Source organism: Pristiophorus japonicus, chromosome 7, assembly GCF_044704955.1.
Source record: "Pristiophorus japonicus isolate sPriJap1 chromosome 7, sPriJap1.hap1, whole genome shotgun sequence".
In the NCBI taxonomy this organism is placed as follows: Eukaryota; Metazoa; Chordata; class Chondrichthyes; family Pristiophoridae; genus Pristiophorus; species Pristiophorus japonicus.
Window position 1 is genome coordinate 174,844,190 of NC_091983.1, and position 72,089 is coordinate 174,916,278.

General features: G+C 41.7%; 1 protein-coding gene across 2 annotated transcripts; it reads left to right on the forward strand.

Moving 5' to 3' along the window:
* The first annotated feature begins 4,619 nt into the window (after positions 1-4,619).
* On the forward strand, positions 4,620-57,455 carry elovl4a (ELOVL fatty acid elongase 4a). Of its 2 annotated transcripts, none has more exons than XM_070885579.1 (7): positions 4,620-4,950; positions 21,831-21,930; positions 45,029-45,216; positions 46,023-46,103; positions 49,380-49,551; positions 53,287-53,414; positions 56,536-57,455. In XM_070885579.1, the coding sequence occupies exons 2-7, from the start codon at positions 21,864-21,866 to the stop codon at positions 56,818-56,820; spliced, it is 921 nt and encodes a 306-aa protein (XP_070741680.1). In that variant the 5' UTR covers positions 4,620-4,950; positions 21,831-21,863; the 3' UTR covers positions 56,821-57,455. The 2 variants fall into 2 exon arrangements, with proteins under 2 accessions (XP_070741680.1, XP_070741681.1); XM_070885580.1 differs by lacking the exon at positions 4,620-4,950 and adding an exon at positions 21,491-21,579.
* The last annotated feature ends 14,634 nt before the right edge of the window (positions 57,456-72,089 follow it).

Here is a 72,089-nt window from a genome sequence, read left to right on the forward strand (position 1 = left end):
CTTTCAAAGTGGCGTCTTTATCTTTTTCTTTTTCTCCATAACTGGAATGGAGTCCAGCTTTGAGAGTTTGAGGGCTGCCTTTCGTTATCTCAAAATGCTCCAGTTTCAAAGTCGTTACTAAAGCTTGCTGTTTTTAACATTTTCCAAAAGTCCCTTTTACACCTTCGCAGATAGCTCGCCACTCGCCCAGAAGTTTGACCTGATCAGATTTAATTTAATAATTTTTTTTTTGAATCCACCTCAGTATTTTCTGTGCCTTCTCTGAATATCTCAAAATCCCAATTCAAACTTTGTAATTTCAATCTTTATTTAAAACTTTTTTTTTGCTAGAAGCTCTTTTTTTTTTAAAGCATTCTTTATCTCATTCCGAGACTAAATTTATGTCTTTCAACCCAATCAATCATTGCATGTTTTCTTTCGGCAAGTAAGTGAGCGTGTCAAATAAATCTTTTGCTCAATAAACCTATCCTTTATACATTTGTTTACTTTCCTAGCTCCGTAACTTATCATCCGAATAAATCCACACCTGCGTTTCTAACTTAAATGTCTTAAAACTTCCCACATACAGAACAACACTACAAAGGGTTAGCTAAAATAAACAGTCACTTGCATTCCTCTTCCAACCAGGCTTTCAGAAAAATTCATTCCGCAGTCACAAAATCACACAGGGACTCTCACTCAACGTCCAGACATTTACAACAGTCTCTCTTCTTTCCTATTAATTTTTTTTGGATCCATGACCTTTCAGGGAATTCGTAGTTTTATCTAAATAATTCCTCACATAACTTTTGTAGTGGACTACCGGTATTGTTTTTTTTTTTTCGTTCCTTCACCCACCATTCCCGTTGGGCTGCTTGCAGGTCCCACCCTGCTCTAATCATTTTCTCAATTAGTTTCTTTTGCTTTTCCACCAGATGGCGGGTAAGGGACCCTTCTGATCCCCACTCGAGTTTACTTGCTTTCATGGCCATTCCTGGGTAGGACTAGTACTGTTAGGAATCTACTCTCAGAGGTCCGCTTTCTACCTAGCGTAACTTGTAGTAAACCGTCTCCTAGCTACTGTCAGGTCACAAGTTCTGCTGTTACACAGATTTATACAATTCTTAAAACGCGTTTAAGCAATTCCCGCAGTGCTTACGTTAACCTTAACGACTACCTACCACCGCTCTTGCCCGTTGGTCCGACCCTGTTCACAGGTTTGGATTCCGTTAGTCGCTGTACACCGTTTGGTTCTACCCCGGGGTATTTCAAATTACACTACTGGGTCCGGAAGATATCTCTCGGTATCACGATCCCACGGTCTAAGTGTGTTCCCTACGCCTACTTGGTTCCTGGCCGTCACGTGGGACAAAAGTCCTCTTAATTCAGGCTCAGGCTAGGCGTTTGAGATATTAGACCGTCTCCTCATGTCGATCAACCAGCTTCCACCTTCCGCACCCTTTATACTTAAAAATTGTTTTTTATACTCACCCGGGTTTTTCCAAGGGCGTCCAGCGACTCCGGGAAATCCCGTCGACTACGCCACTGTTAGCGTTAGTGTTTTCTTAGAAGAATCACTCAACACTCAGAGTCGGTTCCAACGCCGTCTTGGCCTTTATTAACGCTTAGCGGGGAGGAAATCACAAGACTGAGTCCAGGCTTCTCTCCACAGAACAAAGGGTTACATGCACCTTTATATGTTTCACAACAGTTACAAACAGTTTGCTACAGTTACACAGCCCATCACAGCTGGGCACAAGCCAATCACAACGATTATAGATTACATATAGATTCTTTAACCCAATAGAATTCCCCTAGTGTCTCGGGAACTATATGTTCGATTATTGTCAGCTTGGGCTGATTGATGACTTTACTACATGAGATAGGTTCTCTCCCTAGTTCTTTCATCTGGGAGAAATAATTGGTTTATAACCTTGTTTACAGGAGATGGTTTCCCTCTTATCTTTCTTCCTGGGGAATTAATTGGTTTATGACCTTGTTCACAGGGGATGGTTTTCCTCTTATCTCTTTCTTCCTGCATCCAAGGCATTCCTATAGTGGGCCTCACAGGGTTATTGCTCGGTCATTGAACATTCAACAGTTCACAGCTTGACTACCTGATTTCCCATCATGCCTGGGCAGCCATTTTATGTGTGGCCACTTTAAACTTATACGCGTTTAAATATATCTAGCAGGTGCCTAATGCCTAGTGTTCTGGTATATTCTAAAGGTGCCTACCTCCTACAACAAGACGGATTGCAAAAGTTTCTATAGATATGTAAAGAGAAAAAGGTTAGTAAAGAGAAACGTAGGTCCCCTGCAGTCAGAATCAGGGGAAGTCATAACGGGGAACAAAGAAATGGCGGACCAATTGAACAAGTACTTTGGTTCGGTATTCACTAAGGAGGACACAAACAACCTTCCGGATATAAAAGGGGTCAGAGGGTCTAGTAAGGAGGAGGAACTGAGGGAAATCCTTATTAATCGGGAAATTGTGTTGGGGAAATTGATGGGATTGAAGGCCGATAAATCCCCAGGGCCTGATGGACTGCATCCCAGAGTACTTAAGGAGGTGGCCTTGGAAATAGTGGATGCATTGAGGAAGTGGCCTTGGAAATAGTAAATGCATTGACAGTCATTTTCCAACATTCCATTGAATCTGGATCAGTTCCTATGGAGTGGAGGGTAGCCAATGTAACCCCACTTTTTAAAAAAGGAGGGAGAGAGATAACAGGGAATTATAGACCGGTCAGCCTGACATCGGTAGTGGGTAAAATGATGGAATCAATTATTAAGGATGTCATATCAGTGCATTTGGAAAGAGGTGACATGATAGGTCCAAGTCAGCATGGATTTGTGAAAGGGAAATCATGCTTGACAAATCTTCTGGAATTTTTTGAGGATGTTTCCAGTAGAGTGGACAAGGGAGAACCAGTTGATGTGGTATATTTGGACTTTCAGAAGGCTTTCGACAAGGTCCCACACAAGAGATTAATGTGCAAAGTTAAAGCACATGGGATTGGGGGTAGTGTGCTGACATGGATTGAGAACTGGTTGTCAGACAGGAAGCAAAGAGTAGGAGTAAATGGGGACTTTTCAGAATGGCAGGCAGTGACTAGTGGGGTACCGCAAGGTTCTGTACTGGGGCTCCAGCTGTTTACACTGTTCATTAATGATTTAGACGAGGGGATTAAATGTAGTATCTCCAAATTTGCGGATGACACTAAGTTGGGTGGCAGTGTGAGCTGCGAGGAGGATGCTATGAGGCTGCAGAGAGACTTGGATAGGTTAGGTGAGTGGGCAAATGCATGGCAGATGAAGTATAATGTGGATAAATGTGAGGTTATCCACTTTGGTGGTAAAAACAGAGAGACAGACTATTATCTGAATGGTGACAGATTAGGAAAAGGGGAGGTGCAAAGAGACCTGGGTGTCATGGTGCATCAGTCATTGAAGGTTGGCATGCAGGTACAGCAGGCGGTTAAGAAAGCAAATGGCATGTTGGCCTTCATAGCGAGGGGATTTGAGTACAGGGGCAAGGAGGTGTTGCTACAGTTGTACAGGGCCTTGGTGAGGCCACACCTGGAGTATTGTGTACAGTTTTGGTCTCCTAACCTGAGGAAGGACATTCTTGCTATTGAGGGAGTGCAGCGAAGGTTCACCAGACTGATTCCCGGGATGGCGGGACTGACCTATCCAAGAAAGACTGGATCAACTGGGCTTGTATTCACTGGAGTTCAGAAGTATGAGAGGGGACCTCATAGAAACGTTTAAAATTCTGACGGGGTTAGACAGCTTAGATGCAGGAAGAATGTTCCCAATGTTGGGGAAGTCCAGAACCAGTGGACACAGTCTAAGGATAAGGGGTAAGCCATTTAGGACCGAGATGAGGAGGAATTTCTTCACCCAGAGAGTGGTGAACCTGTGGAATTCTGTACCACAGAAAGTTGTTGAGGCCAATTCACTAAATATATTCAAAAAGGAGTTAGATGAAGTCCTTACTACTAGGGGGATCAAGGGGTATGGCGAGAAAGCAGGAATGGGGTACTGAAGTTGCATGTTCAGCCATGAACTCATTGAATGGCGGTGCAGGCTAGAAGGGCCGAATGGCCTACTCCTGCACCTATTTTTTTCTATGTAATTTACTCAATTGACTGGCTGTCTAATTTATCAGCCATCAAAAGAAATTGATGAATTCCAAATTAATCTCACCAAGTTATATCATCTCAGGTACTAATCTCAACTGTAAGTTTATAATCAGCAAGCAGCTAATGCTGAATTACTGTGACATAACTGAATTCCCACCAAAAAACTTGTAATCTGTTATTTATTGTGTAAATGAACCCTGTCCACTAATTCTTTGTACGCTCAATATTTAAATTTAAGTGCTGGTAACGATCATTTTATGGTTAATAAACAATTGTTACTTCATGACTTTGTTGTTTGATTTCTTCTTTGATAATTTGCTGTTGAGTGCTGAAATTACAGTAGTAATTGCTCTTATTTCGGTGCAACTTGCCCAGTACCGTTTTGCACCACTGTCCTGTCTGGCGAGCGCGGGCTGTGAGCGCATGCGCAGATTAAGCCATGATGGGCGAGTGACAGGTGCGGCCGCATGCGCAGTGAGCCGTGCGAATGGTGATCTGCGGAGGGACAGTGATGGAGAATCACTGAAGGACCTTCGAGTGGGAGGGCTGCGTGCGTGTGTGAGAAAGGCGCTCTTGTCGGGCGGCGAATCACAGGCTTGAATAAGACTCCCCAAACAGCGAAAGGGTATCGGGTACCAGTTGGCTTTAGATTGTTGACGATACCGTCATTGGTCATATTTATTCACTTACCGGCGGGTCGGTTGTGCGCGAGAGAGAGTCTCACCTCCCGGGAGAGCGCGAGCGAGCGAGAGGAGCGCGCGGCAGGCGGGGAGACACTGACCTTGTCGCGAATGTGCAGCAAGCGGCTCTGATTACACCCCAGGTAAGAGCGACAAAATACCTCTATCTTCGAGAATAGCTCACATAGTCAGTCCCGGACCATATTTCCCCAGAAAGACCCTGCATTATCGGGGTTCTCGTTATTTGATATCCATCGCAATCGTCGTGGAGTTGGAATAGACGGGCGATTGCTTGGGAGCGAGTGCAATTTTTCCCCCATTAATACACTATGCGATTAACCGAGCTGATCAGGAGGAGGGTTTAGAGCAAGCGATGGTCTATCCTGTCTGTAGTTGCAGAATATTTTTTTTAATTGCCTCAAAATTCTTTAAATTATTTTTCGGTGTGTATGTTTCGAGATGATTTTCCTTACTATGTGTTCATTTGATTTGATTTGTTCACGTATCGATATTGAATATTTCCAGAAATCTTAAGACTCGAGACAATGCAGTGGGATGACATGGAGCTCACTTGATAACAGTGTTGTGAGAGAGAGAAGGAAGAGTTGCAGGCATCACAGTCGCTTTTTTTAATGGGAGTAGTCGTTTTTGTTTTAAGCTGTTATTTTACCATTTTTTTTGTACTGAGAAAATAAATGGTGACTCTAGCCGTTTTTGTCAAATAAACATTTATCAGTGATCATTTTAAAGCTTTAAGTGTTTATCTCATGTAGGAATTACATAGGATATATGGCACAGAAACAGGCCATTCAGCACAGCCAGTCCATGCTGGCGTTTATGCTCTATTTGAGCCTCTTCCCGTCTTTCCTCATCTAAATCTATCAGCATAACCCTCTATTCCCTTCTCCCTATGCTTGTCTAGCCTCCCCTTAAATGTATCACTAAAAGTTGCGACACAGGTTAACAAGGCCATAAAAAAGCATACCAAGCACTAGGATTAATTTCTAGAGGTATAGAATTGAAGAGTAGGGAAGTTATGCTAACCTGTATCGAATCTTGGTTAGACCACAAATTCTCCTCTGACCCATCTACGTGATCAAAACTAATCCAGGAGATTACTCTGGCCATTGAATTCTCTGCAGTACCTACCTTCTGCTGCAGCCAGAAACAAATCCAGCTTTTGCTTGAAGGAATTCAGTGAGCGCATCCACCACATGAAAGGCAGATTGTAATAGAAGTCTACTGTTCTTTGTGTAAAGAACCACCTCCTGACATTTAGCCTTGTACAACTTAAGTTTGTGCCCCCGGTCTTGCCTAACCTATTTAATTGAAATAAACTGTCAGCTGGAAAACTGTCTATTCACTTCATTATCTTATAAACCTCAATCATATCTCCCCAAAGGTTATGCTGCTTTAAGATAGAGTCTCAACTCTTTTAACCTATCTTGATAACTAAGATCCTTTAGAATTGGAATTAGTCTACTGGCCCTCTTCTGCACCCTTTCCAGAGCCTCACTATCACTCTCCATGTGAGGAGACCAAAACTGGATACAGTATTCCAAGTGCGGCCTGACTAAGGTCTTGTACAAGGACAAAACAGTATGCCTCGTGTTATACTCAGTTGTCCTATGGATACATCCCAAAACCCTAATTTGCTCTATCAATATAAGATAGTCACCAAGAAATCCAATAGGGAATTCAGAAAAAACTTCTTCACCCAAAGAGTGGTGAGAATGGAATGTGGAACTCACATGGAATGGTTGAAGCAAATAGTATAGATGCATTTAAGGGGAGACTAGATAAGCATATGAGAGAGAAGGGAATAGAGGGTTATGCTGATAGATTTAGATGAGGAAAGACTGGAGGAGACTCAATTGGAGCATAAATGCTGGCATGAACTGGTTGGGCTGAATGGCCTGTTTCTGTGTCAAATATCCTATATAATCCTGGCTTCTAGTTATGCTTTCACCCACAAGTGGAAATATTTTCTCTGTATCCACTCTCTTAATTTTAAAAACCTCTATTAGGTCACCCCTCAACCTTTTTCAAGAGAAAAGAGATCCAGCCTGTTCATTCTTTCCTGATATGAATACCCTTGCATTTCTGGTATTCTTGTAAATCTTCTCTGCACCCTCTCCAGTGCCTCCATATCCTTTTTATAATATGGCGACCAAAACTGTACGCAGTACTTGAAGTGTGATCTAACCAAGGTTCGCTACAGGTTTAGCATAACTTCCCTGCTTTTAAATTCTATACCTCTAGAAATAAATCCAAGTGCTTGCTTTCATTTTTTATGGCCTTGCTAACCAGTATTGCAACTTTGTGATTTGTGTATTTGTACTCCCAGATCCCTTTGTTCTTCTAGCCCACCTAGACTCGCACCCTCCAAGTAATAAGTGACCTCCCTATTCTTCCTACCAAAATGTAATACCACACATTTATCTGTGTTGAACTTCATTTGCCAATTATATGTCCATTCTGCAAGTTTATTAATGTCGTCCTCGAATTTGTTGCAGTCCTTCTTGGCATTGCCTAAACTCCCCCCCCCCCCCCCCAATTTGGTGTCATCCGCAAATTTAGAAATTGTGTTTTTGATTCCAAAGTTTAAATCGTTAATATAAATTTTGAACAGCAGTGGTCTCAGCACTGATCCTTGTGGAACACCACTACCCACCTATAGCTACTTTTTACCCCTACTCTTTGCTTTCTGTCTTGAAACCAGCTAGCTATCCATTCTGCTACTTGTCCCCTGACTCCGCATTCTCTGACCTTGTTCATTGGTCTATTATGTGGTACCTTATCGAAGGCCTTTTGAAAATCTATATAAATTACATCTACTGCATTACCATTGCTCCTCTCTCTGTTACCTCTTCAAAAAATTCAATGAGGTTGGTCAAGCAAGACTTTCCCTTTTGAAATCCATGCTGACTATTCATTATTATATTTTTGGTTTCTAGATGTTTTATTTTCTCCTTTAGTCGGGGTTCCATTATTTTTCCTACTGCCGATGTTGAGCTGACTGGTATATAATTCCCTGGATATGTTTCACCCCCACTTCTTAAATATAGGTATTACATTAGCTATCCGTCAGTCCTCTGGCACTACACCTTTTTCTAACAAATTATTAAATATGTGTAGAAATGCCTCTGCTATATCTTCCCGAGATTCTTTAAAAATGCGTGGATTTTATTTTTGCTCTTTGAGTTTGATTAGTTTATTTAATATATCCCCTCTATTTTTATTTTAAATGCACTTACCTCATTACTAATCTGATCATCCAATGTCATGTCTACCTGTTCTATCTCCCTGATAAATACTGAAACAAAATAGTTATTTTTGCCATCTCTCTATCGTTACCTGTGGTATTATCCTGTCTATCCCTTAATGGCCCTATTCCCATCCCAACCGTCTTTTTTTTTAATTGATATGCCTGTAAAATATTTTGATATTTTTGTTTTTATGTTCCTTTTAATTTAATTTCATAGTTCCCCTCAAACAAGCTGCGTGTCGGAATAGAGATAGCACAACACAAGCTGTTAATCTGATTTTAATACTGGCTGATAATATTTTGAATGGTTGTTTAGCATTTAGAAATCAGTCTTCACATTTAGTCCAGTTAAATTTGATCTTTCAGGAAAGAAATCAATATTATTCGGTATCTGAATTGTAATGACTAAGGGGATTTTTTAAATTGCTCCATGAGATATTCAAGATCATTTTGAATGTGCCAGTTTCCAAGAGTTCACCAGTGAGAGAGAAATCGGGTATATCTGTAAAATCTTTCAACATTACACATTGATACAGGTCAAAAAAAATGCATAATTTACTGTTGGCAAATTTTGTTAAAAATGCAGAGTGTTGCAGCTGACAGTGTATGGATCCAGCACATGTGTAGCAAGGAAGATTACAGCTCAGAACATTTGACCTGCCCAGAAAAAGGTTAATCACTCCAGATATATCCCTAGGGAACATTTATGACAAAAAATAGCATCATTCATTCCTATTGATTTAGTATAATTTATTTTGAGATAATGGAAAAATACAAAATTATACACAATTCAGAAACAGCCCTACTTGTTCTAAATGTATGTACAACAGCTAATAAATATTTGCCATTTCCAGTTAGAATAAGAATTAATCAAACTCGACATCCTTTCGATATAATGTACAGTGGTAGTGATAAAAGCAAACAGGTCAGTGCAGTATTAATAACTTGCCATCAACTTTCATGAGTAAACTACAAAAATAGTACAAATTATGCAAAAATGGTTTTGGGAACAAAATGTTTAACATACTAGTTTTTTGTTCCAATTTCTTCCCTTTTCTCTTCAACCCACAGTCTTCACCAGACTGATTCCCGGGATGGTGGGACTGACCTATCAAGAAAGACTGGATCAACTGGGCTTGTATTCACTGGAGTTCAGAAGAATGAGAGGGGACCTCATAGAAACGTTTAAAATTCTGACGGGTTTAGACAGGTTAGATGCAGGAAGAATGTTCCCAATGTTGGGGAAGTCCAGAACCAGGGGTCACAGTCTGAGGATAAGGAGTAAGCTATTTAAGAACGAGATGAGGAGAAACTTCTTCACCCAGAGAGTGGTGAACCTGTGGAATTCTCTACCACAGAAAGTAGTTGAGGCCAATTCACTAAATATATTCAAAAGGGAGTTAGATGAAGTCCTTACTACTCGGGGGATCAAGGGGTATGGCGAGAAAGCAGGAAGGGGGTACTGAAGTTTCATGTTCAGCCATGAACTCATTGAATGGCAGTGCAGGCTAGAAGGGCTGAATGGCCTACTCCTGCACCTATTTTCTATGTTTCTATGTTTCTATTTCTGGATCTAGTGACTCATGCTGCAGCATAGATCCACAGGCATTTAGGGGCAACCCTCCTGTACTTTCTCCATTCTTCATCTGTGAGACTAAACAACAACAATAACTTGCATAGAAAAACATGCTAAGGTGCTTTACAAAAGCGTAATCAGATTTAAAAAAAAAGGCTCTGAGTCAAAGAAGGAGATATTAGGTGGGCTGGCCATTCACCACGTAAGGCAGTGTAGCAAGTCTGGTTTTGTCCTGACCTGGCATTAACAATCAGAATTGAAAATCCTTGGAGCGAGTCCAGGATGTCCGAGTTCAATTTTAGCGTACTACTGCCATGCTGGTGTAGGTCAGCTAATTCAACACAGACAAGGGACCACAGTGGTAATATTCCAGCTTTGTAAGGCTAGGTAGAACACTGACATATTATTGTCCATGGAGACATGGGGAAGCACTGAAATTTATTTATTTGAATTTTGTAAATTGGTGCAAATTGCAATAGTGACAAGATTTGATTTTGAGAGAAGGGGAGTTTTTTTTAATTTGAGGGAGAGACTCCATTTTAAGGTTTCTGCTTCCTTGGGCCGCCTCCCATAGTCGGGAGTCCAGTATCACATTGTAGGAGTTGTTGTTATTATGGAGTCATGTCCCAAACTGCCCAAAATAATTTGAATTGCAACCGTATATAGTTGAGAAAGGTTAGAGACTGAACTTTAATCCAGGTCTCGGAAGCAAAAGGACAACGTTTTGTTTCACTGCACCTTCTAATCCTCATAATTAAAATTGTATTTTAAATCAAATGTCTTCTGATTTTGGGTAGGATATGGAGTTGACCATGGAACATTAATTTGAAGTTGTCACCTTGTGGCAAAGTAATTTTGTAATCTTCCAATTTACAAAATAAATGTCACCATTAATGCTAATTTTAGAATTCTGTAAAACATTGTTTTTATCTTTTTTAAATTTAAGCTGAAATTTGATTACATTGCTGGAAACTGTTTCTGGAACTAAATGAACAAATTGATGATTTAATATATACTAGGATTGCAGCAAGGTTGCTTGAGTATGGGGAATCTGTTGCTTGATGATACTTCTTCAGAATCAATTTTGAGGATGACCTCTGTTGTCCTGAAAACATTTTAATTATGTCACCTAATATTTAATCAAGAAGAATCTCACTTGTGATTTACATACCAGAGCCCACACAGAGTTAATGACTGTACAGAGGTTGTTACCCAGCTCCCTCAGATTGTCAGACAGTAACTACTCAAGAATATTTGTCCCATTTTCATATCATTTATAAATCACAGTTTCAGCAAAATGATTGAATAAATTTACTAATCTAGTTTATACTCGCATCATTGTACATAGATGTTGCTTATTGTGGAGGAGACTAAACTCAATCGAATTAGAGTGGCATATGTTATTTAAATTGGTCTTGGAATGCTCCATTAAAATAAAGATAACATCCAAATGACTCAAAGTCTGATTTATTTTGTTAATGATGATTCCAACAAATACATTTGTGCAGTACATGCTAAATTGTTCAGGGAGTACAAAGTTTCCCCTTCCTATCGACTTTATCCAGTGAACAGCTGAGTCATTCCCAGGTTCAATCTCTACTTATTTAGATGTTGAGGTAGAAGATCAGCCATGATCTTATTGAATGGCGGAGCAGACTCGAGGGGCCGAATGGCCTACTCCTCCTATTTCTTGTGTGCTATTCTATCTTGAGTTAGCTGATATTGGTAGGATGGTGGTAGGGACACCGGAATTGACCTTAATACCCATTGGTTAGGGAAAGGAAAGTCAATCGGCATTCCTGCTTCTGATTGCTATCCAGTGACCTTGCTGGAAGTGCACATATGAACAGCAAGTTAGGACACGTTTGGGCGCAGCTATGACTGCCTCCTTGGTTGAATAACTTGTCATAGTCGAGGCTCACGCATGAATAATGGTCACGGGTCGGCATTGGAGGGTATCCAGCCCCATGGAATCATATCCTAAGAATGGTTTACAGCCTGTGGAAGAGAAGAATCGTTGGAAAAATACTTTAAAGCATAATATAAGAATAAAAAAATGAAGCTGGAATTATATTAGATATGATATACACAACACATTTTATTTTTGATTTTATTTCAATGGAATTGACTGCAGTTAATTTTCACATAGGTAACAGACATGAAATAACATTTTAAAATAAATTGCTTACAAATTCATTGCATTTAATAATCTGACCTATGTCTATGAATAGCTAAGTTAAATTCTCATATATATACAGACAGCCATGTTTGCAGGTTGATGGTTAAAGGTGTTCGGAAAATTTTGTTTCATGCCTTTGGCAAATGGGATGGCGGTGGGGGGAGACATAGAATATCTTTCTTTGTTCAGTGCAGTCATGTAATAAACTCATCCACCACCTCAATAACCGAATTCTTATTCTGTCATCTCTTCTTTGCACAAAAGACAATTGTTTTATACTTTAATATTCTTTCTCATTATTTGGCATATGGGCTCAAATTATATGCCATATAATATTTGAAATTGGGGGTATAACATAGCTTATAACTAATTTCTTGACTGTGTACAGCCACTTCTCTTCACCACCCATTCCCACCAACTTTACTTCTATGTCTAGTTGTTCATATAATTTAGAAACCATTATTCTGATGGGGCTTTTGCTATTTTCTTTGTGCTTTGCTTGAGGCAAATGGGGTCAGGAGATCAAAAAGACCTACGTTATACTTGCCTCTCTGACCCAGCTTGACATGACTTTTTTGAATAGTGAGTATCTTTAATTGCATGGGATGATAGGCTTTGAAATGTCAATCAAAATGAAAGAGGTGGAACTTCCAGATCTTGATATTTTATATCAAACTTTAATTACATCATGTACATTTCTTGTTTCCATGCAGATCACTTAGCGCAAGTCAATGTCTGCAGCAGACACAACCTCTAGTATGTCACATCTTAAACTATAAAGAGATTTAAGCAAACTTCTTGAACTCCTTCCATTTTAAATGTTATTACTTTACTAATGTATTTTGACTAACATTTAAAATGGGAAATATTAATTATACTCTGTATATATGCAGAATATAACTAGGATTGTCCATTTTAAAAGTGAATCAAAATATATTGTAATTTAATTGTTGGTTATTGTCCCACAAGAAAAAATACACAGTTTCTCAAAGTGGTGTTTCGTCCCTCATTCCCATGTTCACTTCCAGGTCCTTTAATAATATGTATTGAAACCTTTAGAATTGTGGAAATCTAGGGCTCAATTTTGACCACCATTCTGCGCTGTTCTTTTGTCGTATGCAGCTTTTTTTTTGGAGCAGGCAATAATCTGCAAGTTTGGCCAAAGTTTCTGCGCTGTTCTAAAGTAGGTATGTCCAATTTTTTTAGTTCCCGATTTTTTTTTTTTACGTCACTGGGGGCAGAACCTGCCATGTGCCATTTCTGGCCATTTTAAGCGAGTTTGGCCAAGTACGTTTTTCTTTCTAAAATGGCGCACTGCACCCTTGTGAAAAACCTTCCCTACACTTAAGGAAATCGGCGCAGAGAAGAGAACATCAGCGGAGAGAAGATGCCATTGTTCAGCAGAGCTGAAGATAGGGCAAGTAGGTGGGGGAGGGCTGTGTTATTTCGGCCCGGTATAGGTGCGGGCCGGCCCGCTGCCATCCTGGGCCGAAAGGACCAAATAAGACCATTATTACCATTTAATAAGATCATGGCTGATCTAATCCTGGCATCAACTTCACTTCCCCACCCGCTCCCCAAAACCCTTGACTCTCTTATCGTTCAAAAATCTGTCGAATTCCACCTCAAATACATTCAATGACCCAGCCTCCAAAGCTCTCTGGGATAGAGTTTTCCAAAGATTTACAATCCTATGAGAGAAGAAATTCCTCCTCCATTTCCGTTTTAAATGGGCGACCCCTTATTCCGAAACAATGCCCTTAGTTCTCGATCCGCACATGTGGGAACCATCCTTTCTGCATCTACCTTGTCAAGCCCCCTCAGAATCTCATACTTTTTAATAACATCACCTTTCAGTCTTCTAAACACCAGTGAGAGTAGGCCCAACCTGATCAAACTTTCTTCATCTCAGGAATCAACCTCGTGAACCTTCTCTGAACTGCTTCCAATGCAAGTATATCCCTCCCTAAATAAGAACAAAACTGTACGCTGTACTCCAGCTGTCATTAGTTGTAGCAGACTTCCCTACTTTTATACTCCATCCCCCTTGCAATAAAGGCCAACATTCAATTTGCCTTCCTAATTAATTGCTGTACCTGCATGCTAACTTTTTGTGTTTCATGTACAAGGACCCAAGACCCCCCTCTACTGCAGCATTTTGTAATCTCCATTTAAAAAATAATTTGCTTTTTTATTTTTCCTACCAAAGTGGATAACCTCACATTTTCCCACATTATACTCCTTCTGCCGAATTTTTGTCCACTCACTTAGCCTATCTATATCCCTTTTGTAGATTTGTTGTGTCCTCCTCACAACTTTCTTTGTATCATCAGAAAATTTGGTTACATTACACTTGGTCCCTTCATCCAAGTGATTTAAATAAATTGTAAATAGTTGAGGCCCCAGTGCTAATCCCAGTGGGCACCCCACTAGTTATAGTTTGCCAACCTGAAAATTACCCATTTATCCCGAATCTGCTTTCTGTTAGTTAGCCAATCCTCTATCTACGCTAATATATGACCCCCAATCCTGTGAGCTCTTATCTTGTGCAGTAACCTTTTACATGGCACCTTTATCGAATACTTTCTGGAAATCCAAATACACGACAGCTGCTGGCTCCCTTTTATCCAGAACTCCAGCAAATTTGTCAAACATGATTTCCCCTTCATAAAACCATGCTGACTCTGCTTGATTTCATTATGATTTTCTAAATGTCCTGCTACTTCTTCCTTCATGATGGACTACGACATTTTCCCAATGACAGATGTTGGGCTAACTGGTCTATAGTTTACAGTTTTCTGTCTCCCTACTTTCTTAAATAGCGGCGTTACATTTGCGGTTTTCCAATCCGCTGGGACCTCTCCAGAATACACGGAATTTTGATAGATTGCAACCAATGCATCCACTATCTCTGCAGCCACCCCTTTCAAGACCCTAGGATGCAGGCCATCTTGTCCAGGGGACTTGTCCACCTTTAGTCCCATTAGTTTGCCTAGTACTTTTTCTCCAGTGATCGTGACAAAGCCCTCTTTTCTCCCCCCCCCCCCCCCCATAGCTCTTTGATGATCAATTATTGGGATGTTTTTGGTGTCTTCTACCGTGAAGACCAATACAAAATATTTGTTGAAAGTCTCTGCTATTTCCCTCTTTCCCATTATTAATTCCCCAGTCTTATCCGCTAAGGGACCATGTTTACTTTAGCTACTCTCTTTCATATACCTATATAAGCTCTTACTGTCTTTTTATATTTCTTGCTAGTTTACTCTCAAACTAACTAGCTTTTTTTTTAGTCATTCTTTGCTGGTTTCTAAAAAATTCCCAATCCTCTGGCCTTCCACTATTCTTTGCAACATTGTATTCCTTTGTGTTCAATTTGATACCATCCTTTACTTAATTAGCCATGGATGGTTCATCCTTCTCTTGGAGTCTTTCTCACTGGACTATATCTTTGCTGAGAGTTATGAAATATCTCCTTAAATGTTTGCCACTGCTTTTCTACAGTCTTACCCTTTTAATATATTTTCCCAGTCCACTTTAACCAACTCTGCCTTCATACCTTTTGTAATTACCTTTATTAAGTTCAGGACACTAGTTTGAGACCCAAGTTTCTCACCCTCAAACTGAATTTGAAATTGTACCATGCTTTGATCACTCTTCCCAAGAGGATCCTTATCTATGAGATCATTAATTAATCCAGACTCGTTACACATTACCAGATCTAAAATACTCTGCTCCCTGGTTGGTTCCACAGCGTATTGTTCCAAGAAACCATCCCGCATACTCTTCCTCAAGGCTACCTTTACCAATTTGATTTGTCCAATCAATATGAAGATTAAAATTGCCAATGATTATTGCAGTATCTTTCTTACAAGCCCCCATTATTTCTTGATTTATACTCCGTCCTACGGTATGGTTATTGTTTGGGGGCCTATAGACCACTCCCACAAGTGACTTATTTCCCTTATTATTTCTTATCTCCACCCAAACCTATTATACATCTTGATCTTCTGAGCCAATATCATTTCTTACTACTGCACTGATCTCATTCCTTGTTAATAGGGCTACCCCACCTCCTTTTCTTTTCTGCCTATCCTTACGAAAGGGAGTTAGATGTGGTCCTTAAGGCTAAAGGGATCAAAGGGTATGGAGAGAAAATAGGAATGGGGTACTGAAGTTGCATGATCAGCCATGATCATATTGAATGGTGGTGCAGGCTGGAAGGACTGAATGGCCTACTCTTACACCTATTTTCTATGTTTCTATGAAATGGCAAATGCCCCTAAATATTCAGCTCCCAGCCATGGTCACCTTGCAACCACATCTCTAATGGCTATCCGATCATACCCATTTATTTCTGTTTGTGCCGTCAACTCATCTATCTTGATACAACTGTGTGCGTTCAGATATAGAGCTTTAAATTTTGTCTTTTTACCATTTTTCCCTACTCTGACCCCATCTTTCTGATGCACTCTTGTTTGCATACACTGTCCCTTTCTGTCAGACTCTGGTTATTACCCCTATCGCTACTCTGCATTAATGCCTTTTTTCTCTTTGACTTTTTAAATTTCCACTCACCGGATCCCCCCCCCCCCCCCCCCCAGTTTAAAGCCCTATCTACAGTCCTAGTTACTCGATTCGCCAGGCCACTGGCCCCAGCCTGGTTCAAGTGAAGCCCGTACCTACAGAACAGCTTCCTCTAATCCCAGTACTGGTGCCAGTGCCCCATGAATTGAAACCCATTTCTTCCACACCAGCCTTTGAACCAATTGTTCATCTCTCTGATCCTATTTGCCCTATGCAAATTTGCTTGTGGCTCAGGTAGTAATCCAGAGATTATTACCTTTTTATGGTTCTGCTTTTTAATTTAGCCCCTAGCTGCTCATACTCCCTCAGCAGAACCTCTTACTTTGTCGTACCTATGTCATTGGTACTTGCATGGACCACGACAACTGGATCTTCCCCCTCCCACTCCAAGTTCCTCTCCAGCCCAGAGGAGATGTCCTTAACCCTGGCACTGGGCAGGCAACACAGCCTTCGGGAGTCATGCTCTCGGCAGAGAACAGTATCCCCCTAATTATACTATCCCCTACCACTACCACATTTCTTTTTACTTCTCCAATTTGAACGGTTCTCTGTACCACGGTGCTGTGGTCAATTTGCTCATCCTCCCTGCAGTCCTAGCTCTCGTCCACGGAGAGCGTAAGAACCTTGTACCAGATGGACAATTGAAAGGGCTGAGTCTCCTCCATCACTACATCCTGGGTCCCCATTCCTGCCTCACTTGTAGTCACACCCTCCTGTCCCTGACTACAGACCAAATTTGAATTATTTAACTTAAGGGGTGTGACTCTCTACTGGAACACCGCGTCCAGGTAACTCTCATCCTACCTGATGTGTTGTAGTTTTTGAAGCTCTGATTCCAGCTCATCAACATGTTCCTCGAGCCTCCAACACTTACTGCAGATGTGGTCGCTGTTGATCACACTGGTGTCCACCAGCCCCCACATGCTGATATGGTAGGTGTACAATATTATGTGATGGAATTACAGATAGAGGAACCAAGTTATATCTCAGTTTTGATGGATATTTACATAAGCTTCCTCCCAGGGAGTAACTGTCCATCTCAGCTGCCTGTTGGAGGAGTTGAAACAGGCCAGGGTGCCTCTTTACAAGCCTGCCACCTGATTATTTGACCAGCACACCACTTATCAATCATACCACCGTGGAGCAGGATGATTGATCTTTTGGGATAGAAACATAGAAAATAGGTGCAGGAGCAGGCCATTCAGCCCTTCTAGCCTGCACCGCCATTCAATGAGTTCATGGCTGAACATGAAACTTCAGTACCCCCTTCCTGCTTTCTCGCCATACCCCTTGATCCCCCGAGTAGTAAGGACTTCATCTAACTCCCTTTTGAATATATTTAGTGAATTGGCCTCAACTACTTTCTGTGGTAGAGAATTCCACAGGTTCACCACTCTCTGGGTGAAGAAGTTTCTCCTCATCTCGGTCCTAAATGGCTTACCCCTTATCCTCAGACTGTGACCCCTGGTTCTGGACTTCCCCAACATTGGGAACATTCCATGTTTGAGGATAAAGTTCAAGCGCGAGAAAGATCATTCGCCAATTGAAGCTTATTTCTCTAGTAAACCTTTGTTGCATAGAATCCAGCTATATTTTGAATGGGCAATGTTTTTGCTTTACCACTATTTGAGTAAAAGTAGTCCTTTATTCGCTGTCTTAAATTTATTTTCTGCTAATTTTCATTTATTTTCTCTAGTCCTGTATTCCTTGCTCAACTTGAATAATTTGGGTTACCTTATTTACACTATTTCATATTTTATGTACTTTGATTTGTGAGACCCCTCTTAAATGCCTTTCCAGACTGTAAAGCTTAATCTGCTCTCCTCGCCAATCTCCTTTTATACTTGAGGTCAGTCTTACAGTATCCTTTTTAATGCGTATATTATTGTGGTCTGAGCAGTGCATTCATTATAAAGCCTTGACGGGGAGGAGAGGTTTGATGGAAGCAATACTTGGATCTGTGTTATTTCCAATGTAAGTTAATCTCCTGGAGACTAAATCCAACTAAAACAGAGAGCGGTAGAGACAGAGAATGCAACAAAAGATTTGCAAATGGATTTAGATAGTTTATTCAATTTCTGTAGAGTTTTTTGGTGTGCATTCTATTAGATTTTTAAAATTATTTCCATGTTGTCTGAACATGTTTACTCTTAGTCCTTTTCTAAATATATCATTTAATTCCACTTGTTTATCAGAAATCATGAATTATAATTATACAATACGTTAGTTTTACACTGGTAAATGGATCATCTGCTTTATTGAATAAACAATCTAAATCCATTTGAAAATCTTTTGTTGCATTCTCTGTCTCTACTGCTCTCTCTTAATTGGATTTAGCATCCAGGCGATTAACTTACATTGGAAATAAAACAGATCCAAGTATTGCTTCCATCAAACCTCTCTCTTCTCCCACCTTAAGTCTGACATACTCTCTCTTGAGTCTTCTCGGCTATCTTTTTGAATGAGCTTTGTATCCAGTCTCGTGCTTTTCTGAATTTCTGTGGCTTTTAGTTTAATTAAAAACTCTGTTGCCAGCATTCTGTTTTGTTGACACTTTATTTATCTTGCACTTTTGGGTTTATGAGTTGATTCATGGTGATGGAGGGGGAGAGATTTCAAATAGGCTAAATCATGGAGTGCCACCATGCATCTTTGACGTCCTCAAAGAAGTCAGAGATTGTTAGGCAAGATCTTCCTTTTCAAAATCCATGCTGACTATTTCTTAAGTATTTGCTATACAGGTACTTTTCGATTCCATCATTTTACCTATTTTTGATCTGTAGTTGCTTGAGTCAAATTTGTTAACCTTTTTAGATACCTTTACCTACTTCCAGCCTTGTGGAGCCTTGCCGGTCAGTACCCATTGATTCCTTATTAATAAAAACAGAAAGTGCTGGAAATCTCAGTGGGTCAGGCAGCATCTGTGGAGAGAAAAACAGAGCTAACGTTTTGTGTCGAAGACCGTTATTAATAATGGCTAGTGTTGCACAAATTTACTCCCTACTCTCATTTAGCATACTCTTCTAAGTTGATTTTAAATCATCTAGTCTATTAGGTATATTACAGATACCAGATTGCAAATTAGTAATACCCTATACTGTGTATGTAATTTCCAACCAACAACAGCTTACATTTATAACCTAGAAAAACATCCAATGTGCTTCACAGAGGAGATAAAACACATGCTGAGCCTTTGTTGGACAGGTGACTGGGGATATGGGTTTTGAATAAAGCTTTTCAAGACTAAGGGGGGTAGAAATAGGTGGAGTGGTTTAACAAGGAAGTTCTAGATAGTAATGTTGAGTTGGCTGATGGGTCTTCCACCTGGAGTGAAATTGAGAGAGGGGTGGGGGGCATGATGTGTGTGAGGATAAAGAGAGATGAGTGAATGGCATGTGAGGGAATGTAAAGCTGGAGAAGGTTGTGGAGGAATTTGTAGATGTAGATGAGGGATTTTAAATCCAAAATATTGGGGAAGCAGGAAACCAGTGTAGGTTAGTTGAGATGATGGGCAAGCTGGACTTGGTGTAGGAGAGAATGTGGATGGCAGGAAAGTTTTGCCGAATTTGAAGGTTGGGATCAGTGAGTACAGCATTAGAGAAATCAAGTTTGACATAGAGCAGTAACTTAGGAGAAGTGGAAAATAATATTTTTTCAATGTCAGGAATTTTGTAAATATTGATAGAACACGTGAACAGCATATTGGAGATAAATTTTCCATCTGCCTACACCTTGCCCTTATTATTAAAACAGCAGTAGTGTTAATTTAGGCTATCTTGGTAGTCATTAAAGTGATTATTATTTTGAAGCACATAGTTGGGTTCTGTTGATTTCAGTAATGAAAACCTATGGTTTTCTGGTGCATCTTTAGTAATTTTAGAGTCTACAGAACAAAAACTAAACACAAGTGATGTGCCTATAAGCAGCTAGACTTGAAGGTTGGGCAATTGAGCATCATTAACAGTACAGTAGCATGCAGATGGTGTGATGCTGTTACCATTTTGGCCAGTTTTCGAAGGTGCTACTGTGTAATGAGTTGGCAAGAAAGCTGTGATTCACATAACATTGAAGCAACGAATAAGATTTTGTTCGCATATTTTAATGTCTTTAGTTGTTTATAGCAAGGACCATAGAGTTTCAAGAACAAAATATAATTACCATCAGTGCTATTGATTCTTTTGTAATATTTACTGTTTAAGCCACCCTTATTGTATCTGTGCTTTGGAATAATTCAGTATTGTTCAGTAAATCGCCTTCCTACACAAAGGCAAGGTCAGACCATTTTAGAAACTCTCACTTTTAACATAGTTCAGGTCTTATTCTTTACTATCTGAACATAATGAATGTTTGAGTTGGACTATAATATCTACGTAGGGATGGGTTGTTTTGGTTGTGATGAAGTGTTGCAAGCTATTGTTGCAATTACAGTTGCCACAAGTAACTGGCCAGTTTGTTGGCAGGTTTAAAGCACTGTTCCAAAGAGTAGCTTAGCCAGCAGTGAGAAGAGCTGAATGAATCATAAAATACAAAAGACAAGATGAAATACAGTGGGGGGGGGAGAAACATTGTTTTATTTAAATTCATTTTGTTTTCAAACCAGACAAAGATTAAGATGCCCATCTTAAAGATAAGAAAGAACTTAAATTTATATAACGCCTTTCACATGTCCCAAAGAGCTTTGTAGACAGTGAAGTACATTTGAAGTGTAGTTGTAATGTAGGAAGTGTGGCAACAAATCTGCACAGCAGCAACAACTTGCATTAATATAGCGCCTTTAATGTAGGAAAACATCCCAACACAGAAGCTTCATCAGATAAAAATGAACACTAATCCAAAGGAGCTTTTAGGAGGGTTGACTAAAAGCTTGGTTTGTGAGGTAAGTTTTAAGGAGGAGAGAGCCAGAGAGGTTTAGGGAGGGTCCCACAAACAGTAATAAAAGAAATGATCTGCAAGATTCCACAAACAACAATGAAATAAATGACCACATCATCTGTTTTACATGTCAGTTGAGGAATAACTGTTGGCAATGGCACCATGAGAATTCCCCTGCTCTTCTTCCAACAGTGCTGTGGGATCTTTTCCATCCACCTGAGAAGGCAGACTTGGTTTCACATCTCATCCAAAAGACAGCATCTCTGACAGCGCAGTACTCCCTCGACTGAAGTGTAAGCCTAGATTATATGCTCAAGTTACTTGAGTGGGGCATGAATCCACGACCTTCTGACTTGGAAATGAGCCAAGGCTGGCAGTTGAAGTTGGAGCCTAAATATATCTGATGTAGTTAACATGGATTTTATTAGATTTTGTTGGGTGTCACTATTTTGTTGAGATCCTTATGATTAAGGTATGGTAAATATAGGAGATGTAACTGGAATAATTTGTGAAACTAACCAACATATATTTTTATTTTTCATAGGTTGTGTAGGGATAATCCATTTTGGGTGAAATCATGGATGCAGTGGTCCACCTCATTAATGATTCTCTGGAATTCTATCGATGGAGCTTCACCATTGCAGGTACTGTATTTGGTACACCAATTCCTGTAGATTGTGGGTGTGTTCACAGGAATTCTATTAGAAAAGCATGCATTGAATACTGTCCCTATATCAAGTCTAGCTATTACCTGGATTGGATAAAGAAGAACCTTTGTTACAATTCAATCTTTCTCTAATCACTTTAATGTGTTCATGCCAAAAAGGCTGATTTGGATGTAGACTGAATCTCTAATGAATGGAAATCTGTATGCTATGCATGCCATAGAAACATAGAAAATAGGTGCAGGAGTAGGCCATTCGGCCCTTCAAGCCAGCACCACCATTTCAATAAGATCATGGCTGAACATTCACCTCAGTACCTCTTTCCTGCTTTCTTTCCATATCCCTTGATCCCTTTAGCCGTAAGGGCCCTATCTAACTCCTTCTTGAATATATCCAATGAACTGGCATCACCAACTCTGCGGTAGAGAATTCCACAGGTTAATAACTCTCTGAGTGAAGAAGTTTCTCCTCATCTCAGTCCAAATTTTGGTTTACTCCTTATCCTTAGACTGTGTCCCCTGGCTCTGGACTTCCCCAACATTGGGAACATTCTTCCTGCATCTAACCTGTCCAGTCCCCGTCAGAATTTTATATGTTTCTATGAGATCCCCTCTCATTCTTCTAAACTCCAGTGAATACAGGCCCAGTCGATCCAGTCTCTCTTCATAAGTCAGTCCTACTATCCCAGGAATCAGTCTGGTGAACCTTCGCTGCACTCCCTCAATAGCAAGAACGGCCTTCCTCAGATTAGGAGACCAAAACTGAACACAATATTCGAGGTGAGGCCTCACCAAGGCTCTGCACAACTGCAGTAAGACCTCCCTGCTCCTATACTCAAATCCCCTAGCTATGAAGGCCAACATACCATTTGCTGCCTTCACCGCCTGCTGTACCTGCATGCCAACTTTCAATGACTGATGTACCGTGACACCCAGGTCTCGTTGCACCTCCCCTTTTATTAATCTGCCGCCATTCAGATAATCTGCCTTCGTGTTTTTGCCTCCAAAGTGGATAACCTCACATTTATCCACATTATACTGCATCTGCCATGCATTTGCCCACTCACCTAACCTGTCCAAGTCACCCTGCAGTCTCTTGGCATCCTCCTCACAGCTCACACCACCACCCAGCTTAGTGTCATCTGCAAACTTGGAGATATTACACTCAATTCCTTCATCTAAATCATTGACGTATATTGTAAATAGCTGGGGTCCCAGCACTGAGCCCTGCGACACCCCACTAGTCACTGCCTGCCATTCTGAAAAGGACCCATTTATCCTGACTCTCTGCTTCCTGTCTGCCAACCAGTTTTCTATCCACGTCAATACATTACCCCCAATACCATGTGCTTTAATTTTACACACCAATCTCTTGTGTGGGACCTTGTCAAAAGCCTTTTGAAAGTCCAAATACACCACATCGACTGGTTCTCCCTTGTCTATTCTACTAGTTACATCCTCAAAAAATTCTAGAAGATTTGTCAAGCATGATTTCCCTTTCATAAATCCATAAATCCATGGTGAACCTGTGGAATTCTCTACCACAGAAAGTTGTTGAGGCCAAATCACTAAATATATTCAAAAAGGAGTTAGATGTGGTCCTTACTACTTGGGGGATCAAGAGGTATGGCGAGAAAGCAGGAATGGGGTACTGAAGTTGCATGTTCAGCCATGAACTCATTGAATGGCGGTGCAGGCTCGAAGGGCCGAATGGCCTACTCCTACACCTATTTTCTATGTTTCTTTGTTTCATGCTGACTTGGACCGATCCTGTCACTGCTTTCCAAATGTGCTGCTATTTCATCTTTAATAATTGATTCCAACATTTTCCCTACTACTGATGTCAGGCTATAACTCATCTATAATTACCCATTTTCTCTCTCCCTCTTTAAAAATTGGTGTTACATTAGCTACCCTCCAGTCCATAGGAATTGATCCAGAGTCGCTAGACTGTTGGAAAATGATCACCAATGCATCCACTATTTCTAGGCAACTTCCTTGAGTACTCTGGCATGCAGACTATCAGGCCCCAGGCATTTATTGGCCTTCAATCCTATCAATTTCCCGCCTAATAATGATTTCCTTCAGTTCCTCCTCCTTACTCGACCCTCAGTCCCTTAGTATTTCCGGAAGGTTATTCGTGTCTTCCTTCGTGAAGACAGAACCAAGGTGGCTAACAACAAAAAGAATTACACTTTTAATGTAATAAAACGTCTCCAAGCACTTTTTGAGGTGAAAATAAGTGACGGCAGTGATGTAGGAAGGGTTGTGGATGGTGACTGAAAGTAGGTCAAAGATTGAAGTTTTGTGGAGGCTTTTGAGAAGGGAGCAAAGTAGAAGGATTTAGGGAGAGCATTCCAGAGTGTGGGATAGAGATGGCTGTGGACTCTGGTTGAATGTGGAATGGAGGGAGGGGTATTCACAGGAAACCAAGGTCAGAAGAACAGAAATCTGTTGAGGGATAGATGTTGGTTGATGAAGGCACAGGTCATTGGGAACAGGATAAAAAGCAGGTGGAGTTTTGGAAGAGTTGCAATTTCCGAAGGGCAGAACTCGGGAGGCTGGCAAGAAGTGCACAAGACTAATTAAGTCGGGAGGTGACAAAAATGTAGATAAGCATTTCAGCAGTAGTGGGGATGAGTTAGGAGTAGAGACAGGCAGGTGTTGTGGAAGTACGCAATGTTAGTTATGCCTTTGATGTGCAGTTTGAAGCTCAGCCTTTGGTTAAGCAGGATACCAAAGTGTGTGCATTCAGGCCCAGCTTGAGGGAGCGGCAATAGACAGTGATGGACTCTGGGGTTAAGGTGTGGAAATTTTGATGGTACAGGTTGAGCATCCGAAATCCGGAGTTCCAAAATTCGGAATGTTTTGGAATCTGGACACCAGGCCGATCCATGGTGGGGTCATCTGGAAACTGGAAAATGTTCCGAAATCCGGACTCCCCCCTGCCTCGGCGGCCTGACTTTGCCCGGCCCGGCGGCCCGACCTCGCCCACCCCGACTTCGCAGCGGCCCGCCCATGGCAGTCCGGCCCGACTTCGCCCGCTGCGACTTCGCCCGCTCCGGCCCTCGGTGGCCCGACATCGCCCGCCCCGACGCCCTCGGCGGCCTGGCCTCGCCCCTGGCTCCGGTTCTCCCCCACCCCCTGTCCCGGTTTTCCCCCTCTTCCCCTTACCTCGGATGCCAGACCCCACCTACCTCGACCCAGGCAAAGACGTTCCAAAATCCGTAAATACCCGGAATCCGGAACGGCTTCGGTGGCGAGGTTTCCGAATTTCGGACGTTCAACCTGTAGCTGAATAGGAAAGTTCTTTATTGAAGATTTGCTGTCGGTGGTCAACAAGTCAAAAGTGGTACCAGAATAAAGTTGAATGTCATAAGAATTAGGAGCAGGAGTCGGCCATGCGGCCCTACGAGTCTGCTCCACCATTCAACAAGTTTGTGGCTGATCTTTGACCTCAACTCCACTTTTCCTACCCGATCACCATATATCTTGATTCTCCTAGAGTCCCAAAATCTATCCATATCAGCCTTGAATATACTCAATGACATAGCACAGCCTTTTGGGGTAGGGAATTCCAAAGATTCACAACCCTCTGAGTAAGAAATTCCTCCTCGTCTCAATCTTAAATGGCCGACCTCTTATCCTAAGACACTGCCCCCTAGTTCTGGACACTCCAGCCAGAGGAAACAACCTCTCGGCATCTACCCTGTAAATCTCCCTCAGAATCTTATAAGTTTCAATGTATCGGCCCAATCTACTCAATCTCTTCTCAAAGGACAACCGTCTCATCCCAGGGATCAATCTAGTGAACTTTCGTTGTACTGTCTCTCGGCATATATGCCTATTCTCAGATAAGAGCACCAAAATTGTGCACATACTCCAGGTGTGGTCTCACCATAGCCCTTTACAATTGTAGTAAAACATCCTTATTCTTGTACTCCACCCCCTTGCAATAAAGGCCAACATGCCACTTGCCTTCCCAATTGCTTGCTGTACCTGCATGCTAACCTTGTGTTTTCTGTATTGGACACCTAAATCTCTCTGAACACCAACATTTAATAGTTTCACACCATTTTAAAAAAAAAAAAATACTCTGTTTTTCTATTCTTTCTACCAAAGTGAATAACCTCACATTTCCCCACATTGTACTCCATCTGCCACCTTATTGCCCACTCACTTAACCTGTCTATATCCCTTTGCAGGCTCTTTGTGTCCTCCTCACTGCTTACTTTCCCACCTAGCTTTGTATCGTCAGCAAACTTGGATACATTGCATTCGGTCCTTTCATCTAAGTCATTAATATAGATTGTAAAGCGCTGAGGCCCTATCACTGATCCTTGTAGCACCCCACTAGTTACAGCATGCCAACCAGAAAATAACCAGAAATAATAATCTGTTAGCTGTCCGTTAACCAATTCACTATTCATGCTAATGTATTGCCCACAACCCCATGATCCCTTCGCTTGCGTAGCAACCTTTTATGTGGCACCTTATGAAATCCAAATATACTACATCCGCTAGTTCCCCTTTATCTATCCTGCTAGTTACATTCTCAAAAAACTTTAATAAATTTGTTAAACACAATTATCAGCCTACTCCCAATCATCAGCAGTGATGGAAGGAGGAGTCAACAGTGCACTCATTAATAATCAGCTCATCGATGCTAAGTTTGGGTTCCGCCAGCACCACTCTGCTCCGGACCGCATTACAGCCTTGATCCAAACGTGGACGCAAAAGCTGAATTTCAAAGGTGCGGAGATAGTGACTACCCTTGACGTCCAGGCAGCATTTGCACCAAGGAGCCCAAGTAAAATTGAAGTCAATGGGGATCAGTGGCTTCAGTCACACTTGGCACAAAGGAAAATAGTTGTTGTTGTTGGAGGCCAATTATTCTCAGCCCTGGGACATTGCTGCAGAAGTTGATGGACCTGATGTTTTTTGTTGAGAATTATTTAACTTTTCATAACATAAGAAATAGGAGCAGGAGTAGGCCATTTGACGACTCGAGCCTGCTCCGCCATTCAATAAAATTATGGCTGATTTGATCCTGGCCTCAACTCCACTTCCCTGCCCGCTCCCCATAACCTTTCACTCCCTTATCATTCAAAAATCTGTCTATATCCACCTTAAATATATTCAGTGACCCAGCCTCCACAGATCTCTGGGGCAGAGAATTCCAAAGATTCATGACCCTCTGAGAGAAGAAATTCCTCCTCATTTCTGTCTTAAATGGGTGACCCCTTATTCATGTGTTTCATATGTCATTATTTTATATTTTTGTATGTGGCTTGTAAACCACATGGTACTGAGAAGTTTAAAAAAGTTATTTTGAATGACTTGGTTACTTTTGTGATTGTTGGTAGGTTTTTATTGCTTACTGTTGGCTCATTTGTAATTTTCCTACTTGTATATTCATATTTGAGGCAAATGGCATTGCGCAGTTAACAGTGATTTTGTTGTGATTTTCTCTTTTTCTTGAGGCCTTTGTGCATGTGTAGGCTCTTTGTCCCATTTCCCAACATGTACTTTTCCATTCTTCCCATAACTCTCCCCTCCCCCATTTTGGCCCTGATTTTTGATGCACTCCCATTTCATTCTCCCCTTCTGAACATGGACTTTGACACAGATGTTGGTTTCTCCCCTTCCTGGCGATCTTGATGTTCTGCAGCCCATTCATACTGAACTCTTGAGAATCAACAATACTGATTGCATCAAATTAAGCTGCCATCTGAATCCTGAATATTACCAATGAGAGTTCAATTCCAAGGAAGTTTCCAACCTTGAGCATCTTCATTTTAGGCGAAACAAAAATGCTGAGCTAATTATTGATGGGAGAGCTGCCAAATCCGAGTCACTAGACTTCAACCCAGTGCTGCCAAATCCCAACCCTATCCAGTGTACCCCACCACAAAGTGCCACCAGGTCACACACTCTGGTCATTGAGTGTTTCCAGCCCCCTCACTCCGGCTGTCTGAATGTTTGCAGTTCCTGCCCCAAGTGCTACCAAACCCTTTCTTTATTTTTTTCTCCCACCCACTCCTGTCAGGCTCCAGATTGTGCTCTCTGCTCCCAAACCTTGTCACGAACCACAGGCCATCTTTGGTCTCTTTCCATCCTATACACCAACCTCAGCCCCCAAATTTCCTGCAGACCTGAATCGTAACACCCAATTTCTCTGTCATTTACTTGTTTCTCATCGGTGCCTGATAAAACTGACTCATTCATGTTGGGTGCTATTGTGCTACATACCTTCAGTTTTAGATAGGTCACTGCTAGAAATGCATACACCAGGAACATGTATCATAGTGATTTGTAAAGGTTTAGTATGAATTCCTTGTTTTTGTAATCAGTGCTCCTATTTACAAAGCAAAGTATTTCATGCTTAACTGCCTTATCAACTTGCCCTGCCACCTTCAAGGAGCTGTGAGTATGCATCCCAGATCCCTCTGCTCTTGCATCCCTCCCCCTTCAAAATAGTACCATTTAGATTATTACCAAAGCAAAGTCCCATGGATGCTGAAAATCTGAAACAGAAACAGAGTTAACGCTTCGGGTTGATGGCCAGATGAAAAATTAAGCCAATTAAGTACCCAAGCCACCACTGTCCCTCTAATACCATTTGCTTATTTTCCGAATAAGGTACATGAGGTACTTTATCAAATGCCTTTTGAAAGTCCATATATACAGTATCTACTGCACTACCTTCATCAACCCTCCCTATTAGTCAGACACGATTTTCCTTCAACAAATCCAAAATGGCTAACCCTTATTAACACATGCTTCTCCAAGTGAGAATGAATTAATGCCTTGACGGTGGTCTGTAGTAGTTTTCCTGCCACTGGTTAGACTGATTGGCCTGTCGTTTCCAGGTTTATCCCTCCTTTTTTGAATACGGGTATAACATTTGTAATCCTCTGACATGCCATGGGAGATCTGCTAGTATTCTCTTTATAAAAAAAAATTATCTGCATTTAGTCATTCACAAAAATGGTAGAAGGAATAATATGTAGGACAGGTAAGCACTCCTTTAGTGAGTTTGGATGACTGAACTGTAACAGTAAAGATTGAACATCCAATACACACTAATAAATTGACACTGTAGGGTCTTCAATATTTGCTCTGGAAATGTACAGAATATCAGTTCATCATTTTCTCGGGCAGCCTCCAATGGGCCAAATGGAAGTAAAATTCCTCGTTTTTTTTTTAATTCTTCCAATTTAAAACAAATCAACTATATGGACTGGAAATAGATTCTGATTTGGTCCAGCACATCACATGTGGTCACACCATGGTTCTATTTTATGTCACAACACAAGGACACTGATGCTCCTGTAAACACGCTGAACAGTTTATCAATGGAGGCAGTGGTATGGTGGGAGATTAGGACAACTATGAATAAGTGGATCTCCACAGCTGTCAGCTGAATGGAGACTAGTAAGCTTATTTGCTCAGGCTATTGACTACACTAAATGAGAGCTGACTCAACAAGACTGCAATAAAGTAAGAAGGGCTTCAGCTGCTGCCTTTTATATCTCTCCAACCTATTTTCAGTTTTTTTTGGGGGGAAGCAGCCACTTAATTCCTGGTGATGATATTAGAGCAACTTGACCTTGTGTGCCACTGGCTAGTACGTGAAAGTGGTTCTTATTGTTTGCTCTCTTAATTTAACCCCCACAATTTCCACCCTTCCTCTTTTTAGTGTCCGCTGTGGCCACAATCTCTGTTCCCTAGCCACTGACTCCATCCCTCTCCTTGGTAACTGTCTGAAGCTGAACCAGACTGTTCATAACCTTGGTGTCCTGTTTGACCCAGAGATGAACTTCTAACCTCCTATCCGTGCCATCACCAGGACCGCTTACTTCCACCTCCGTAACATCGCCCGACTCTGTCCTTGCCTTGGCGCAACTGCTGCTGAAACCCTCATCCATGCCTTTGGTACCTCTAGACTTGACTATTACAATGCTCACCTGGCCTCCCTTCTTCCAATCTCCATAAATTTGAGCTCATCCAAAACTCTCCCGTTCACCCATCACGTTGTGCTTGCTGACCTAATATTGCTTCCGATCTGGCAACAGCTCAATTTTAAAATTCTCACCGTTGTTTTCAAATCCCTCCATTGCCTCACCCCTCTCTATAACTGTAACCTTTGCAGCCATACAACTCTCCGAATACTCGGCAGTTCTCTCATTCTGGCTTCTTGCGCATTCCCTATTTTAATCGTTCCACCATTGGTGACCGTACTTTTAGCTGGCTAGGCTCGAAATTCTGGAATTCCTTTCCTAAACCTCTCCGCCTATCTACCTCTCTCTCCTTTAAGATGCTCATTAAAACCTACCTCTTTGACGCGGTATTCAGTCATCTGTCTTATGTGGCTCGGTACCAAGTTTTGTTTAATAACGCTCCTGTGAAGCCTTGGGACATTTTACTGCGTTAAAGGCTCTATATAAATGCAAGTTGTTGTTTAATTAAGAGAGGCTAATTTTGAAGTTTACATTTTGGAAGTGCACTTTAATGGCAATTTTTGTCAAATAGTCTGCTGACATATGCTGTAACTGCGAAAGTTGTCTATGATGGTCATTATTGGGGTAAAAATATCAAGGGTGTACTCAATAACTCATGGCTTTCATTAAAATGATGAAGGCTATAGGATATTGTGCCAAATGAATTGATTTTATAGTTTCACTCGGCACCAAGTCTGGTTACTGAATTCCATTACTCAAGTAGTCATTCTTTATAGAGTAATCCAGTGTGTCACATCAGCAAGATCTGAGGACAGTAATGAAATGCCACATCAATTTGTTGACTGTTAAACAACTTAATCTTGGCCTCTAACAAGTGTACTTCTGAATGTTGATTCACTATGCTAACTAATTTCCAGTGCAGAAAATGTTATCTCGTTTCAGTGCATTTTTTACACGTTTCACGTTTTTGAAGTTGCACAATTTGAGAAATGCCTCTAGTATTAAATATTTATTAAAAACTGGTCTCCGGTTTAAGGTCTTACAAGCCCGTAACGGCACCTGATATCCATATTTGTTTGTACACTTATCCCGAGGAACTTGCCAATGGAAAGTGCTGGGGAATGCTAATAGCTAATCAATTCTTCCTGACATCCCTTGGAAAACACCTGTCCTGCTGGACACTTCTACACTGGAGGGAGGGAGTGTTTAAGGTGGTTTGCGGGCTGCCGATCAAACCTGGAGTGTTGCAGCTGCACCCATCAATGTTGATGGCATGTAAAATTCCCAACCAGAGGAACAACATAGTAAAACATCCCAAGGTAGTTCACAGTTGGGACTCAGAACGACGCAGAAGTAGTTGCAAGACAATAGGAATTAGGGGTGGAATTCAGCAAGATGGCTGAAGGCTCTGCCACTGATAGTACAGTGGAAGGAGAGAGAAATGAATAGTCATCTAAGCCCTACATTGACCTTTAAAATCATTGGTTAGGCCTCAGCTGGAGTATCGTGTACAATTCTGCGCATCACACTTCAGGAAGGCTGTCAAAGCCTTGGAGTGGGTACAGAAGAGGTTTACCAAGATGATACCAGAAATGAGGGACTTCAGTTTTGTGGAGAGATTGCAGAAGGTGGGGTTGTTCTCCTTGGAGCAGAGGAGACCTAATAGAGCTATTCAAAATTATATGGGATTTTTGATAGAGCAAGCAGGAAGAAACTGTTTCCTCTGGTAAATGAGTCAGTAACCAGAGGTCACTGATTTAAAATATTTGAGGAGAAGAAATTAAGAGATTTTTTCACGCAGTGGGTTAAGATCTGGAATGCACTACCTGAAAGAGTGGTGGGAAGCAGATTCCATTGGAACTTTCAAAAGGCAATTGGATATGCACTTGAAGAGGGCTAATTTGCAGGGTTATGGAGAAACAGCTGGAGTGTGGGACTAAATTGGACAGCTCTTTCAAAGAACCAGCTCTTGCTGTTTTTAAAAAAAAAAATAATAATTCTCCTACTTTACCCCCTGGATTTTGTTGCTAATTATCTTGAATCTGTGCCCTCGAGTTACTGATCCTCCTGTCAGTAAAAACAGTTTCTCCCTATCGACTCTATCAAATCCCTCATCATGTTGAATACTTCTATTAAATCTACCCTTAATGTTCACTGCTCTAAGGAGAATTATCCCAGTTTCTCTAGTCTCTCCACATAACTAAAGTCCTTCATCACTGCTACCATTCTGGTAAATCCTCTTGGCACCCTCTCCAAGGCCTTGACATCCTTCCTAAAGTTTGGTGCCCAGAATTGTACACAACAATCCAGCTGATGCCTAACCAGTGATTTATAAAAGCTTCCCATAAGTTCTCACCATACAAACTCCTCCCACCCCGGGGTTGGGGCTCACACCTACCTGGGGCTGTGGCCTCTTGTCCAGCGCTTCCTGCTCGACTGGAAGCCAGACTGTCAGTCAGGCTGACCTCCAGGCAGGGAACCTGTCCGTGATGTCACATGAATGCTGTGGAGTTAAAACTCTGCACTCGACCGGCCTGCCCCCGCTCCCAGTGGTTCTCCAGATTAAAACGCTGGCCTATGTCTGTATTTATAAAGCTCTGTGTTTTGGGAAATACGTGGGGTTTTCCTTTGACAAATAAATATCACAAATAAATATACTCTGGGCTAGATTTTGCTCTCCTTAACTATCCATTTTTCCATTTTTGAGTGGCAACAGTGTGGGCAGTGGGGGGAGACAGGCCCGGGAACCGAATTGCCAGATTCCCATTGTTTGCAGCCACTCATGGGATTTTCTTCCAGAAATGAAAGTGGGTGCTGAATATACCTGCACATATTTGGTCGAGTGCATTCAGTATCATGTTAATGAGGAATGTATGTATTTTGATGTATTTTCCTTCATTACCACCTTAGCAATGCTGGGTGTTGGGATTCGTTTTGCACTCCTGCATCTAGCTAAGGAAGTAGAAGGGATTTCATTTTAAATGGCTTACAAGTCAAGTGCCTTCAAATGTCGGACAATCAATGGCACTTGGACAGCCTGCCAAATGTAATGGAAATAGTTCTGCTGCTGCCGCAAGTGCCCAAGGACTGCAACAGTGACATTCTTCTACCTCCTCCCACCATTAGAGGTGGGCTCCTCAGTGCTGCTGGAAATTCTTCCAGAAACCTTAAACTGGCTAACCCAGGAAAATCCACTAAGGTCAGCATCAGGAACCACAGGCCACCACAAAGCCCACCCCCGGCAGCTTCCATGAAAATACTACTGAAGAGGAAAATTTGTGTCCCTGCTTCTGCCTCTTGGGAATAGTAAGTAGACAGGCTGCATTAATAAAATTATATTCATTTTGATGAGTGGAAGGCTTACAACCAATATTCTCTCTGAATGTCCAGTCTTACTGTTACTCGTAAACACTTCCCAAAATTACCTCAAAATATTATTCAGGTAAGAGTAATTTGTTATCAATAAAACATACAAAAACATTTCCCTGCTTACGATATTTTTCACTCAACATCAAATAATTAATGCTATTCTCCCTACTGCAACTGGGTAAGCAATTATATTAGTAGGCATTTTTTTAAATTATAAATGTATAAACAATCGCTGTCTCGCAGCTCGACATGTAATTTTGTTTAAAAGTTTATTTCGAAACTTACGAAGGTTTATTGTCCAATTGTTTTATTAATTCATTTTGGAATGTGGGCGTTGCTGCCCATCCCTAATTGGCCTCAAGAAGGTAGGCTATATAAGAACATAAGAAAATAGGAGCAGGAGTAGGCCACCTGGCCCCTCAAGCCTGCTCTGCCATTTAATAAGATAATGGCTGATCTGATCATGGACTCCGCTCCACTTCCCTGCCCGCTCCCCATAACTCTTTATTCCCATATCGCTCAAAAATCTGTCGATCTCCGCCTTAAATATAGTTAATGACCCAGCCTCCACAGCTCTCTGGGGCAGAGAATTCTACAGATTTACAACCCTCAGAGAAGAAATTCCTCCTCATCTCAGTTTTAAATGGGCGGCTCCTTATTCTGAGACTATGCCCCCTAGTTTTAGTTTCCCTTATGAGTGGAAATAGCCTCTCTGCATCCACCTTGTTGAGCTCCCTCATTTTCATATGTTTCGATAAGATCACCTCTCATTATTCTGATCGCCAATGAGAATAGGCCCAACCTATCTTCATAAGTCAACCCCCTCCTCTGGAATCAACCTAGTGAACCTTCCCTGAACAGCCTCCAATGTAAGTATATCCTTCCTTAAATACTTTTATCTTGTGCAGTAACCTTTTATGTGGCACCTTATCGAATGCCTTCTGGAAATCCAAATACACAACATCCACTAGTTACTCCTTATCCACCCTGCTTGTTATATCCTCCAAGAACTCCAGCAAATTTGTCAAACATGATTTTCCTTTCATATAACCATGTTGACTCTGCTTGATTGAATTATGCTTTTCCAAATGTCCTGCTACTACTTCCTTAATAATGGACTCCAGCATTTTCCCAATGACCTTTTTTGAAATACTTCAATCCACGTGGTGAAGGTAATTGTATTCAATCATTTTCAAAAATACACACTGAAACACTGTTAAACACAAAGACAGAATTTGGCTTCTCCAATAAGAAAAATAGATTGCTTAGAATTTGAACATAAGCAGTCACATGTTGAATGATTAATATTTGAAGAAAATCTATGCCCATTACACACACCCCACACGTCTTTGAAACTTGCCCTCCAGACTGCGAAGAATTTTTAAAAACAATCAAATGGATACTATTAGAAGCTGAAGAGAAATATTTTTCAAGTTGGGATGGCAAAATGCTGCTGGTGCATCTTGAGCAACTGTATACACGGCATATGGTCAGTCTGTAGGATCTACCGTTAGCTAACCGAGCCATTTTGGGCAAAAATATCAAATCCAAGATCAGGCTTTTGGGAGAAGTTTAGATTGTTATCATTAAGTTCAATCATTTAATTGTGAAATATGTAATTTTTATTGTCTTTTTAGATTACAAATCTTATTTGAATATTTCAATTATTGAGGAAAAATGGTATATGATATTTTTTTCAAAAATTATATAGAAACATAGAAAATAGGTGCAGGAGTCGGCCATTTGGCTTCGAGCCTGCACCACCATTCAACAAGATCATGGCATATCATTCCTTCAGTACCCCTTTCCTGCTTTTTCTCCATACCCTTTGATCCCCTTACCCGTAAGGGCCATATCTAACTCGCTCTTGAATATATCCAATGAACTGGCATCAACAACTCTGCGGCAGGAATTCCACAGGTTAACAACTCTGAATGAAGAAGTTTCTCCTCATTTCAGTCCTAAATGGCCTACCCCTTATCCTAAGACTACGTCCCCTGGTTCTGGACTTCCCCAACATCGGGAACATTCTTCCCGCATCTAACCTGTCCAGTCCCGTCAGAATCTTGTAAGTTTCTATGAGATCCTCTCTCGTCCTTCTAAACTCCAGTGAATAAAGGCCCAGTTGATCCAGTCTCTCCTCATATGACAGTCCAGCCATCCCTGGAATCAGTCTGGTGAACCTTTGCTGCACTCCCTCAATAGAAGAACGTCCTTCCTCAGATTAGGAGACCAAAACTGAAAACAATATTCCACCAAAGCCCTATAAGACTTCCCTGCTCCTATGCTCTAATCCCATAGCTATGAAGGCCAACATACCATTTTCCTTCTTCACCGCCTGCTGTACCTGCATGCCCACTTTCAGTGACTGATGAACCATGACACCCAGGTCTCGTTGCACCTCCACTTATCCTAATCTGCCGCCATTCAGATAATATTCTGCCTTTGTGTTTTTGCCTCCAAAATGGATAACCTCACATTTATTCACAGTATACTGCATCTGCCATGCATTTGCCCACTCACCTAACCTATCCAAGTCACCCTGCAGCCTCTTGGTGTCCTCCTCACAGCTCACACCGCCACCCAGTTTAGTGTCATCTGCAAACTTGGAGATATTACACTCAATTCCTTCATCCAAATCATTAATGTATATTGTAAAGAGCTGCGGTCCCAGCACTGGTCACTGCCTGCCATTCTGAAAAGGACCCGTTTATCCCGACTCACTGCTTCCTATCTGCCACCCAATTCTCTATCCACGTCAGTACATTACCCACAATACCATGCACTTTGATTTTGCACACCAATCTCTTGTGCGGGACCTTGTCAAAAACCTTTTGAAAGTCCAAATACACCACATCCACTGGTTCTCCCTTGTCCACTCTGCTGGTTACATCCTCAAAGTTCCAGAAGATTCGTCAAGCATGATTTCCCTTTCATAAATCCATGCTGATTTGGTCTGATCCGGTCACTGCTTTCCAAATGCGCTGCTATTTCATCCTTAATGATTGATTCCAACATTTTCCCCACTACTGATGTCAGGCTAACCAGTCTATAATTACCCGTTTTTTCTCTCCCTCCTTTTTAAAAAAAAAAAGTGGTGCTACATTAGCTACCCTCCAGTCCATAGCAACTGATCCAGAGTCGATAGACTGCTGGAAAATGATCACCAATGCATCCACTATTTCCAGGGCCATTTCCCTAACAATTTCCTGCCTAATAAGGATATTCTACAGTTCCTCCTTCTCACTAGACCCACTGTCCCCTAGTACATTCGGAAGGTTATTTGTGTCTTCCTTTGTGAAGACAGAACCGAAGTATTGGTTCAATTGGTCTGCCATTTCTTTGTTCCCCATTATAAATTCATCTGAATCCGACAGCAGGGGATCTACGTTTGTCTTCACTAATCTTTTTCTCTTCACATATTTATAGAAGCTTTTGCAGTCAGTTTTTATGTTCCCTGCTAGCTTCCTCTCGTACTCTATTTTCCCCCTCTTGATTAAACCCTTAGTCCTCCTCTGTTGAATTCTAAATTTCTCCCAGTCCTCAGGTTTGTTTTTTTTTAGCCAGTTTATATGCCTCCTCTTCCTTGGCTTTAACACTATCCTTAATTTCCCTTGTTAGCCATGGTTGAGCCACCTTCCCAGTTTTATTTTTACTCCAGACAGGGATGTACAATTGCTGAAGTTCATCCATGTGATCTTTAAATGTTTGCCATTGCATATCCACCGTCAACCCTTTAAGTATCATTTGCCAGTCTATTCTAGCCAATTCACACCTCATACCGTCGAAGTTACCTTTCCTTAAACTCAGGACTCTAGTTTCCGAATTAACTTTGTCACTCTCCATCTTAATGAAGAATTCTACCATATTATGGTCACTCTTCCCCAAGGGGCCTCGCACAACAAGATTGCTAATTAGTCCTTTCTCATCACACATCACCCAGTCTAGGATGGCCAGCTCTCTGGTTGGTTCCTCGACCTATTGGTCCAGAAAACCATCCCTAATACACTCCAGGAAATCCTCCTCCACCGCATTGGTACCAGTTAGATTAGTCCAATCAATATGTAGATTAAAGTCACCCATGATTACTGCTGTACCTTTATTGCACACCTCCCTTATTTCTAGTTTGTTGCTGTCCCCAACTTTACTACTACTATTTGGTGGCCTGTATACAACTCCCACTAGCGTTTTCTGCCCTTTAGTATTCCGCAGCTCCACCCATACCGATTCCACATCATCCGAGCTAATGTCCCTCCTTACAATTGCATTGATTTCCTCTCTAACCAGCACCGCCACCCCGCCTCCTTTTCCTTTCTGTTTATTATTCCTAAATGTTGAATACCCCTGGATGTTGAGTTCCTAGCGTTGGTCCCCCTAGAGCTATGTCTCCGTGATGCCAATCACATCGTATCCATTAACTGCTATCTGCGCAGTTAATTCATCCACCGTATTCCGAATACTCCTCGCATTGAGGCACAGAGCCTTAAGACTTGACTTTTTAACACACTTTGCCCCTTTAGAATTTTGCTGTAATGTGGCCCTTTTTGTTTTTTGCCTTGGGTTTCTCTGCCTTCCACTTTTACTATTCTCCTTTCTAAATTTTGCTTCTGACTCCATTTTATTTCCCTCTGTCTCCCTGCATTGGTTCCCATCCCCCTGCCATATTAGTTTAACTCCTCCCTAACAGCACTAGCAAACACTCCCCCTAGGACATTGGTTCCGGTACTGCCCAGGCGCAGACCGTCCAGTTTGTACTGGTCCCACCTGCCCCAGAACCGGTTCCAATGCCCCAGGAATTTGAATCCCTCCCTTCTGCACCACTCTTCAAGCCACATATTCATCTGAGCTATCCTGCGATTCCTACTCTGACTGGCACGTGGCACTGGTAGCAATCCTGAGATTACTACTTTTGAGGTCCTACTTTTTAATTTAACTCCTCGCTCCCTAAATTTGTCTTGTAGGACCTCATCCCGTTTTTTACCTGTATCGTTGGTACCTATATGCTCCATGACATCTGGCTGTTCACCCTCCCTTTTCAGAATGTCCTGCACCTGCTCCGAGATATCCTTGACCCTTGCACCAGGGAGGCAACATACCATCCTGGAGTCTCCGTTGCGGCAGCAGAAACGCCTATCTTTTCCGCTTACAATTGAATCCCCTATCACTATCGCTCTCCCACTCTTTTTCCTGCCCTCCTGTGCAGCAGAGCCACCCACGGTGCCATCAACTTGGCTGCTGCTGCTCTCCCCTGATGAGTCATCCCCCTCAGCAGTACCCAAAGCGGTGTATCTGTTTTGCAAGGGGATGACCGCAGGAGACCCCTGCACTACCTTCCTTACACTGCTCTTACTGTTGGTCACCCATTCACTATCTGGCTGTGTACCCTTTACCTGCGCTAAGACCAACTCGCTAAACGTGCTATTCACATCATTCTCAGCATCGTGGATGCTCCAGAGTGAATCCACCCGCAGCTCCAGTACCGCAATGCGATCCGTCTGGAGCTGGAGGCGGATGCACTTCCCGCACACGTAGTCATCCGAGACACCGGAAGGGTCCCTGACTTCCCACATAGTACAGGTGGAGCATAACACGTGTCCGAGCTCTCCTGCCATGACTTACCCTTAGATTAACCTAATTGGGCAACAACGATGTTAAAAGGTTAGCCGCTGATAAAGAAAAGAAAAAGAAAAACTACTCACCAATCACTTATCCCTTGGCTGTGACGTCACCTTTCGATTTCTCTCTACTTTTTTGCCTCCCCGCTGCAGCTGCACCAGTAGGCCGTCTCGACGCTGCTGGTGGGCCTTTTGCAGGCCGCTCGCCTGGCACTCTGCCTCCCGCCTCCTCGCTCGCGCCTCCGACGCTGCTGGTGGGCCTTTTGTAGGCCGCTCGCCTGGCGCTCCGCCTCCCGCCTCCTCGCTCGCGCCTCCGACGCTGCTGGTGGGCCTTTTGTAGGCCGCTCGCCTGGCACTCCGCCTCCCGCCTCCTCGCTCGCGCCTCCGACGCTGCTGGTGGGCCTTTTGTAGGCCGCTCGCCTGGCGCTCCGCCTCCTGACTCAGTGATATGTTTAGTTCAATTACTTTTATTAGTTTCACTGGGCTCAATTTTCCCCAAAGCATTTTTTGGCGTACTTGAAGAGTTATGCCCGATTTTTTTTTTTTATGGCCCAAGTACCTGTATGCCAAAAAAAAGTGTAAGTTTCCCCGTTGGATCTCTTCATTTTGGCATGGCCTAACCTGAGAGGGGTGGAGCCTTGATCTGCGCCAAAAGCTGAAGCTGAAAAGTGAAGCATACAGCCAGCTCCCAACACATTAAAAGAATTGAAAAACACATAGCACCACCTTACCTCCAACCCCACCCGAAGACTGTCCGGTCCGGTTGCATTCTTGGTCACCTCTCTCGCGCTCTCTCCCAACTCACCCCACCTCCCCCCCCCCCCCCACCCCACCGGGGACTGAGAATGGAACCAGACAACCTTCCTGTGTGTGTGAACCGGGGACGGATTTTCTGTCTGTCTGTCTGTCTCTCTCTCTCTCTCTCTCTCTCTCTCGGGCTGTGTGTGTGAACCGGAGACTGAGAATGGGACCGGACAACCTTTGGGCGGGGTTAGAGGTAATTTGCTGCTATGTGTTTTTCAATTCTTTGTGTGTCTGGGCATCTGCTGCGCCGCTTTCCTTGCCTGCGCCGATTTCCTTAACTCTAGGGAAGGTTTTTCAGGAAAGGCCACATACCTAATCAGAACTGGAGTAACTTCAACTGGCCAAACTTCCCTAAATGGCCAGAAGTAGCATAGGTGGTTGGTTACGCCGCCTTTTGGCTGAAAAAAAAAGGACTTAAAAAATTCGTGACTAACTTGAGTTACACTGGTGCAAATTGATTGGGGAAACTGGGGATTTTTAAGTTAGGCCAGAAAAAGCAGCCTGCTCCCAAAAAAAGGCATAAATACTGGGGGAAAATTGAGCCCTCTAACGGGGCTTTCAGGATTGGTTGATTCTATAAGTCCTTAATAGTTTCTTATTAGTTTTCCAGCTGCTTTCCTCGCATTTCTTTCATATGTTCCCTATCAATTTTAACTTATATTTTACTTTAAACCAATCAACAAAGCATAATGTAGTAAATTTGACAGGAAAAATCTACTCTTGCACTAAGTAATTGTTGCATAACAGGAGATGTGTGCAAATGCAAGATTTTAATATCTAATAGATGGTATTTCTACCATGTATTTCCTATCCATCACACTTTCAAATGTCACATTCAAATTGCTGATTACACCAGGGGGAAAAAAGGCAGGTTAGAAAGTTCCCAGTAATTGAAAATATCTTAATTGACACAAAAGCCAAACTATATGTCACCTCAAATGAATCTTACCAATCACATTTTTTTGAAATATAATGAAAGGCAGGATTCTGAGCACTTGAACTCAGACCTTGTTCTTGTTTACTTAACAAGAGCAGAATCATGCATTGCATGTTCTAAAGCTCCTGTTCCTATAAAACAGAATATCATCCCACTTAGTATGAGCAATGCCATTGAAGATCACTTCATAATATGAAACGATACATGTCTGCATCTCACATTTCTGATATGCAAAGTCAACCTAATTGGTTCAAAATTTGTATAAATTGTAACATCACAATTGAACAGTTAGATGCCATACTAGTCCAATCAGTGAAAAAACTTAACAACTTGTTACAGCCAATCCTGAATGGCCAGTCAGGAAAACTTACCAATAAAATAAAGGGGAATGTAAATCACCCAAGTTGCTCAAGATATTTTTTTTAATTTCATTTCTTTTTCAAATATTGAAAATCAGATCTATAGCATAGCAAAGACCACCTTTGCATATTTTGCAATAACGTGATGAAACTTAGTTATACATTTTTTTGCCTCTTGAGTATTGTCATTAACATCATGACTCTGAGGCTTCAGTCTCTCGGAAACCTGTGTTTGGAATTGATGTGCTTCTCAGAGCAATCACTTTGTTGTAGGAAATTAATTACACCTGCAATTCACAAGATGCGAAGGTTCACTAGACTGATTCCAGGGATGGCTGGACTGACATGAGGAGAGACTGAATCAACTAGGCCTTTATTCACTGGAGTTTAGAAGGACGAGAGGGGATCTCATAGAAACACACAAAATTCTGACGGGACTGGACAGGTTAAATGCGGGAAGAATGTTCCCGATGTTGGGAAAGTCCAGAACCAGGTGACACAGTCTTAGGATAAGGGGTAAGCCATTTAGGACTGAGATGAGGAGAAACTTCTTCACTCAGAGTTGTTAACCTGTGGAATTCCCTGCTGCAGAGTTGTTGATGCCAGTTCATTGGATATATTCAAGAGGGAGTTAGATAGGCCCTTATGACTAAAGAGATCAAGGGGTTTGGAGAGAAAGCAGGAAAGGGATACCGAGGGAATGATCTGCCATGATCTTATTGGATGCGGTGCAGGCTCAAAGAGCCGAATGGCCTACTCCTGCATCTATTTTCTATGTACTTCAATAAATAGAAATACTAGTTTTTAATTTATAAGGTTTGGACTGGCAGATCTACATACGACTTTTTTTTAAGGATAATTAAAAAATTCATGGTATTGTGTTGTAGCAGCACAGAACATTAACATGGCAACAGTCCATTTGTTGCATGTAAAAACTATCAAGGAAATAGGATGAGTTCAGGCACTGTTATAAATGAGGTAGCAGCATTGAGAAGCTGTTCAGTTGCTACTCTAGCAACATTGTATCCAACTTCTCCTTTTACAGAGGTTAGATTGAGTGTCTTGTATAATGTTTCCATTGCCTATCCCTTTTACAATTTACTGAGCTCAGATTTCTTTTCATTAAAGATAAGGGGCCAAAAATTCCGCCTCGCCGGGTCTGTACGATGTGCGCACGGACCCGGTGAGGCCTCGCAAAAGCTGGTTTTCGCCACATACACATCGTACCCCGATCTGTCAAGATTTCTCTAGACAGATCCTCTGCAAGCCCGGGAGAAGGACATTCGCGTATCAGAGATTGGGCTATTTGCCCAACTCATGCCCAGCGAAACTCCTTCAAGCTTTTAATGGTAAAAGCACTTGCATAAGCTTACTTTTAACAGCGTAAGAATTTTAAAACATATAAAAATGTAATTTAAACTAGCATTTTTATATTAACAACCCTGTCCATTAAGGTAAGTTTATTTTTAACACTGTTAAAACACATAAAAATAAATTCCAAAAAATATATATTTTTTCTAAAATATTTAATTACATTTAATTTCAATTAATTTTAAGTATGTGAGGTGTTTTATTTATTATGCTGCGTTTTGGTGTTTTCGGGTTTTTTTCCCTCATTGTCAGAGTTCCCATTACTATCAAACGGAGCTCCCATTTTTATCAATGAGAATACTGCATTGTGATTGGTGGTCCAGGCCCACATGACTCCAGCTTGTTTGTATGTACATACCTCGAAGTCATCTTCCCATGCGCTGCGCAGCTAATCTCGGCCTCCGATGGGGATTTTGCCTTCCTCCGGGACTACCAGGTACTTTCATGGATTCTTTTCAGGTCGGGGGCGTTCGTACGAAGGAAGCCTCCGACCGCAATTTTACCCCCCCCCCCCCCAAGGTATATGGAGTAACACTCTTATACTCGTGATTTTGCCTTCTCCCCATGTGTGCACATCACTCACTGTACCCCCCTTCCTTCCCTGCTGTGCTCTTCCCCATTGCTTTGCCCCCCAATAATCTCTGCCACCCCACCCTCTTGCTTATGCTCCCCACCACCCAGCCAACTGCCTGATGTGTCATTACTTCTTCAGACTTTCCATATATAGAGGTAGAGTTTCCGCATTGGGTACAAGCGGAAAAATTGCTCCCAAAATGTACTTGAAATTGCACTGGTTAAGTTACAGTTCAATGTTCCGATTTTAAAAACATTTGCATAATCATAAACCTAAAATCTTCTGTGAACCAGCACAATCGTACAGTATATAATTTTTTTTTCTTGATGTAGTTAAGAGTGATAACGTGGGCCAGTTTTACTAATACAGTTGAAATGGGTTTATCAGTAAGCAAAGGAAGTGTAGAGGTGTAGGGAAATAGAAGATAGCCATTTCAACTGACTGTGCAATTCCACAGGAGATTCACTAATATCATCATAGGCAGTCCCTCGAAACGAGGATGACTTGTTTCCACGCCAAAAAGAGATGAGTTCACAGGTGTTTCAATGAAGGACCTAATATTCCAGATCCCGAACTACATCTTGAAGGGTGGAAGATGCCTGTGTGTGGACTTTTTTTAACGTGTGGTAGCCGTTGCACTCCAGCCACCCCACGGGCTTGACAGAGCTAGGTCTTGGTCCAGTGGCAAGCATTACCCAAGACGACTGGAGACCAGCTCTGCTGCACTGGCCTAGTGTGCACACATATCGCAGTATGGGCTGGCCTGTACTGCCCCTGGGCCCTCTCCTCTTCTGGCCCCGAACTCACGCCTCTACCGGGTCCTGATCACATCCCTCTACATTCTCCTGCCGCTCCTTCGCCCCGACCTCGCCGCTCCTGCTGTATCTGGATCTGCTGTATAATGCCGGGCATTTGGTGCAGCCTGAAAGCCCTAAATTCAGTTTGTTCACCCAAAGATAAGAGAGCAGCGCTTAAAAGGTGGTGTTGCACAATCATCCTCGGGCGGCAGCTCAGGAGGCCGACTGAATTTCCCAACGGGAGGCTGTCGCCATGCTAGGGAAAAGGAATGAAAAAATAGTTGAGGGATGGCATGAATGTTAAATGAAGTGTGCAATATGCAACTCCTGAGATGCTTTGGCCACGCTAGTTGCTGCCTCAGGAGCTTCCTGTAGAGACCTCTCCACTGTACGTGGACATTTCAGAGAAGACTTGTCTTTGCTACCTCCACTTCACAATGTAAGTTGCTACAGAGGTGTGCCATCTGGTGCATAATGACTTGCACACATCTGGATCAAGGATTGTTCTTCCTGTACAATTGTAGGTTACCACAGCATGAAACTTTCATGTTAGTGGATTCTTCCAAGCCCACCCCAGGAGTCATCTGCCACATGAGACTGCCTGCAATGCACATGTATGAAGCAACGGTTAGATTCTTTATCATTTTTCCTTAGGGTGCATTAGCTAGACCGTATACACAACTTTCACCTGGTGATGGGATTGGCTCAAGTGCAAATATGATACATTACACTTGAAATTTCTCATTTGCTTTTTTATTTTATAATGTGTTCTCAATAATTGAAGCAGCTGAATCGCTTTTATTCATGTGTATCCAAGAAAAATGAGAATGGTAGTACCATCTGTGATCAGCAGAATGGAAAGGAAGTTGGAGAGATTAGCAATTCAAAAATGTGATGGGCAAGGTGGCTGCTGGGAGCAGAGAATGGGCAGTTTGGATTGTATGGAGCTACAGAATGGTTTAAGAGAAAGAACAATGAAAACTGCTTTTATACTGGTACCGTTTTGGTTCCGATTCCAGGAGACCAGCATCTGAGCCATTTCCTGAGATTCTCACTGCTAAATCGGTTTTCCTTCTCCCGAAAATAGTTTTGTGGACCCGAGAGTCTTTGAGTCTGCCACTGAGATAATGGAGCCGGCTTTAGCCATGTAAACTTTAGAGTTGCCTCAAAGATGCTGGTTTTCCAGCTTCTAACTGAAATGGTACCAATATAAAACAGCATAAGGTGAAAGCTCTAGTGTTTGCTACATGCAGCAATCACATTTATAACCAGTTCATTATTTTAACAGACAAACGGGTGGAAAACTGGACTTTGATGCAGTCTCCCCTACCTACATTGGCAGTGAGCAGTCTTTACCTCCTCTTTGTGTGGTTGGGTCCAAAATGGATGAAGAACAGGGAGCCTTTTCAGCTACGATCTCTGCTTATTTTCTACAACTTTGGAATGGTTATACTAAATTTCTACATCTTTAAAGAGGTTAGATTATCATAATTATAAATTCCATTTAAATTGGATCTTTCTGCTGTGCCTAGAGCTTTATTATTTAGATTTGTGAATATATTTAGATTTTAATGTTAATAAAAATACATAGTATTTATAGCACAAAAACATGCCATTCGGCCCAATAGGTCCGTGCTACACACTAGCCTCCTCCCACCTTAATTCATCTCGCCCTATCAACATATCCTTCTTATCCTTTCTGCTTCGTGTACCTTCCTTTCCTTTCCTTTTTTTCCTTTCCTTTCTGCTATCTAATTAAAAATAAAATGGGATGCCGGTAGAAGCTATAGAACGACCATCAGTACTAAATACTGTTTGCCTAATCTCTCTTCGGCAGTCCCTCGGAATCGAGAATGACTTATAACTAACTGCAAAATGTATAAATTTGTCTGTAAATTTAGAAAGAAAAGAAAGAGTTGCATTTATATAGCGCATTTATATTCTTCACAACCTCAGGGCGTCCCAAAGCGCATTACAGCCAATGAAGTACTTTTGAAGTGTAGTCACTGTTGGAAGGTAGGACAATTGCCGAGAGAAAAATGTGGTGATCTAAAGATATTTCGGGCTAATTAAAAGATCGACTTCCTTTTGTTATATATTATTGAAATTTGCATGCGAGAAGCATAGACAGTACTATAGAGGCCCATTTAACTCAGAAGATCCTTTTGTTATTTTAAATCCGAGTTTACCCAAGTTTTCAGACACAAACCTAAAATACATTGCAGTCTGTTTTTAATATTCACCATTACTAACTCTTCATGATGATTTATTGTTCTTTACAGCTCTTCTTTGCTGCAAAAGCAGCAGGATACAGTTATATCTGTCAGACTGTCACCTACGCAGATGATGTCAATGAAGTGCGGGTAGGTACTTTCATTAACTGTGTGCCTCCTGAGAACTTACTTCTTGCCCAATGCTTATGTTAAATTTAAGAACATTCTCATTTCTTAACTTGTATTTAAGATAAATACATGTATTCATTCCAGCATTCTCCAGGTCCTGGACAGGAGTAAACTGCATTTACAAAGGGAAAGTCACTGAATCTCAAGATATTTTTGATGTCCATAATGTCGGGTACTTCACCCACATGACCTTGCTTCCTACATTGTAAAAAGATAATTTCCCTTTGGTGATGTTTGTTATTTTATCTCCATGCACAGTGGTCCCTTTGTCATTCCCATGGTAAAGTGCATTATCATTTTGAGAGAGATCATTGAACAAGAACATTGAATTAGAATAAGGGGCTGCCCATTTAAAACTGAGATGAGGAGAAATTTCTTCTGAGGGTTGTAAATCAGAGAGCTGTGGAAGCTGGGACATTGAATAAATTTAAGACAGAAATAGACAGTTTCTTAAATGATAAAGGGATAAGGGGTTATGGGGAGCAGGCAAGGATGTGGACCTGAGTCCATGATCGGATCAGCCATGATCGTATTAAATGGCAGAGCAGGCTCGAGGGGCCGTATGGCCTACTCCTGCTCCTATTTCTTATGTTCTTAAGTCACTATGTTTTATATATACTAAATGGATCTATTGTCAGTTGGAGGGCAAGGCGAAGAAGAAGTGGGAATGGGTTGGTAAGGAAAATATTTAACGGGGCTGAATTTGCATTTGACCTGCAAAAAATCTACGAACTTACCTGGTGGTGCGGGTGGTTCGGCAACTTGTGCTCCTTGGCCTCTCTGCGTAGGCCGGTGTAGAGGTCCATGTATCCCAGGGGCACATGCAGTTCACAAGCGCCCCTGAGATCACACGGGCCTGCTAACCAATCAAAGAAGGGAATCCCCATTCATATTTATGGAGATTCTGTATGTATGGAACTCTCATAAGTATGAATGGGGATCACATTTAAAAATATTTCTACACATCAAAAACATTTAAAAAAATTACATTCAAAATTAATTAAAATGGCATTTAAATATTTAAAACAAAAATTAAATTTTGAAAAATAAATTTACACATTTTAATGGGGCTAAAAATAAAGTTGCCTTATTGCACAGGGTTTTTAAATGTATAAATGAATGAAACAATTTTATGTTCATGTTCTTTAAAACTCTTATGCTGGTAATAGTGTAAGAATTTCACTGGCATTCACTAGGCAGAAGTTGGGCAAGCGCAAGTTCTGGGTTTTAGCACATGTGCAGCGCATGCCTGAACCCGTAACTTGTGCGGCCCCTACGGATACGTACGCACCCGTAGGGGTTGCAAATTATGGCCCAAAGTCTTGGGGATGGAAAGGATTTGAGGTGGGGGAGGGACAGTTTTTTTAGTACATGGGGAAAAAAAAAAGAGATATAATTGATTTACTTTTTAAAAAAAAAATGAGTATGCCATAGCATAGCTCATAAGTTGTGTGATATACTCTGGCTTAACTATCTCTTGTCTTCGTGTTGTCCATTCATTCTTCCCTTCCTTCCTTTCTTCCTTCCTTGTCATTAAAAACATATCCATATGCAACAATTTATAGTATTGGAATGATAGTTCTGTGTGCATCGCTGTCAAGACCAGCATTTATTGCCCATCCTTGATTGCCCTGAGAGGGTGCTGGTGAGCCGCCGCCTTGAACTGCTGTTGTAGTGGTTTGTTACAACTGAGTGGCTTACTATGCTATTTTAGAGGACAATTAAGAGTCAACCACGTTGGTGTGGGACTGGAGTTACATATAGGCCAGACCAGGTAAGGATGGCAGGTTTCCTTCTCTAAAGCAGTGGTTCTCAAACCTTTTTGGTTGAAGGACCCTTTTTCAAATTGATTAGTAATCACCTATGCCCCCCCCCCCCCCCAAATCTAAATTATATGCTGTAAAATATGAAAGTGCTGCATGTAAAGAGTGTTTTAATAATGCTTTTCAGAAAACAGGTATTTACTTACAGATATCTTGCTGCAGAGTCTGTCTATCCTTGGTGTGATGATTGACAATTTATTTAAAGCTGCATCTGCTGTTCACTTTCCTACTTGTTATATTCATTTGAAGTACCTTCCTAAAAACTACTGCTCATCTATGAATTTTAATTACAAATCTTTTATATTAAAAAAATTGAAATTAGCAAAAACCTCAATTTTAATTCAATGCGAGAGAGCAAAAAAGTTACATTAAAAAGAACTCTATGAAAAAATCCCTCTACACTTTACATACAGCTGCTTGAATGATTGGGTTAGTCTGCTTCACACTCGTCCGCCGATATCCACATCAAACAAACTTCTTGTTTTCGTGGTCAGGGCTTTCCCAGTGGGTCAGGAACAAGTCCTTGCAGTTCCAGCTCTCAGCCAGTCCGCACCCTGTCATCTCCAGCCAGTGACACGTGAACCCGAACTCTCCTCTTCTCTGTTTTCCCTCCCCCCAATTATGCAACTTTTACAGAACTTTCTGGCACGTAAATTAGTGCTGCCATGGTAACGGGATTTCAGCTTGATTCGGCCCAGCAGCGGTTTCAACTCTCTGACATTAATGATCCAAGATTATCCCATGCAGCTGGTTCAGGAAAAGTTCGTGCAATGAATGAAAGCCTTCCAGCAGACCACACAAAGCCAGTAGGAGACTCTCAGTGATCGATGGGGACTTTCCCTTGGATGAACTTGAAAACTCATGACAACTTTTTTATTTTTCCTTCGCTCTTCGCTATATTACCAGCCAGCCAACCTCTGCTGTCCTCCCAAAGACACCAACGTGGTCATTGGAAGGAACCCGAATGTGAGCACTCTGGTCTCGCCTCCTCCCCTGTCCTCATTGGTTCATTTTTACAGTCTGCAATTTTTCAGAGATCTTCTTCAAAATAATAATTGGTCAATGTTACTCGGACCCCCGGAACGTCTCTGCTGACCCCAGTTGGCGAACCACTGCTCTAAAGGATATTCGTGAACCAGTTGGGCTTTTATGGCAATCTGATAGTTTCATGTTACTTTTACTGATAGCAGCTTTTATGGAGACCCACTCATTAAACTATTTGTCTCTTTCAAACATTGGCCAACTTGAGCATTTCTAGCAGCTTTTTTTTTAGTTCTGATTTCCAGTGTTTGTGGTTTCCTTTTTACATTGTTTATAAAACATCAGTTATGAAATGTACATGTTTGGAAATTCACTTTTTTTTGTAATTGTTAAAATAGTTTTATTCATAGCAATTTCTTCTTGTCCATCACAGATAGCTTCAGCCTTGTGGTGGTACTATGTCTCAAAAGGGATTGAGTACATGGACACCGTATTTTTTATATTGAGGAAGAAATTTAACCAGGTCAGCTTCCTGCACGTATATCATCACTTCACAATGTTTACCCTCTGGTGGATTGGAATCAAATGGGTAGCAGGAGGGCAATGTGAGTATAAAATGAGAATTGCTAGACATCGTCACAGACACCGGATTGTCAGGGGAACTAAATTAAGTTATAAAATGAAAATGCTTTGCTGAGGAATTGAGGATGAGGGCAGTCTATGGTATCATCTTTAAATTTATAGCCCTGTATTGAAGTCCCGTTACAGTATAAATACAAGTAAGTTAAAGGCATGATCAAATAGTAATTTGAAAGGAAAACATATTGCACTTTTTTTTTATACCTGTTTCATCTCTCGTTGGCTATAGTATGTGGTCTCATGAGGGTATGCACAAAAGTGTTAAGGTGTTCTCAGCTCTTGTGATTGGGTGGCAGTTAGAAAATGGGAATATCCTTGGTTATCTTTTTGAAATTGTGATTACCTTGTCTAAAATTATATTTCCAATGCATTTAGTTTTAAAGTGTCAATCTCGGGAGGAAAAATGTCTCCGGTGTTTACCAGTTATAATACCTGCAGTCTTGAGGATATTTAGTCTCATTCACTGGGAACCTTGAGCCAGATGAATGTGAGAAAACAACTCTTGTTGTTGTGATGTTATTGTTTATGCTTGCCAGCTGGTCTTGTCAATCTTGAGGCAAAATTCCCAGAAAAGTAAAGGCGGGCAATCCAACACTTTTCCATATCCCATCATCCTCCATATGCAAATTGGTTATATCAAAATATTACAATAATGGAGGTGGGTAGGATTGAGTCCAAGTTGCAGCGCGAGTGGCAAATATTTTGTTGTCATGTATTAAATCAAGACATTAATACATAATAAAAGCACATGGTTGTGTTGTACATAGTTGAGAAATTCTTTGCATGTTGACCTATGAGATTCTTATAACACTAACAGAAACAAAGGATGCATGATGAGTCAAAGGAAATGAATTATATTTTATAGTGAGTTACGATTCGCATCATAAGTGGAATATAGATCCCACAGCTCTTCACCTAGGGTTGACTGAGATAAGATTAACTTTAGTAGTCAAATCCTTACTTATATAGTGCTAGATCCACATTCAGGGTAATCAAATGGGATAAGTAAGTGAACTGAAGTTAGAACAATTGAGAAATACCAGATCCCAATTAGATTCATATTGGGAAAGTGTAAGGGTGCTCTCCCCGCTTCTCAATTGCAAGACACTCTCGAAATCTCCTCACCGTGACTTACCTGAGTGCTGATGACAGCCTTGCCCAACACCGAGTGCACGGCATTCCATTCCCACCAACTAACCAGTTGCCGCTTCCTGCGTAGAGGTCAGCGAGTTATGTTGCTCGGATTCTGCACAATTCTCGCTTTGGGCTAAAATCAGGCCTTGCGTTTGCAGCAGGCAAGGAATTACTGTTGGGAATCTAGAACATGAATTTGTGTATAGGATTACTATAGCTCCTGTGATGATATAAAATCTGTGATTTTTATTTTTAAATTGCACAAGTAAATAGGCATCCTACAAACAAAATTCCCAGGGATTGTGTCCCGTTCTCCCCCCGTCCCCCCGCCCCCATCCCTTTTTGTACATGGAGACTAAGCCAAGTCAAAAAATGAGGAAGATCATACAAAAGACAAGTGAGACTGAAATGTATCTCTCAACCTTTAAGGTGGAAGGAAATTTGGCTTGGATAATTCTGAAAACTTCTTTTTCGAATGATGTCTGGTTTTGTAGAAATCCAAGATGTAATTTGTATCCTTGAGTTTATTTAGCACTCTATCCAATTTCTTAGATGTAGATGATATATTAGAACAATTATTATGGACAATAGAAATATAGAAAATAGGTGCAGAAGTAGGCCATTCGGCCCTTCGAGCCTGCACCACCATTCAATATGATCATGGCTGATCATGCAACTTCAGTACCCCCCTCCTGCCTTCTCTCCATACTCCTTGATCCCTTTAGCTGTAAGGGCCACATCTAACTCCCTTTTGAATATATCTAATGAACTGGCATCAACAACTTTCTGTGGTAGAGAATCCCATAGGTTCACGATTGTGAGTGAAGAAGTTTCTCATCTCTGTCCTAAATGGCTTACCCCTTATCCTTACATTGTGACCCCTGGTTCTGGACTTCCCCAACATCGGGAACATTCTTCCTGCATCTAACCTGTCCAATCCCGTCAGAATTTTATATGTTTCTATGAGATTCCAGTGAATATAAGCCGAGTCGATCCAGTCTTTCTTCATATGTTAGTCCTGCCATCCTGAGAATCAGAATGGTGAACCTTTGCTGCACTCCCTCAATAGCAAGAATGTCCTTCCTCAGATTCGGAGACCAAAACTGTACACAATATTCAAGGTGTGGCCTCACCAAAGCCCTGTATAACTGCAGTAAGACCTCCCTGCTCCTATACTCAAATCCTCTTGGTATGAAGGCCAACATGCCATTTGCCGCCTTCACCGTCTGCTGTACCTGCATGCCAATTTTCAATGACTGATGCACCATGACACCCAGGTCTCGTTGCACCTCCCCTTTTCCTAATCTGTCACCATTCAGATAATATTCTGCCTTCCTGTTTTTGCCACCAAAGTGGATAACCTCACATTTATCTACATTATACTGCATCTGCCATGCATTTGCCCACTCACCTAACCTGTCCAAGTCACCCTGCAGCCTCTTAACATCCTCGCAGCTCACACTGCTACCCAGCTTAGTGTCATCTGCAAACTTGGAGATATTACATTCAATTCCTTCGTCTAAATCATTAATGTATATTGTAAATAGCTGGGGTCCCAGCACTGAACCTTGCGGTACCCCACTAGTCACTGCCTGCCATTCTGAAAAGGAGCCGTTTATCCCGACTCTCTGCTTCCTGTCTGCCAACCAGTTCTCTATCCACGTCAGTACATTACCCCCAATATTATGTGCTTTGATTTTGCACACCAATCTCTTGTGTGGGACCTTGTCAAAAGTCTTTTGAAAGTCCAAATACACCACATCCACTAGTTCTCCCTTGTCCACTCTACTAGTTACATCTTCAAAAAATTCTAGAAGATTTGTCAAGCATGATTTCCCTTTCATAAATCCATGCTGACTTGGACCGATCCTGTCACTGCTTTCCAAATGTGCTGCTATTACATTTTTAATAATTGATTCCAACATTTTCCCCACTACCGATGTCAGGCTAACCGGTCTATCGTTCTCTGTTTTCTCTCTCCCTCCTTTTTTAAAAAGTGGGGTTACATTAGCTATCCTTCAATCCATAGGAACTGATCCAGAGTCTATAGAATGTTGGAAAATGATCACCAATGCATCCACTATTTCTAGGGCCACTTCCTTAAGTACTCTGGGATGCAGCCTATCAGGCCCTGGGGATTTATCGGCCTTCAATCCCATCAATTTCCCTAACACAATTTCCTGACTAATAAGGATTTCCTTCAGTTCCTTCTTCTCGCTAGACCCTGGTCCCCTATTATTTCCAGAATGTTATTTGTGTCTCTCTCAGTGGACACAAGTAAGAGGGATGCAGTGAAGAGGGTCATGAGTCCTGTTGCAAAAGTGTCAGTCAAACAAGAAGATATCAATAACTGAAAGCTGTATGAGCCATTAACTAGGGTGAGTCACAACCTTTGGTAAATTGGATTGCTTTGTATTAATACTGAATATAATGTAAAAGGTCAAATATCTGAGCTTTAAAATTTTTCATAATTTGAAAGACATTATCAAAATTAGTAATTATAAATTGTTTAGTTTGGAAAATGTATTTCTGACTTTTGTAACTCTTCCTTTCTTTTGCTATTTTAGCTTTTTTTGGAGCTCATATGAATGCTGTCATCCATGTTGTCATGTACCTGTACTATGGATTAGCAGCTTGTGGCCCACAGTTTCAAAAATACCTCTGGTGGAAACGATATTTGACCATCTTACAACTGGTAAATTAAATTTTTGAAACCATTTACATCAGTTGATTTATTAAAACTAAAAATTATTCAGATTGTATTAGAGAGGACTGGGTTTTGTAGTGAGTAAATCGTTGCACATTAATATTCCCTGCAACTTGGTTCAAATCCAGTCCAGTCATGGGATTAGTCGCTCTTTACTGGTTGTAAAGGTCCTATGTCAAATGAATCTGGGCAGACTCGGCGCTGTTGCAGTATGGGCCCAGAGATAATTTCTCAATCTTTGAACCAGCTAATCAAACACCATCTCCACCTGCCACTTGTGTATCAGTGGAAAAAAGTCATTGACAATCGGTAAAATGGCATAGAGAGAACCCGCATTTCATAGAAACATAGAAAATAGGTGCAGGAGTAGGCCAATCGGCCCTTTGAGCCTGCACCGCCATTCAATGAGTTCATGGCTGAACATGCAACCTCAGTACCCCATTCCTGCTTTTTCGCCATACCCCTTGATCCCCCTAGTAGTAAAGACTATAACTCCTTTTTGAATATATTTACTGAATTGGCCTCAACAACTTTCTGTGGTAGAGAATTCCACAGGTTCACCACTCTCTGGGTGAAGAAGTTTCTCCTCATCTCCTCAATGGCTTACCCCTTATCCTTCGACTGTGACCCCTGGTTCTGGACTTCCCCAACATTGGGAACATTCTTCCTGCATCTAACCTGTCTAAACCCGTCAGAATTTTAAACGTTTCTATGAGATCCCCTCTCATTCATCTGAACTCCAGTGAATACAAGCCCAGTTGATCCAGTCTTTCTTGATAGGTCAGTCCCGCCATCCCGGGAATCAGTCTGATGAACCTTCGCTGCACTCCCTCAATAGCAAGAATGTCCTTCCTCAGGTTAGGAGACCAAAACTGTACACAATACTCCAGGTGTGGCCTCACCAAGGCCCTGTACAACTGTAGCAACACTTCCCTGCCCCTGTACTCAAATCCCCTCGCTATGAAGGCCAACATGCCATTTGCTTTCTTAACCGCCTGCTGTACCTGCATGCCAACCTTCAATGACTGATGTACCATGACACCCAGGTCTAGTTGCACCTCCCCTTTTCCTAATCTGTCACCATTCAGATAATAGTCTGTCTCTCTGTTTTTACCACCAAAGTGGATAACCTCATATTTATCCACATTATACTTCATCTGCCATGCATTTGCCCACTCACCTAACCTATCCAAGTCACTCTGCAGCCTCATAGCATCCTCCTCGCAGCTCACACTGCCACCCAACTTAGTGTCATCCGCAAATTTGGAGATACTACATTTAATCCCCTCGTCCAAATCATTAATGTACAATGTAAACAGCTGGGGACCCAGCACAGAACCTTGCGGTACCCTACTAGTCACTGCCTGCCATTCTGAAAAGTACCCATTTACTCCTACTCTTTGCTTCCTGTCTGACAACCAGTTCTCAATCCATGTCAGCACACTACCCCCAATCCCATGTGCTTTAACTTTGCACATTAATCTCTTGTGTGGGACCTTGTCGAAAGCCTTTGAAAGTCCAAATATACCACATCAACTGGTTCTCCCTTGTCCACTCTACTGGAAACATCCTCAAAAAATTCCAGAAGATTTGTCAAGCATGATTTCCCTTTCACAAATCCATGCTGACTTGGACCTATCATGTCACCTCTTTCCAAATGCGCTGCTATGACATCCTTAATAATTGATTCCATCATTTTACCCACTACTGATGTCAGGCTGACCGGTCTATAATTCCCTGTTTTCTCTCTCCCTTCTTTTTTAAACATCATTGAGCTGTGTTTATTTGTAAAAGTGATGTTCATAAAAATAGGTTGCATTTTTAAGCTAAAGTTGATGAATGTCTCTCCTAATGAGTGGCACGATTGAATATGTTTACAGACAAAGAGCATTCTTGCTTCCCAAGAGGAAACCTACAGAAGGTCTGCAGAGATGCAGGCAGCAGGGTATTTAACTTGAGGATCTCCCAAAGGAGTGCACTCTGTTCAAAAGAAAGCACTTAACAGTAATAACTTCCCACCATGCTAACTGCCACCTAATTTAACAGAGAAAATGGAAACTATTGCATGACAAAATTACAATATATTTTCAAAATAATTGAACAGTAAAGTTGTAATTGGCTGCTACTCAGAAATTTAGTTGAATAAATACTTTTTGTTTGTGTCAAGAAATAACAAATATCTTAAAAGCAAAATACTGCAGATGCTGTAAATGTTTTTATTTCAAATATCTTAAATGACTTGGTTAAGCTGTATAGATCCTTCACGTGAGATAAATAATGAGCACCTCAGTACTGTTAACAACTTCTAACTCTATCTGTAAAGCTAGATTCCAAGATTTCAGTGCTGTTTCTATATATGAATAGACTCTTTGAATAACTCTTTCACATTTCTGAACAAGATAGAAGATAAAGCTTGCCTTGATAAGTGTTTCTTTGTTTACCTTTAGCAACCAACCTCTCTTTCTCCATTGGAATATTTTACTTCATAAATATACTGCTTGGTCAGTATTTTTCTAAACTCTACTTTCTTTTCCCCTCAAGGTGCAAATACACAACAATTTGCTACATGTTCTTCATCATCCCTGAATGCTGGTTATCTTGATTCATTTTAGTTTTTTTCCTTATGTCCCATAAAATTGTGGAACTCCTTACCTTCCCCTGTCTTTCTTTTTCCTTCCTCCTACAATTTTGAGATTTCGTTTTAAGCCTAGGTGTGGCGTCACCTAATTATTACGTTTTAGTTAATCTGGTCTTTTTACTTTTTTTAAATTTTGGTGTCCTGCACAATAGGCTTGGGCCTTCCACATCGATTAGTGTGCGGACACAAAGTCATTAATATTCTTTGTGCTTTCATTTAAAACATTCACTTGTCTACAGAAGTAAACTTCAATCCTGTTTAGGTTATTTTCAATATAGTGTAGAAGTTCAGAAAAAGAAATGGTTCCAGAAACTAAGGAGGAAAAGAAAAACATGGTTTGAGGATCCTTCAGATAGGAAACATATGGGAGAGAAGAAAATAATGATACCAAAAAATATAATCTAATATCTGGACAATAGGTTTAACAACATTGTTTGCTCTTCTTACAAATATTATTGTCTCTTAATACAGGTACAGTTTCATGTCACCATAGGCCATACCGCTTACTCCCTGTACATTGATTGCCCTTTCCCAAGATGGATGCACTGGGCACTGATAGTTTATGCCATTTCCTTCATCGTCCTCTTCGTCAACTTTTATTACCAGACCTATAGGGAACCAAAGAAAGAGCACATCAAGAATGGAAAAGTGGTTGTGAATGGCAATGGAATGGCTAATGGAATGATCAAATCCGAAAACAAGCTAGTGTTAGAAAATGGGAAAAAGAAGAAAAAAGGAAAAGCCAAGCGTGAATAAGATACATAGGCAAGGTTTAAAATAAAAGATTGTGTTTTAGAGTCAAATAGCCTGAGTCAGCAAAAGATGGCTGCATGTATTTCCAGCTGGCTTTGAACCAATCTATTGTATCCTTTGCCATCTTTGTAATTTATTGTATTTACTTTGTAAATTGAATGTGATCAATACATTGGTATTGATAGACAAGAAAAGTCACCATTAAATGAATTGCACTGAACAAGTTTTAAAGAGGAATCTGGTCTTTACCCTTTTACAAATCCATATCCTAATATCCATTTTTTAATGTTCAGTTATGTTTATTGTTTACTTGCTATATAGCTTTTTACTTTACCTCTACCTCAGTTCTAATGCTGCTTTTTCATGGCTCCATATTATATTGTATACAAACATATAGGTTTATCCTGTGTTTTCAGTCCAGATGTCTACAAATCCAATGCTTAAAATGTTACTTATGATTGCAGGTTATCAGCTTCTCATAGAAAAGTCAAGTACATGACTAGTGTTCATTAGCTCTGATGTTTGTCTCTGTATTGAAGGTCCTAACATAGAGGTAGAGTGGCAATGTTAATCACTGTCTGGAACTATGTAAACAGACGGTATTGTTTTAGTAACATTAAAACTTTTAACTCCCTCGACTTCAGAACACATCTTAAGTCTGATGTTTCTTTTCAGCAAGGTGATAATTTTGTTCTTTTGATTTTATACAATACAAATTACTGGGAGTAATACAGCTTCCCCTCCCCCCGTCAATTTTCTTCCCTTATCTTAAATCAGTGACTGATATTAAGGTACTGTTTTCTGAGCACGAACATAATATGCAATTTCTTTATGAGCCTGGACAGTAAATACTGGTGGCCTGTTTGACATTTGAGGGGGAGGGGAAATCACCATTAAGGCCAATTCTGCCCGTGACTCCGATCCACATACATGCATCAGCACTCACTAGGTAATACTCAAGGACAAGAACCCTGACTGATTTTTCTCTCCCTAGGAAGACTAAAATCAAATGTAGTCTTCTCACCGCTTCTCTGACTGAGTTTAGTCAATTCTGCACAGACCAGGAATGAAACTGGACCTTTCTGACACTATGCCTTGGTGTCAGCTCACGTTTACCTACCAGCCACTGGGACAGTCTGCGAATGTAGCTTTTAAGATGGAGATCATAAAATCAATCGTACCATTTATGTCGAGGATAAGAAATTGAGTTAGTCTTTTTCCACATCTTCGGTGTATGGGGATATACAATGAATTGTGCATTGCTCTTTACTGTATACACCCAGTGGTTTGTATCAAGAAAGTGCGTGTTTTAAATCGATTAAAGCGCTTCAACATATTTTTTTATCCAAAACAAATACCAGAATCACCTGTATGTATGGCTGTGGAAACAAAACCATTATAAAACTGGACCTGTTACTCAGGATTTCAAAACCTGGGCATAGCATTTAGCAGTACAGCAGAACACATGTTTTTTGCAGCAGAAAATGCAATTCGAAATTAGATTCTTAACATTTTAAGCAATAAAATCACACTTTTTTATGCCTATGGAAATGAAAAAGAGCCAGGTTGTCACATGGGGCCTCCATTTCTAAGTTTTGATTCCAAAAGAGTTGTCCTACAGTGTGGAATAATAACTAAATGAGAATTGCACTTGTAACCAACTTTTAGTAGTAACAAGTATTCACTGCATTCTATAAGTTTTCAATTATGACAAAAGAAAGTAGCTGTTTTTAAGAAATGTAATAATTTCCCCCTCAATCTATACATTTAAAAATGCAAAGGAGCAGCACTAAGCAGACTGATTGTAATAATTATATTTCAAGTTGGCTGCACAGATTTACAGCTTATAAGATGAGCGTCGAGCCAAGCCAATCCATTCTTAACCAGGGTAGGATGACCTGGTTTCAAGTAAAGTTTGCCTCCTTTTTTGGGGGATGATTTGCTATATTGCCTGTATTACATTAATTATGCAAAATTCCCTCTGTGTACAGCAAGAAGTTTATAACTTCATTGCATGTAATGCAAAGAAGAAATCTTCCTTTATGATTATCACAGTGGATCAGGTGTTTGCATTTGTACATATGATCTGGTTTTCGTCTCTTCTGATATGAGCGTCATTTTATTCTATTTTCACAGAAAAATGTATTTACTGCCCTTCACATCCCACATTTGAATCTGGTACTTTTATAGATGAAGGCCATAAGGGTGGTTTTGCAGATTTATTTCTTAATAAGCTTATAGGCAGTGATATTCCAATCACTAACCCATCAGTGTAAATATAATTGTGTATCAATGTCATGGAGTGCACTAGTAGTAAGTGCCAACACTGACTTTAGTTGCCAAAACAGAAATGAACCTGCAACTGGATAAAGCCATATAAAATTGGAACAATATATTTGTAAACCCATCTAAAAAAGATGCTTAAAGGTTATACTCTAATCTTGGATTTTTGACATCAAAATGACTCAATTACATTTGCTGACTTGTAAACACCAAATAATCATTTTACAATAAATATAGTAAGATTCTGATCTAATGTAGTTATACCCCTTCTAAATATTTGGTACCAATGCTGTATTGTAACAAACAGTGGACCCTTTTTGTTCCCTTTTAAGTTGAACAGTTTTATTAATGTGTAATAGGTACAGAATATCCTTTCTAATCTTAAACCTACATATTTATGGGAAAAAAAACCTTGACTTGTGTGACACTCTAATCCTGACCATCCAGAGATTTGAGATGGATTTGATGCGAGTGGCATAACTGGGCCAATTTATTTTGTTTTTTTGAAGGCTAAAGTGGTTACACTTTAGGTAGGCAGTTTGAACAGGATAATGTTTCTTTAAATTTCTTAATTCAATGGCTGCTGATGTGGGTGAGAAGGGTTGGATAAGCTTGAGTAGCATCTTGCCTAGGTTTAATCTTACTGCTGATTAAGTTGATGACATCCTAATTCTACTGTGTCATCCTAGCGTGTCATTCTACTGGAAGACTGGTCTTACTACTAATAGCTTTAGACTTTTGTATCTGGGTCACATTATGAAAATGTGAATCTGTGATCAAAACTTCTAGTTCTGGGGTTAGAACTAGATTAATTCAGAGGACTTTTGTTGAATGCTAATTATAACAGGTGAAAGCTCTTCGAATGTAAACTAATCCTTATAAGAACATTGAGGGGAATTCCCCTGCATATTTGTTTGACTGATTTTGTCGTAGTTTTGTTCTAGTTCTTGGTAAGATTGTGCACTTGAAATAATTTATTTGGCCATATGTCATTGAATTCACTTGGGTTTGACTAACTGACGTGACCCGAATGCTCTTGCTGGCGGTTATTGTTGACGGTTATATATATTTTTTGGGGTGTGTAATACATTTAATACTGTATATAGTCATGGAACATTAAATTGTATATAATATACGTTTTACTCTAGAATACTAGATCTGAAAGTAAAATACTTTCTATACTGTTCATTTTTTTTTGTTTTTCAGCATTCAAATATTTGAAAGCTATGCAGGGAGCTCCAGCTCCTAAATACACTACTGCATAATTAGTTATTCACATGGATTAAATGCTAATAAAAAAGCCTTTTGTGTGTAGCGGTGATTGGTTAATTAGATCAGTTAAAGGATTTTTTGGTACTATTAGTTTGCTCGGGAAACAATTTGCAACATATACTACAAATTATATTGGAGTTGCAGTAATAATTAGCCTAGAGGATTTCGTGAGCACCAAAGTTTAAAAACACTGAAGCAACATTTTTAACAAGAAGTTTTCAGTCCCTGAGATTGGGGTAGAAATCTGAACAAGTAGTTATAGCTCAAATATTTTGAAATGTACAATGTGGGTTATCTGCTCCTTGCATAATTTTCAGGTCATGTGAAATCTTTATGGCACAAAAAACAAATAGATGCACAAAAAATGTAAATAAGTATTCTCTGCATCTTGCAGGAATTTTTTCTTAATTCTGCTTTCTTTGGATCTGCTATTTATACAACATGGGACATTATAGATCTGTTCCATATGTTAAGAAATCTGTTTTTCCATTTACTGACATTGAAACTTTATTTTCTCTATCTGAAATGCATGTTACTGAAGAATTGGATCATTTGTATTAATACTGCAATATTCCATCTTCACTTTTCTGTTAACAGTGAAATCTGTCAAATAGCATTGCACTGTTTACTGATTAAATTAATTTAACAGCTTTAATACAGGAAATGCTGCAGTATTAGTTGTCTCATTTAAAAAAAAAAAAATTGTGGTTAGTTAATGTTGAGATGCATTTATGGTCCTAGTAAAAATGACAAATGTAATCACTTGATAGATCCACAGTGATTACATAACAATTATTCATCCAAGTTGGCATATTTCCCGTCAACGTATGTGCATCTTATCTTTCAGTAGTACCATGATATTCGCCAATGGACAAAAATAGTATAGCTTAATGATGCCTTTAATGCATTAGAGTATTTTCTAGGTGATATTGTTGCGATTCAGATGACAGTAATAAAGCATTATATGCTTTGCTGCTGAGGTTAATCCAGTTATCTGAAGTCCCTGGTCTGAAGAGTACATTCAGGACAAGTGTCAGGAAGTATTTTTTTACACAGAGGATGATCAACAGCCAGACTAGGTTGTCAGGAATGACGGTGGGGGACCAGAAAACTACAGATCAAATCAAAGAATGAAATTAAATGGACTAAAAGGCTTTCTCATTCAGATCAATCTGTAACCATTGTTCAGTGGCCAGTATTCTCTGCAAAATAACTGAAATTAATAACCATGGCATAGAAGACCATAGGTTACCCAGTAGCACATGTGATTGACTGCTTAGCTTCCAACTAGGAAGTCACTAAGTTGACTTACCTGAATTTGTTTGCCTCTGTTGAGTGAGCAGCAAAATGAAGGGAAAAAACCAAAGCCCCTCAACCTGTATTGGTTGCAGCTGCTACCATTTAATCATAGAACAACATTGAGAGCAGTCATTGAGATGTCTTACGGCCCAGTGAATGATACATGACGAGTTCTGCTCTAATGACACATTTTTATATATTTATTCAAATGAGTACATGTCCAAGATGATGTGTATTCAGTGAAATTATATCAATAAGATTAATTTGATCAATGTTGTATCACCTGTTTTTGATCATAATCTTGTTGTATCATGGCTTCCCTGCAGTAAATGTTGAATGTTTTGAGAGCAGTGGAAACATTTAAAAAAAAACTTTGCTTAAGTTTATTAAGTGGCCAGGAGTTCTCATGGACCCCTGAGTGTAAAACAACTTGACACGCCATTGTAGTTATGCCCCATGTGTTGTCAAGCTTAAGCAGTGTGAGATGGGTTTCCCAAAGGGTTTCATACTACTTAGCTTCAGAGGTTGATCAGAACCAGATTCCAGAATTATACTGTCACTTTTGCATTGTTGTGACACGGAAATCTCTAACAATACAAATGTGATTGTATAACAACACCTTTTAAATTTAGTACTTGATACACAAAACAAATGCATCTAAAGATGGCTAAGTATTTTTCTGATATTTATTACACTAGTATTTTACCTATGTTTATTTTCCACTAACAGCAGTTTGCATAAGCCAACTTGCAAAAAATGAACAAAGTTGTGACTGGACTGTTTCCAGTAGTTTCTGGATAACTTTACCAAATAAATCTGAATTAAGTTAAAACAAAATCTAAGAGCAGACACATTAGATAAATATTAGTTGCATGATTGTCATTTTTAATAACAAAAATGAAATTGCTGGCAGTTTTGTGTTTATTTTTAGTTTACACTTTATTTCTAGTTTACACTTTATGGTACTGTTTTAAATTAAATTTGCAACTTGGGAAGTATTGTTACTTCATGGAGTATTATTACTTTATGCAACATGTTTCAATATATTACGCATGCAGTTGATTAAGTGTTGTCAATATAAGTAAGCTGTTGATGTAGCGCAATTGGTGCATGGACTTGCCTGTAACTTTGCTGCTGGTTACCCAAGGGTCAAATATGGGTAACTCAACTTGCGCTGACTTACCATATACATAAATAAGATGCAATGTTTTCTCATCTACCAAAAGCGAGTGTTCCACCACTTTGAATTTCTTTCTCCATTTTGAATGAAAATTTATAATAATGGATGTAGACAACACACTCTCTTTTTGGTAACATGGACTTTAAGTGCACAGTTCCTACTCCGTAAAGAATTTGGGGGATAATTGTGAGATGCTGTATGGAGTTTCATGAAGAGCTAAGTTTGATTTGGTGTGCATTGACTTGGTTCTGTTGTGTTGTACTGTCCAATGTGCATCAGTTAAGTAATTTCATTGTTAAAAGTTTATAAGTTCACAAATGTGTAAACTTGAAAGTGTGCAGTATTATAACAATTAAGACCAAGAACTGGAAAGTTTATGTAATATCGTTCTGTGCATAAACACTTTGTTGCAATTGCCGTGGAAATAAAATAGAATAGTGCTACTTGTGTTTGGCTTCTGCATAATTCATTCATGGTGCAATACAACCACTTGTTGTTTGAGATGACAATAACTGCTGCCAAATGCAGGATATGTTTCAGATAGGGATTGCTGCAGAAGATGTCAAATGCAAGCAGTTCTTCGTCCCTGATCCAGAAACGTTTAATGGAGGTATTATGATGCATCAAAAATATTTGAGTAGCTGAAATTAGAATGTAGATTGCCAAGACCTATAGAACAATTAGAAAAACTATATTTCATACTCTGCTTTATTAAGTAATCTTTAATAAGTGATGCAGTATATAATGTTTTGGGATCTATATCAAACACATAATATATATATTCAAGAAATCTAAGGTGTTCCAGCTAAACAAAAATATATCATTGGAGCTAATCAAATTGGGACAGAGATTTATTACATAAAATAGCATCATATTCAGTATATTCTTTTGTACTGACAGTGACAATCTTAACCAGTCTTAAAGGCTATTCACCTAAAGTCGCAGTTATAATTTTAGGGTTTTATAGAAATAAAGTAAATTAAAATGGGTGGGGTTCTACAATGACAGATGATCTGCTTTGCCACATTACCAGCCAGATATCAGCTAAAAATTACCTGCCAAATCCTAGATACGAACTAGAAATTCATTTTGGCTTGAATTTTTGCAAACTTGCCCTTATCAATGTAATGCTTCACTGAAACTGGAGTGAAACTGCCTTCTACATCCATCTGTCCAATTACATACCAAAATTAAAAAATAACTTAAATTGAAGTAAACTTGACTTCTGACCACCTAGATTTTAAGAGCATTTCTACAATTTTTTTCTGAAGTAGAGATTTACAGTTGGATTTAACCATGGTCACATTTATTTCCAACACCAGATTTCTGATTGGTCACGTTGGAGGACAAGACATAGAAACATAGAAAATAGGAGCAGTAGTAGGCCATTTGGCCCTTCAAGTCTGCACCACCATTCAATATGATCATGACTGATCCTCAACACCATATTCCTGCTTTTCCCCCATACCCCTTGATGCCTTTTGTTTCTAGAAATCTATCTCCCTCTTAAATATATTCAGCGACTTGGCCTCCACAGCCTTCTGTGGCAGAGAATTCCACAGGCTCACCACCCTTTGAGTGAAAAAAATTCTCATCACAGTCCTAAATTTCCTACCCCGTATCCTGAGACTGTGACCCCTTGTTCTAGATGTCCCAGCCAGGGGAAACATCCTCCCCACATCCAGTCTATCCAACCCAGTCAGAATTTTATACGTTTCAATGAGATCCCCTCTCATTCTTCTAAACTCTAGTGAATACAGGCCTAGTCGACCCAATCTCTCCTCATACGACAGTCCTGCCATCCCAGGAATCAGTCTGGTGAACCTTCACTGCACTCTCTCTGTAGCAAGTATGTCCTTTCTGAGGTTAGGAGACCAAAACTGCACCCAGTACTCCAGGTGCAGTTTCACCAAGGCCCTGTATAACTGTACTAAGACATCCTTGCTCCTGTACTCAAATCCTCTTGCAATGAAGGCCAACATTTGCCTTCCTAACTGCTTGCTGCACCTGCATGTTTGTTTTCAATGACTGGTGTACAAGGACATCGACACTTCCCAAACCATCACCATTTAAAAAAAATACTTTGTCCTTATGTTTTTCCTACCAAAGTGGATAACTTTACATTTATCCATGTTATACTGCATCTGCCATGTGTTTGTCCACTCACCTAACCTGTCCAAGTCACCCTGCAGCCTCTTAGCATCCTACTCACAACTCAATCCCACCTAGTTTTGTGTCCTCAGCAAACTTGGAAATATTACATTTGGTTCCCTCATCCAAATTATTTATATTTTTATATATATATATTATATGGCCCAAGCACTGATCCCTGTGGTACCCCACTAGTCACTGCCCTCCATCCTGAAAAAGACCCGTTTATTCCTGCTCTCTGTTTCCTGCCAGTTAACCAATTTTCAATCCATGCCAATACATTACCCCCAATCCGATGTGCTTTAATTTTGAACACTAACCTCTTATGTGGGACTTTATCACAGGCCTTCTGAAAATCCAAATACACTACATCCACTGGTTCTCCCTTATAAGAAAATAATAGGAGCAGGAGTAGGCCATACGGCCCCTTGAGCCTGCTCCGCCATTCAATAAGATCATGGCTGATCCGATCATGGACTCGGGTCCACCTCCCTGCCCGCTCCCCATAACTCCTTATTCCTTTATCATTTAAGAAGCTGTCTATTTCTGTCTTAAATTTATTCAAAGTCCCAGCTTCCACAGCTCTCTAAGGCAGTGAGTTCCACAAATCCACAATGCTCAGTGAAGAAATTTCTCCTAATTTCAGTTTTAAATGGGCGGCCCTTTATTCTAAGATTATGCTTTCTAGTTCTAGTCTCCCCCATCAGTGAAAACATCCACCTTGTCAAGCCCATAATCTTATATGTTTCAATAAGATCACCTCATTCTTCTGAATTCCAGTGAGTAAAGGCCCAACCTACTCAACCTTTCCTCATAAGACAACCCCCTCATCTCTGGAATCAACCTAGTGAACCTTCTCTGAACTGCCTCCAAAGCAAGTATATCCTTCCGTAAATATGGAAACCAAACCAATACCCTGTACAACTGAGGCAAGGCTGCCTTGCTTTTATACTCTATCCCCTTTGCCATAAAGACCAAGATTCCATTGGTCTTCCTGATCCACTTGCTGTATCTGCATACTAACCTTTTGTGTTTCTTGCACAAGTACCCCCATGTACTGCAGCACTTTGCAATCTCTCTCCATTTAAATAATAACCTCCTCTTTGATTTTTTTCTGCCAAAGTGCATGACCTCACATTTTCCAACATTATACCCCATCTGCCAAATTTTTGCCCACTTACTTAGCCTGTCTATGTCCTTTTGCAGATTTTTTGTGTCCTCCTCGCACATTGCTTTTCCTCTCATCTATCAGTTACATCCTAAAAAAAACTCTAGTAGGTTTGTCAACACACAATTTTCCTTTCATAAACCCATGTTGACTTTGTTTAATCCTGTTGATATTATCTAAGTATCCCATTATCACATCCTTTACAATAGACTCCAGCATTTTCCCTACTACTGATGGCAGGCTAACCGGTCTGTAGTTCCCCATTTTCTCTCCCTCCTTTTTTAAATAGTGGGGTTACATTTGCAACACTCTAATCTGCAGGAACTGATCCATAATCTAGAATTTTGGAAGATGACAACCAATGCATCTATGGCTACCTCTTTTAGTACTCTGCGATGCAGATCATTAGGCCCTGGGGATTTATCTGCCTTCAGTCCCATTAGTTTCTCCAGCACTATTTTCTTACTAATAATCATTTCCTTTAATTCCTCTTGCTCCCTACACCCTTGGTTCACTAGCAGTTCTGGGATGTTATTTGTGTCCTCTTCTGTGAAGACAGAACTGAAGTATTTAATTGTTCTGCCATTTCCTTGTTCCCCATTACAAATTCTCCTGTTTCTATCTGTAAAGGACCTACATTTGTCTTCACTAATCTTTTTCTTTTTACATACTTGTGGAAACTTTTGCAGTCAGTTTTTATGTTCCTTACAAGACCTAATTTCTGATTAGTCTCTGTGGAGGACAAGACACACACAGCAGTTTCTCTGGAATGTGTAATTTGCAAAGTGTAATTTGAGTTATTCTGAGTGCCTAGATCCAGACAGAACAGAGCTCACATAGAATCGACAGGGCTCACCTTCGTGGATTACGACGGTCTCCCTGCCCCCCCCCCCAACATGGGTTCCTAACCTTCCACCCCCGAGTTTCAGACCTTTTGCCTCCTGAACAAGTTCCTGACCTCCCCTCCCCACACCCCAAGTTTCTGACCACCTCTACTCTCCCCTCTGATCCTCCCTCTTCCCCTTCAATCCTCTTTTCCCTTTTTCTTTCCTCTTCCCCCCCCCCCCCCCCTCCAATTCCCTCTCTCCCTTTATCTACTTCTCTCTTCCCTCCTCTAATCCTCTCTCTTTTTCCCCCACAGCCACCAACGGATTCAGTGACCTCCCACAGAGCTGAGGAAAGTATGGCCACTACAACCACAACAGTTTAACCATTGCACACCTACAATGGAGTGGTTATTTGCAAAAACATCTTTGCAACCTTCTGTGCATGCACGCGGTATCCTGGAGCCACACATGCGCAGTACCCAGCCAGTGCGGCCTGCACAGTGGGCCTCGTTTTCCTTGACTCCATCTGGAGATCATCGGGAGATCTGTTGGTGGTTGCGGGGAGAAGAGAGGAACGAAAGGGATGCGGAGAGACAGTAGGGACTGGGGGAGAAAGGAGGGTGGAGAGGGAATCTGGGGGAGAAAAGAGAGAGCAAGGACGGCGGAGAGAGAGAAAGGGAATGAGGAGGCCGGAGAGACAGGGAATCGGAGGGAAGCAAGGGAATGAGAGAAGGGTGGAGAGGTGGGGTCGGAGGGAGAAGCAGAGAGGGAACTGGAGAAGGGAGAGAGGATTGAAAGAGGAAGGAGGAGTGGAGGGGAGGAAGAATGTGATCCAGATGGTAAGACGGATCATGTTCTTCCAATCCCACCCGCACCACCTTCTCCCTCTCCCTCCCCCTAGTCTGGGTTGATTTCTTGGAAAGTTCAGTGCATGTGTGGCAATTGACATAATTGGACTGGACAAAATCCGGACGCCATGACACTCACTATTCACTTAATACCCAATAAATCTGTTAACAATCTGTGACCCACATACAATGTCCCATCTATTGGGGAAGTGGGGTGCAGTGGAATAGTTGAGGACCCAGAGGGGGGAGGAACTTGGGAAGATTGAGAAGGTCAGGAACTCGGTGGGGGGAGAAGGTCAGAAACTTGGAGAATGGGGAAGGTTAGGAACTTGTTTGGTGGGTGGGAGGTCTTAACCTCCAAGGATCAGCCCTGTCTGTTCTATGTGAGCTCTGTTCTGTCTGCAGCCTGTCAGAATGGTTCAAATTACACTCTGCAAAGTAATTGATTACTTAGACAGGCAGGATCTAATTATACATTCCAGAGAAACTGCTGAGTGTGTCTTGTCCAAGGTGACCAATCAGAAATCTGGTGTTGGAAATAAACGCAACCTGAATAATGAGGATAAGCATACTTGCGAGACTTGTTTCACACATACAAGTTTAAAATGGAACAGGCAAATTGTTTTACTTTAAGGCATCACTTAATGTAATATTCAGAATAACTCCACAAGACTGCATGTTGGAAGCTCAAACTGTTGTGATCTTGTCTCTTTAATGTAACTCCAGCGTGAGGAGGCAGCATGGTAGACTGTCTTTTATACCTGCTTGCCCAGGGTGTGCAGGTGACCCTTGGGTCTCCCACAGGTGTACCCCCTGGTGGCAAGTCTTACACATTGGTAATGTTTACATACATAACATCATTCTCCCCCGCCCCCCGCCCCCCCTCCCCAAAGTCTTAGATACAGGTTATTTACAAGTTGAGGCGATCCGGGGCTCTGCGTTCCTGGGTTTATCGCCTGAGTTGAAGTCCTGACATGGGTGAGTTGGTCGGATCATTGCTGCACTGCAGTGTGGCTGGTCTGATCGGTCTGTCGGGCTTGGTGGGTCCATCCTCGTGGTTGACTGTGAGTTTGATTGCTGGTTGGGTGTGTGGGTGGATCATTGATGGTAATGTCCTCTTCAAACTGTTCTTGGTTGTCTGAACCGCAGTTTGGTCTGATCCAAGTACTTTCTGCATGTTTGTCCATTCATAAGTTTGACAACAAACACTCTATTCCCCTCCTTGGCTAACACAGTGCCAACAACCCATTTGGAACCGTGACCATAATTAAGAACAAACACAGGGTCATTGCCCTCAATGTCACGTGGTACATGTTATACCGGTGACGCCGGGTTTCTACACGATCATTGAGATCCGGGTGGACTAAGGAGAGTCTGGTTTTAAGTGCCCTCTTCATTAGCAATTCTGCAGGGGGAACCCTGGTGAGCAAGTGGGTCGCGTGCGGTAGCTGAGCAGAATCAGAGATAACCGGGTCTGCAGGGAAAAAAAAACATTAAAAGGGAATATTATTTGAATGGGGAGAAATTACAACATGCTGCGGTGTAGAGGGACCTGGGGGTCCTTGTGCATGAAACTCTTTTTGGTTTTTTTTATCTCTGATTGCACTGGGAGCATCAACCTTAATATTTTTTTGTGCTCAAGTACCTGGAGTGGGACGTGAACCCACAACCTTTTGACTCGGAGGCAAGGGTGCTGCTTACTGAGCCACGGTTGACACTCCTTGTGCATGAAACTCTTTTGAGTTAACCTGCAAAAACATAAACATTAAAACCATGCCACCCGACCTGGGTGACACAGCAGACATTTTCAAGGCCCCTTTTTAAAAAAATTTTTTTTTTTTTTTTGGTTTTTTTGGGGCGCTAAAATCAAATTTTTCCAGTGCCCCCTATAAAAGGGGAGGGGGACACTAAAAGCACCGGCAATGAAAACAAATTAAACTTTAAAACGTAAAATCAAATTAAAATTTGGTTGCCGGGCGTGATGATGCACTCCAGTCCCTCCGGTGCCCACCTCTCGCGGAAGGCCGCGAGCGTACCGGTGGACACCGCGTGCTCCATCTCCAAGGACACCCTGGACCGGATGTAAGAGCGGAAGAGAGGCAGGCAGTCAGGTTGAACGACCCCCTCGACCGCCCGCTGCCTGGACCGGCTGATGGCACCCTTGGCCGTGCCCAGGAGCAGTCCTACGAGGAGGCCCTCGGACCTACCCGCTCCCCTCCGCACAGGGTGCCCAAAGATCAGGAGAGTGGGACTGAAGTGCAGCCAGAATTTCAGGAGCAGCCCCTTCAAATAATGAAACAGGGGCTGCAACCTTGTGCACTCAATAAAAACATGGAACACGGACTCCTCCAGACCGCAGAAATTGCAGGCGGCCTGGGAGTCCGTGAACCGGCTTAAAAATTTGTTGCACGGCACTGCTCCGTGCACCACCCTCCAGGCCAAGTCCCCGATGAATAGTGGGAGGACCCCTGCGTAGAGTGCCCTCCATCGGGGACCCCCGCCTCCTCCGGACAGCAAGATGGTACGCCATGGCGTGTCCGGACGGCCGGCGAGGATGGCAAAGTTGAGGGTGTGCAGGAGCAGCCCGTACAGGAAACCCCTCCGCGCGGAACTGAAAGGCACGGAGGGGATTTCCCCGAGGCGGCTCAAGTTGTGAGGCGCCGGCCCCCGAGGGAGGTTCCGGGGTTTGGCGCCGATGAGGAATTCCGTCCGGACGGGGGTCAGTTCGGACGGGATCTCCCCACGTGCTTGAGCCTCCTCGATGCACCTAATGGAGTCAGGGCCCAGAGCTGTTTTTAGCGACTCGATGGCATCGGCCGCGTGGCGGACGTTGGCAGAATTTAGGCGCCGCGCCAGCGTGTCTGGCGCCATCCAGCCCGCTCCTCCGCCATCGAGCAGGTCCCTGACCCTGGTCACCTCACCAGCCACAGCCCTCTCTTCCGACCGCCACATAAAACCTCGGCCGTGGAGGTACGGATTCCCGAGCAGCGGTTCCTGCAGGACGGCCGCCACTCCAGCCGGCGGAGAGCTGCGCTTGGTGGAGACTTTGTTCCAGACCCTGATGAGTTCCCTGTAAAAGACAGGCAGCTCCCGGAGGGCGGTCCTGGCACCCCCCAAGTTCACAAACAGGAGCTGCGTGTCATAATTGAGGTCGCGCTGCTGGCGGAAGAAATACCTTGCCAGAGCACACCACCTAGGAGGGGGCTCGACGTAAAGGTATCTCTGCAGGGTCTGAAGACGGAAAGTCGCGAGCTGGGCGCTGACGCACACCAACGACTGACCGCCCTCCTCAAGCGGGAGACTCAAGACCGCAGCAGAGACCCAGTGCTTCCTGTTGTTCCAGAAGAAGTCCACCAGCTTCTTCTGTATCTTGGCGACAAACGCAGGGGGAGGGGTCAAAGTGACCAGCCGGTACCACAGCATTGCGGCCACCAGCTGGTTTATGACTAGCGCTCGACCCCTGTAGGACAGCACTCGGAGCAGTCCTGTCCAGCGCCCTAGGCGAGCGGCGACCTTGGCCTCCAGCTCCTGCCAGTTCGCCGGCCAGGCTCCCTCGTCGGGGCTAAGGTAGACTCCCAGATAGAGGAGATGGGTCGTGCTCCAGGCAAAAGGCCTGAGCTCCTCCGGCAGGGAGTCCACCCGCCACTGACCCACCAGGAGTCCGGAACATTTCTCCCAGTTGATCCTGGCGGAGGACGCGGCCGAGTAAATCTCCTGGCACTCACGCATCCTCCGCAGGTCAGCGGGATCCTCTATCGCGAGGAGCACGTCATCGGCGTAAGCCGAGAGGACGACCTCCACGCCCGGCCCTTGCAGAGCCAGTCCCGTCAACCTCGTCCGCAAGAGGCGCAGGAAAGGCTCCACGCAAACGGCGTATAACTGGCCGGACATGGGGCATCCCTGGCGCACCCCTCTCCTAAAGCGAAGGGGCGTCGTCAAGGACCCGTTAACCTTAATCAGACACTCCGCGGCGGCGTACAAAAGTCGGATCCGGGCGACGAAATGCGTCCCGAACCCGAAAGCGCGCAGAGTTCCGAGCAGATAGTCGTGATCCACCCTGTCGAACGCCTTCTCTTGGTCGAGGGATAGGAAGGCGACCGACAGACCAGCCTCCTGGGAACAATGGATGAGGTCCCGGACCAGATGGATGTTATCGTGGATTGTCCGGCCCGGGACCGTGTAGGACTGGTCGGGGTGGATCATGTGGTCCAGCACGGCACCAAGGCGAGCAGACATCGCCCTGG

Excerpts from the sequence above, each read along its gene's own strand:
- elovl4a (XM_070885579.1), top strand. The coding sequence starts at position 21,864 with ATGGATGCAGTGGTCCACCTCATTAATGATTCTCTGGAATTCTATCGA. Across the intron at positions 45,217-46,022 it reads ATTTCTACATCTTTAAAGAG|CTCTTCTTTGCTGCAAAAGC; the intron begins GTTAGATTATCA and ends TGTTCTTTACAG. Across the intron at positions 46,104-49,379 it reads ATGATGTCAATGAAGTGCGG|ATAGCTTCAGCCTTGTGGTG; the intron begins GTAGGTACTTTC and ends TGTCCATCACAG.